This window comes from Arvicanthis niloticus, chromosome X (assembly GCF_011762505.2).
Source record: "Arvicanthis niloticus isolate mArvNil1 chromosome X, mArvNil1.pat.X, whole genome shotgun sequence".
Classification (NCBI taxonomy): Eukaryota; Metazoa; Chordata; class Mammalia; order Rodentia; family Muridae; genus Arvicanthis; species Arvicanthis niloticus.
The window spans coordinates 82,173,957-82,246,045 of record NC_047679.1 but is presented as its reverse complement, the minus strand read 5'-3'; the positions used below and the strand labels follow the sequence as shown (position 1 = coordinate 82,246,045).

General features: G+C 40.2%; 2 protein-coding genes across 8 annotated transcripts; both read right to left on the bottom strand.

Moving 5' to 3' along the window:
* Positions 1 to 20,999: 20,999 nt before the first annotated feature.
* Gprasp3 (G protein-coupled receptor associated sorting protein family member 3) lies at positions 21,000 to 62,523 on the bottom strand. Of its 7 annotated transcripts, none has more exons than XM_076918403.1 (9): positions 62,381 to 62,523; positions 58,106 to 58,204; positions 53,534 to 53,666; positions 28,058 to 28,186; positions 25,940 to 26,636; positions 25,074 to 25,155; positions 24,711 to 24,786; positions 23,598 to 23,702; positions 21,000 to 23,314 (listed from the first exon to the last, which is right to left on the bottom strand). In XM_076918403.1, exon 9 carries the CDS (start codon positions 23,031 to 23,033, stop codon positions 21,417 to 21,419), a length of 1,617 nt encoding a protein of 538 aa, XP_076774518.1. In that variant the 5' UTR covers positions 23,034 to 23,314; positions 23,598 to 23,702; positions 24,711 to 24,786; positions 25,074 to 25,155; positions 25,940 to 26,636; positions 28,058 to 28,186; positions 53,534 to 53,666; positions 58,106 to 58,204; positions 62,381 to 62,523; the 3' UTR covers positions 21,000 to 21,416. The 7 variants fall into 7 exon arrangements, with proteins under 7 accessions (XP_076774518.1, XP_034340751.1, XP_034340748.1 ...); XM_034484860.2 differs by having other exon boundaries at positions 24,711 to 24,782; XM_034484857.2 differs by lacking the exon at positions 53,534 to 53,666.
* On the bottom strand, positions 59,397 to 62,381 carry Gprasp2 (G protein-coupled receptor associated sorting protein 2). The gene has a single exon (XM_034484850.2). The coding sequence runs from the start codon at positions 62,211 to 62,213 to the stop codon at positions 59,748 to 59,750; it is 2,466 nt and encodes an 821-aa protein (XP_034340741.1). The 5' UTR covers positions 62,214 to 62,381; the 3' UTR covers positions 59,397 to 59,747.
* Positions 62,524 to 72,089: the final 9,566 nt, after the last annotated feature.

Below are 72,089 nucleotides of genomic sequence, written 5' to 3'. Positions count from 1 at the left end.
AATTCTGCTTTCCTGGGAGGGGCTGCATGAGGAGTGAATCAGTATACAGTGTGACTTCTTGTGACCCCTCTGCCCACCTTAATTTGTAAAATAAAGGCTAGAGCAGGTGACTGGGCAGTAGAAGAGGAGGTGGAGTGGAAAAGTTTGGGAGGGGGAGGAGGAGAACTACAGAAGGAGAGAGGTGGAAGGACAATGGAGGAGAAGCAAGCTTGTGGCCTGGAGAAACCGCAAGTTATAAGGGATCTCATAGCTGGGGAAGAAAGGAGTGTAGTGGTAAATTTGCCCACTCTAGGCATGCAGTTTGTATTCGTAATTATTGAGTTGTGTTTTCATTGATCAGGCCTTTTTGGGTTGGAGATTTACTGTAACAGGAGACATTCTGTTTTAGAGAACCATGTTCTTTTGCTCTTCTTAAATGTCCACCTGGATTTGAAATTTTGGACCATATGTGCTTTTTATTCTAGAGAAACCAATTCATGTGAACATGAAGAGAGGATGAGGTATAAGAGGAAATACTTTTATTTTCCTTCCTTCTGTGGGACTGTAAAATCCAAAACCAGGGGACGTGTTCCCCCAGAATCACACACAAACAGAGAATTCGCTGCAACAACATGAGGTTTAATAATACTGGTGCACCAGGACTCTCTCGCATGCCAGCAAGAGAGTCCCGAACAAAACCTGGGAGCGGTTCTTATACAGAGTACACTAGAGCAACCACAAAGGACCCCAAAGGCTGACCTTCTCAGGTCCGGTCTATAGATGACTCAGATTCACACATAACTTTCTTCCTGACCACCTCCCATCCTGGAATGTGTCTCTGTGCTCTGGGCCTTCCCCACCCACAGGTGGGTTCTCTTCCCTGTGGTCTGAGGAATGTTAATCAGCCTCTCCCTTCCTCTTCTGAATGTTAATCCAGCAAGTGTCCTCTAACTCAGGAATAATGTACTCCTCCTGGAATGCAGAATACATCCTGGAGCAGTAAATTCCAAGACCTGAAAATCTCACATTTAGTTCTTACAAGAACACACTTCCAAAGTTGCCCTCTGACTTCTACATACATTCTGTGGCACACAGTTGCCCATATACACATACATTCACATACATAATAAAGTGAAACTGCAAAAGGAACAAATCTATACAACTCTAGATTCACATTTAGTTCTTACACTAACACCACTCCAGAAAAACAGATGGCTGGGAGGTCTCTCATGTCTCCTTTACCAAGAGGACCACTGTGTCTTCCCCGGCACCCAAATGGGAATTACCAGGCATCCCTGGGGTCCCTCACTTCCTGGGACATCTCTCAGGGCTACAGCTGGTGATCCCCCAGCACATCTGCCAATCACTCCTTCATTTCCTCACTAAACGAACACGGCTGCAAACTGAAAGTGCACTTTTCAGAAACTGAACAGCCAGACAAATGGACGGGCACACAATGACAAAACAGAATGAAGAGGGTGAAATCTTACCTCCAAGTGGGTTCTTGGAGATTACGGTGGTCACAAATCCTGGACGGGACTCCAAAGATGAAAGACCCCCAAGAGGGGAGACCCTCACTCAAGTCTCGGGATATCAGGGCCACCCAATAACTCGAAAGACACTGATCTTGATGCAAACAGCAAGAGGCTTTATTTCGGGATCAGCCGGCTGAGGTAGAGACTCATAACCCACACAGGGGTAGAGGAGTTCTCCCCTGAGCCCAGGGGGAGAAGAGTATTTAAAGGAAAAAACACAAACCAGGGGGTGAGGGGGAATACCAGTGGAAAATACCGGCCCATCATTTAGTCAATCATGTGGGGAACACCCTGTACATGTTTTTCTCAGGAATTTAATCTTGCTCAACCATCTGCTTTGTGGTTAGCCAGGTTCCTGGAACCTAGAGCTCATGAACCAGATGACCTGCATTCTTGGTTCTGAAGACCCCCCAAACTCTGGAGACCCTTCCTCAAGTCTCAGGAAATCATGACCACCCAAAAATCACAAGAAACCATACCTGGATGCAATCAGCAGAGGTTTATTGGGGAGAGTTGGCTAGTCAACGGTCAAAACTGCTCGTCCACGCAGGAACAGAATTTTCACAAATGGCCAGCAAGCTGAAGGTTTTTTTATAGCATGGGGTGGGGAAAGGAAGGCATTTTCACATGGTTACACATGATTGGTTGTTTTACAAATTTTGAACATAACACTGGGAAGACCAAGGGAGGGAGGGGTAACCAAAAACAGTGGAACATTCCAGAGGATCCACCCTAAATGATTTAGAGAAAATTACTCTGCATACTCATTCTTCTCAAAAATGTAGTTTTACCATGTCACTGTGCCTTACCCTGTCATTACCAACTATTTCAGGTTAAATATTTCTCACTTTCTCCAGTCACAGCCCCACCTAGATGACTTGTATCTTTTTTGTGGCCAGGAATGTATCTTCCTGCTTTTGGGCTTTTCCCACCCACAGTTGGGGTCTACTCCCTGAGGCTTGAGGAATGTAATCCAGCAAGTGTCCTCTGATTCAAGGATAATGTCCTCCACCCGGAATGTGTCCCAGGGCAGTGAAGGCCTGAAATCTTATTTTCAGTTCTGAGTTCTGGAACTTGCACTTTTTCTGCTCAGGTCTAAGGGCAAAGAAAAAGTCTACATATATTTCATAAAATGGTCTTATAATTTTTCACTCTACAGTTCCACCTTATTGTGGTCAGCTAAATTCCTGGAACATAGACGGCCTGGCTCCACTTTATCTGCTAGGGGTCTCAAACAGTTTCTATTCCTTTCACTTCTTCCCCCTTCCTTCCTTTCTTCCTTATACCCTTCCCCTCCTTCTCCCCCTCCTTCTCCCCCTCCTTCCCTCCCTCTTCTCTCTCTCTCTCTCTCTCTCTCTCTCTCTCTCTCTCTCTCTCACACACACACACACACACACACACACACACACAAACACACTTTTTGAGACCAATGGCAGAATAGGTAGGCCAAATAAAACAGAATGGAGGAAAATTTGACCTGGAAAATAATAATAATGTTCTTTAGGTATATGTGAGTATTTTACTGCACATGACCAAGTATAACTAAAGTAGGGAAAACTATTTACTGAAAGATCAAGGTTATAGAAGACATATCAACCTTTATCCTCCCATAAAGAAATATATAGACAGTTTTCCACAGATCAAAGTAATTCTGAAAGTCTCAAACACCGTATGACAATTTGCATCAACACAGTAGAGAAAAACAAAAGTAGAGACAAGATAGATAATAAGATTTTCATTCATGAGACACCAGGAAATGGTTAAGAACAAAGGAAACACACAGGTTATCAATATAGTCCAGGTGACAGGATCGACCATATTCCTTAGGAGACTGCTTTGCAGAGTACACAAAATCTTTTAGTAACCACTAGGCATTCCTGTCACAGCTGCAACTCATTTCCTCACAAAAAGCAGACACTGTTATGCTTCATCAGAACCACAGCAGTCACCACACCTAACATCACATGTTTTCTTGACCTCTCAGATAATTTTTTTTTTATGAAGGTCGGGGTTCTCAACTGGAAGCAGGGATATCTGGAAGGCACTGAAGAAAACTCAGAGGCAACTTTTTCATTCCATCCTCGAACTGGAGGTTGTGCTCTTTCATGCGTTCCCTTTCTCACACTCATGCACACACCACACACCTCACACACACCTCACATACACACATCTCACATACACACATCTCACAAACACACACACCTCACATACACCTTACATGCACCTCACACACACACAAACACTATACACACCTTACATGCACCTCACACACACACCACATACACCTCACACACACACAAACACCACACATACCTTACATGCACCTCACACACACACCACATACACCTCACACACACACAAACACCACACATACCTTACATGCACCTCACACACACACCACATACACCTCACACACACACAAACACCACACATACCTTATATGCACCTCACACACACCTCACATACACACACCACACACACCTCACACACACCACACATACCTTACACACCTCACATACACACACCACACACACCTCACACACACCACACATACCTTACACACCTCACATACACACAAAACACACCTCACACACACTTCACACACACACACCACACACACCACATATACCTCACACACACCTCACATACACACACCACACACGTGTCACACAATATTCAGTGCACCCTCCTTTCACTCATACACCCACTCCCTCACCTTTAACTAGCCCCAGCCTTTTATTGTTACTCCAAAAAGCAGGTAAAGAGACATTGTATAATCATTATCAAATGTGTTAAGTTCAAAAAAAATGATCATATCTCTCAAAGAATTAAAAATTACAATTATTCCCTAAAGTTTCAAGCTTCCTCTATTCCAAGGCCTGTGGCCAAAATAATTGCAAACTTATCATTATTTTAACTTTTGACTTGTTATACTTCAGAGTTCAGAGCTCCCAGGTCAGCTACATGAGATTTCCTGTGAAGCTCTAATAATAATGACATGGGCAAAGCTGCCAGGCAGTGTCCAGAAAGAGTCAAGTTAACCCTTAACTCAGCAGCTCCAGTAGCTTCTGCTTCTGCAATTTGCACACAATGACTCTCCTAAGAATTTCAGTGTTTTAACTTAGTTTTTCTAGTATGTAATTTTATGCATTATATATCTTCTTTCAGGAGTCTAATCTCTACTTGCTTACCCATACATATCCAAAGGAGACCATGAACCCTCCCAAATGTTGTGCAAAACTCTTTTGAATAGCTTTTTCCTTTCTGAATTAAAGTATCCCATGTTCGTGTTTCCTTATTCCATTTTTCCCTTATCCCATAATTGTGTGTCATATTAATGATTTTTTTTAAAGTTCCAGTAAGTTTCTTCACTTTCTAGTAGTAACTCTAGCAGTGCATGGCTCTGTTTCATTTTCATAATTTCTTCAAACTTTCTTTGCAAGTCAAACTTTAATCCAAAACTACCATTGTGCAGCTACTGCATTGCTTCCAAAAATGAAAGCACACAGGATGCACCTGGTCCACTAGGACTGTACTGTGCCTCTATGCCTCACTCATTACATCTAGGAACATCTAGTTTCACAGCATTCACCAGAGCAGAAGGAGAACGAAATAGGAAAGTCAGATATAATAATTATGCACACCAAGGAACTGAAAAGCAGTCATGCACAAATAAAATCTACACAGCCATTGTCCAGGCTAAGGTCAGGAGAAATGGGAACAACATTTTCACAAAGGAGCTGCCAGCAGGCTTCTAAGATGTCACCATCCAGGCATGCTGTGGGCAGTTCCTTATTTCTGATGGCAGGTTCCCTGGAGGGATATGCCTCCTGCTTCTCAGGGTCCCGGGCACCATGGTATGCTGTCCTCAGCAAGGGCCCATACTGTGGCATCTAATTCTGAGTCTGCACTATGTTCATTCATGTGCCATACATTACAACTAACACCCCCATGAGTTTGTTCACACCTTGGGCCTGGGAGTCCAGGTCTCTGTGTGTGTGTGCCTTCATTTGACTTATTCCAGAGTACTATCTCTGGACCATGGTTCCAAAACAATTCTACTTTGGTTCCACACTAAAAGACATCACAGATACTGGCACAGTTATCCATGTTTCCATAGCCAAGAACTCTCCATGTTCCAAACATTATCTCAGCTGCTATTAAGAGCTGGCCCACATTCAAGATTCACTGTATATGTACATGCGCTAGATGAAAGCCAAAGCCAGAATGAACTAGTTCATATGCTGGATGCCACAGCCCTATTCTCTCTGCATACTTGAGACACTGATACTGCCACAACTCTAGAGGCATTATAGCTGTGTAAATTCTATCGTTCCTATCCTCAACTGCCCTACTGTTTTATAAATGCCTTAAGCTCACATACGCTCACATAACTCAATGGTCTGGCTGTGTTCCAGACACTAGTACCATTGTTTCTTTATATCTCAGAGCCATATTAGTCTAGACTTCAGTTCCCAGATCTGTAGTGACTTCATGGATATCACTTATCAGACATTAATTTCCCTTTCCCCCATTAATGACTTCACAAGTAAGGATCACATCAGCTACCACTTCCACATTAGGATAAAGGTACACAAACCCAGAACCCCAAGGCTTCAGTGACTCTTACCACTAATACAGATATCTATGGGGTTTGTTACTGGGGAATCTCTACAATCTTTGTCAATACCAACCTCAGCTATACAGTTATATGGAGACTTTACTCCTGTACCTGTACAGTGTCAGAAACACTGCATACCTAACCTAACCAGCATATTTGCACCCTCCATGTGGAAAGTAAAATGCTTTCCAGCCAAAGACAGCTTATAAATATATTGAAAGATGTAAATATCCTAAGAAATTTATAAACATTGGCATAAGATAAGAAACATGAAAAGCCAAAGGTACATCATCAAACAATTCCCCAGTAAATGACTTCAAATTAATAAACAACCATAAATTACATGACTAAGAATTTAGTGAAGACTGGAGTCATAAAACACACACATATATATACACACACACAACCTTAAGCTGAAGAACACAGTTAATAAACCACAAATTTCTATGTGAGAATTGGCACTGGAACTCATCAAGCAGAAAAAAGAATACATACTTGAAAGCAAGTTATATAAAAATACACAGTGAACGATAAATGAATGAAAAGACATAACAAAGCCTTCAAAATTATGATAGTGCTAATATTTAAATCACAGAAGTTAAAATAAGAGAAATATCTACAGTCTAATGGGGGAACTAATACCTGTGAAGATAATTACTCAGGTACTGGAAAGTCAAAGTTCTCCAGTAGATTCACAAAAGAACAGGAAGGTAGATAACAATAAAAAACTAAGACCAATTGAGAAACTAGAAAAGAACAAGAGAAAAGAAATATATCATATGTGAGGAAATTAAAACAACTAGTAGTCTTCAACAGAAAATGATATGCCATGAACAAGTGTGATAATATACTCAAACTTCAGCCATAAACTTCTTATCTATTGAGTAAGGGTCAAATTCAGTTGTAAAGAAGAGAGATTATCTGTTCCTCTTCAATCAAGGAAGCCTGCTTGGCTTTGTGTAAAATCCAATCCCCTGCATGTGTATCATACTTAATAGCAAAGGTATGCAGACAATTATAAAATAGTGCTAGGTTTTTGAACATATACAAAACTTCTGATTGGGATTTCATAGACATAGGAAAAATAAGTATAAAAAGTTTGATGTGACACAAATTGGATATTGGATCTTACTGAAAGTCAAGCTTAAGAGAACTACTGTCTAGTTTGTGGTTCACATCTACCAACCAACACATGCATTCTAAGTGCAAGGGACTTAGCCCATACTTCAGCTTGACCTATAGGATATATATATATATATATATATATATATATATATATATATATATGACCCTATCTATCTATCTATCTATCTATCTATCTATCTATCTATCTATCTATCTATGCTTTTGTTTCAATTAATAATTGATAACCTCTCTTTTAGTGCATACAAAATTTTCATTTTAGCAAATATGATAATATTCCATTGTATGCATGTTTTGTGGTCTATTTATGAACTCTGCAGATGTTTGGCATTAATTTTTACAAAATTTATGCCCAGTTAACATCTGATTAAGAATAATTTTAAGGATATATAAGAGTACTTCTGTGTGAAAAAAGTCAAGTGTAATTATATTTTCAAACTGATCATTAGATGTTAATTATTGTTGCTCATTTGAACTTTAAAATGACTGTATTTGTTTTTAGAACTATTGATTGAGTATGAAAGAGTCTGGACTTTGGGCATGGAAGCAGGTAGCCTAACTGCGGATCTTCACCTCTCTCTCCTCTCCTTCCAATCCAATCCCCCAGTCTCACTCCCAGCTGTGAAACAGACCACCTGCTGCAGTTAGCCAATCCTCTCTGGTCCCATCTGACAGATCATGTAGATCTCCTCCTTCAATCTTCCTCTCCTCTCATCCTGTTATCCCAACCCCCAATTCTGGCAGGAATAACCCTGGAGCCTGCCAGAGAAGCAAGTAGGCCAATGAAACATGTAGGTGAGCTTCAAGTCTTCACTTTCTTTATTGTCCACACTCCTAAAAGCCAGTGAAGGTAACAGAAACCAAGAAACAAAACACCTACCACCAGATAAGATAAAAGACCAGATATCAGCACCTAGAGTTAGAATAATCCCAAACCCAGATGCCTAGATGCCAGCATAAAAACACATATAACAGCCAGAACCATATGTCTCCACTAGAGCCCAGCAACCCTCCTACAGTAGGCCATGAGAAATTCAACATAGCTAAAGCATAAGACAAGGACCTTAAAATAGCTTTTATGAAGATGGCAGAGTTCCTTAAAGAGGAAACGAGTAGGAAATGACACTGGTAGGAAATGACTAAAACAGTTGAGACTTAAAAGTGAAAATAGAATAAATAAAGAAAACTAAAACTCAGGGAAATCTAGAAATAAAAAAAGAAACATAGGACCATGATCAGGAACCTCACAGGCAAGCCTCGCCAGCAGAATACAAGAGATGAAAGAGAGAGAATGTCAGACATTAAAAAGACAGCAGGAGAAATCGATATGCCTTAGTCAAAGAAAAATAAAATCCTGGTACAAAACATCCAGGAAATCTGGGAAACTACTAAACTACTAAAGGACCAAGTTCAAGAACAATAGGAACAGAGGAAGAATAAAGCCCAGGTCAAAGGCTGAAAAAATATTTTCAATATTTTCAATAGAATCACAGAAGGAAATTTCTCTAACCTTTCAAGGTAGAAGCAGCATTATACAGCACCAAATATACTGGGTCAGAAAAGAAATTCTCCTTGGCACACAATAATCAAAACACTAAACATACAGAATAAAAAAAGAATATTAAAAACTCCAAGGGAAAAAGACCAAGTAACATCTAAAGGCAGACCTATCATAATTACATCTGAATTCTCAACAGAGACCAGCCTGAACAGATGTCCTACAGATTCAGATGATAGATGCCAGCACAGACTCAAATTTAAAAATGTAAATTGCAGTTGAATGCTTACTCTAATTTGTTGATAGAAAGAAAGAATGAGCTCTGTTGAGTGCAAGACATATCCATAGCTAATATGTAATTTATTTATTTAAATCCATTGATGCACACAAACAAAAATAACACAGCACATTTTCTTCCAGGAAACTGATGAAAGTCACAAATGTCCTGGTCCTGCTACATATTTTCTCATACCTTAGATGATCTTCCAGATTATGAGGAGAAAATTGTGCTCTGACCATTTCTTCTCTTAAAGGTTATTGAGTTGACTAAACTTTTCCTTTACCTCAGACTATTTTCAGTCACTTCCCATCAAGAAGTTGCTTTGTTTTGATTTTGACATATGAAAATCATGTTCCCATTATAGAAGATTAAATAGCTAGGTGGTATATCCTTATTACTTAATTTTTACCTTCCACAAACTTCACTTTTAAATGTACAAGCCATTTTATCATGAAGAATACTTTTCTTTTCAATGCTATGTTATTAAATCTGCATTCCTGCCATGTCTTCTTAGAGAGTACAGAAAAGGAAAGGAAAAAAAGAAGTTAAAAAAAATTCTTACTTGTCATACAAAGTCTTAGGACCTTGCCTTTTATATTAATGAATTTTGATTAAAGTCTGGTGGTTTAGAAATATTTATAAAGAGGTACATCTATCCAAGAAGTAAACATTTTTTTAAAGAAAAGAAGTTGCTCTGGGACCAAAAAGATAGCATAGTGGGTGACTGTGTCCAAACCTGAGGACCTGAGTTTGATCCTGATTTTTCAGAACCACATAATAGAAAGGGAGAACTTACTCCCCTAAGTTGTCCACTGACTTCCACATGTGTGCTGTGCCATGTGTGCACACACATTCGTAAATACACACACACACACATACACATGCACTAAAAAATTAATAAATTTCTTTGCAATTATCAGAAAAAGTTAATAAGGATTATTATAATAAGTTAATAAGTGATTGCAAAAATGCTTTTATTTAGATATCTAGCCATGATGCCCATCAATACATGAATCAATAAAGAAAATGTGGTTCACACATTTCATTTAGCTTTAAACAAAAATGAAATGGCATTTTCAGAAAAAATGAATACAACTGGAGACTTGTATGCTAAGCAAAGACTCAGTAAAACAGGTACCATGTATTATCTCATGTACAGACTCTAGATTTAAGCATGCATGCTCACACTTGTGTTCATGCGTGCCTGTGTGCACGGCATGTGTGCTTCTGTGTGTATGTGTGTGTTTGTAAGTCACAAAAATAGTAAGGAGACTGCAAGAAATCTTAAAGGAAGTTGGAAGAGAAGGAGCAAAGACATAGTGGTAGAGTAGGAAAACAAAGAAAATAGATGAACTATTTGGGTGGGAGCAGGGGACTAACAAGAGATGGACAAGGAAGCTAGGAAAGGGTAACGGGTGAGGTAATAAAGAACAAAGCATAATGGCATTTATGTATGAAAATGTCACGATGAAACAAACTGCTTTGTAAGCTAATGGAAAAATATAAATAAACCTTTGCTTTTAAAAATGCTTCCATTTGGATTCTTGTTCAGTTTCAACAGAACTATAGAAGAGAAAAGGCATTGATATATATATATATATATATATATATATGAATGATATGAATGACTAGGATTTATTCAGGGCATGGAAAGGGGAGTTAAGAGGGTAGTAGAGGCAGAGAGAGGAAAACAGTAGAGAAGTAGAGGCCAGCCATGACCATGTGGAGGAGGGGGGAGGGAAGGGGGAAGACATGAGGGGAAGGGAGAAGAAAGAGGCAAGAGAGCAGGAGATCAAGAGAGAGCAAGAGTCCAAGAGCTGTTTGTAAAATTACCATCCAACTTTTAAAAATTTGTTCAAACTTGACTAATAAATATTTATGACTTTGTGATGTACTTAACCAGTGAATGTAAGGGCAGTAAACCATAAAGATAAAAAAACAGAACGAAGTGTTTCAGGGTCAGGAAAAGTATGATGTAACACTTAGAGTACCAATTACAGCTGTTTGACCTTGGCCAAGGGACTTTATTTTAAAAATAGTTTTCTTTAGGGAATTCAGATAAAAGAAACTTAATAGTTTCTTGGATGTTGAGGGCACCATCATTAGTGAAATGAAATGAAAAAATATGGAAATTCTGGTGTTTTCACTATGTGATAATGTATACATCTATGGACTTTATTCAGTCTTAAATGCATTCTGACAGCAATTTCCTCTCTCTTCAATCCTCCCAATTCCTTCCTCTCCCCCCTCTCCTTCATCATTGCTCCTCTGTTAAACTTCAGAAAAGAGCAGGCCTCCTAGGTATATCAACCAAACATGGCATATCAAGTTACAATAAGACTAGACACCTCCCCTCATATCAAGGCTGGATGTGGCAACCCAGGATGAGGAAGAGAGTCCCAAAAGCCAGCAACAGAGTCAGAGACACACTCTGACTCCTATTGTTAAGTGTCCTGCAAAAACACCAAGCTAACAACCATAACATATATGCAGAGGACCTAGTACAGATCCATGCAGGCTTCACGATTGTTGCTTCAGTCTCTGTGAGCTCCTATGAGCCCTGCTTAGTTGATTCTGTGGGCTGTGTTCTCCTGCTATCCTTGACACCATCTATTCTTATCTTTCATTACATGTATATACATGTGTCCCTATTGGGGTGGGGGGTATATACACTTGAGTAGAGGTACCCACAGGAAGCTAGAAGAGGGGATCAGATACTCTGGGGCTGGAGAAACAGGTGGTTATGAGCCACATGAACTGAGTTGTAGAAAATAAACTCCAGTTCTCTGTAAAAGCAGTGTATATACATACTATTGACTGGTAAGTCATCTCTCCAGTCCTATAGTTACTGCTCTAGTCGGTAGCATGAACCTGGGAGACTGGAGCCTAAAATGAGACAAATGAAAGTCTCATGCAATCAATAGCCAACTTTATTCAGGGCATCGGACAATTTATATTCTGAGGGTATTCTGAGGGCCAGGCAAGGTCATGAGCAAAGTTCACATGAGTTTAGGCTGTATACAGTCACAAGAGCAACCCACACTTGGAAACATCATCTGAATAAAAAATAGTAGATGACAGGTAATCTGAAACAACCCCACTCCTGTTTACTACACCTGGGAGGGGCACCAAAGCACATTCCAGGAACAACCCACGTTATGAAGAAACAGAGATTACAATACTTTTGCTTGAAGTTTTCTTATGAGCTCTCAGCAATCTCATACAAAATTATTTATGAACCATGTTCCAACATCATACATTGAACATTTAGAATCAGGAACAGAAAGTCCTCTTATAAATTATATATGGCTTTCAACATCATTTTTGTTTTGCCAGACATTTTAAATGATATAATTGTGGAAAGGGAGAGCTACAGCTCTCTGTCTGTCTGTCTGTCTGTCTGTCTGTCTGTCTTCAAGTTACAGAGAGCAAGATCCCACTAAAAAAGAAAATAACTGGCTAGGTATGCACCTTGGTGGTAGAATGCTTGCCTAAATACTCAAGACCTTGGGTTCAATATGAAAAACATAAAGAATTATCAGCTACATTTTAATTTTATAAGAATAATACCACATAGTTCTGAGCCAGTCAGAAGAAGCACGATGAAGAGGCACTTTGTTTTGTACTAAAGCAAGCTATGAGACAGAATAATTAAAACCAACAGTAGATATATAATTTGATGAAATAAAATATAAAGCCCAAAGAGACAAAAATATTTGTTCTGTTTAGAAAATGATTCTTTCTTTTTTTTTTTCTTGGATATTTTATTTACAATTCAGATGTTATCCCCTTACCCCATCATTTTCCCCCCCTCTCAGCCCAGGAACCCCCTATCTCATCCCCTTTCTCCTGCTTCTATGAGGATGTGCCCCCACCTACCCCCACTCCTATCTCCCCACCCTCGAATTCCGCCCCACTCGGTGTTCAGCCTTCATGGGACCAAGGATCTCCTCTCCCATCTATGCCTGACAAGGCCATCCTCCCCTACATATACAGCTGGAGTCATGGGTCCCTCCCTATGTGCTCCCAGGCTGGTGGTTTAGACCCTGGGAGCTCTGGTTGGTTGGTATTGTTGCTCTCCTCATGGGGCCACAAACCCTTTCAGCTCCTTCAGTCTTCTCTCTAACTTCTCCATTGGGAAATCCTTGATCAGATCAATGGTTAGCTGTGAGCATCTGCCTCTGAATGTGTCAGACTCTGGCAGACCTCTAAGGAGACAGCTATGTCAGGCTCCTGTCAGCATGCACTTCCTGACAGCCACATCAGAGTCTACCTTCGGTGACTGCACATGGGATGGACACCCAGATGAAAAATGATTCTTTATTGCTTTGACGATGTTACTCATTCTCTTTGAGGCCCAGATCTTTATCGTTTGATCAAAATATTTTTAAGTGCTTATAGTGGTGTAAGTTACTTTTTCCAATTACTGAGTAAAGGCAGTTTCTTTTCCTTAATTATTATTATTATTAGTGTGTGTTTGTGTGATGTGATGAGGTTTGTATAAGTGTGGGCACATGTGTGCCAGGTATATGAGTATAGGCCAGAAGGACAACCTTTGGAAGTCAGGTCTCTCTCTCTTTCCCCTGCAGGTTCCAGGTATTCAACTTTGGTCACCAGGCTTTCTTTCAAAGTTTTTACACAATGATCCATCTAGCCAATTCAAGAAAATACTCTTTAAATTATATTTTTATTAAGCAATTTCTTTGACAATGTCTTACATGTGTGTAATAAACTCCAGATACTCTTACCTTCATATCCCACCACTCTCCTACCATTAGCTTCCCTATCTTCTCTGCAAGTCTTTTCCACATTCATGTCATTTGGTCTGTTTTGTCACTGAGTTTAACCAGACCTGTCTATATGAACACTTTCGGAAGTGTTCATTGGAACTTGATGGACATATCTATGAGTATCCAACTGAAGACAATGTTGCTCCTCTCCCAGAATCAACCAGTAGCCAATAGTTCAGCAGTTGGAAATCCAACCCCACAAGCCCTTCCCTGTAACACAGGATTGATACTCACATTCCCCATTCTTATGGCTGAACCATAACCAGAAGATACCATTTCACAGCCTGTCTCCCTGTCTTCTGGCTATTACACTTTTGTCCCTTCTTCCACAGTATTCTCCGAGCCTTGGAAGAGTTACTATAAATATCCCATTTCAGGCTGAGCACTCAATTGTCACTTATTCCCATCACCTTGAGCAGCCATGACACTGCATTTCCTGCCATTCTGCAAACATAGCAACTCTGATTAAGCCTGAGAATAGCATTTGTCTATGGGTATAATCATAGAATTTAGAAGGTAATTTGAGGCATGCCAATTTAGCTTTTATAACAATAGTAAGTTCCCTCCCAAAGCCTAAGACCTTCTCAGCTATGGGATTGTATTGGGTTTACAGTACCAAGAGTTAATTCTCTCCTCTGGTGGAGGCCTCAAATTTGAGACAGCTTGGCTTGTTTTATTCTTTTTGAGGTTGTGTTACTACTTCATCAGTGGGCACATCTTTCTTGGCAAGTTGCTATTGAAGTTTAGATGGCTCACAGCTGATTAAGAGGATTGATACCTTTTCTCTTTAACAGCCTAAAGTGAACCTTCTGGCACTGAAATCTAGCCAGCAGAGTGGACATTTTCAGCTCAGTTCCAGCCTTATTTCTCCATATGTTGCCACAGGTAGGTGATGTCTTCAGCAACAGGGTCTAATCAACTTATTCTGATTGGCAACCAAGAAGTCACAAAGGCCTACATTTAGAACAACTCAGAAGGAAGTGTCCAACCCCCCGCACTGGGAGTTTTTTGTTCAATAAATGTGGGTTTTAGGAACCATGCAGCCATACAGAATATTGTCCTTTTGTTTTTAAAAACTGTGGTGGTTTGAATAGGCTCAGTGCTCACAGACTCATGTGTTTGAATGCTTGGCCCACAGGATATGGCACTATTAGGGTGTGTGGCCTTGTAGGAGTAGGTATGGCACTGTGGGGTGGGCTTTGGGATCTTTATATTCTATATAGAATTTCAAACTCCTCTGGCTGCTTTCGGATCAAGATGGAGAACACTCAAGCTCCTTCCCTGGCACAATGTCATGTTAGAAGCTACCATGCTTCCCACCATGATGATACTGGATTAAACCTCTGAAACTATAAGTCAGCTCCAATTAATGAAACCCTAACTAAGACAAAGGCCAAATTTTAAATTTTATTCTTTTTTATTTTTGTTAATTAAATAACAAAATTGTTATTGTTCTTAGATAATTTCTTATATGTGTACAATTCATTCTTATTTCTCAGCGCCAACTCTTATCTCCTTTTCTCAGCTCTGGTAACCTCCCCGTTCTGCCATCTATTTTCTGCATTCATCATCACTGATTTGGTTTTGTGATTGCCTAAGCTCATGGTCATACAGATGGCTCTAGTTTAACTCCCTAGTTAAATGACATATTTTTATTTAATTAATAAATTTTATTCTTTGGCAATTTCTTGTTTTTCTCCCACTACCACCCCTCTTATTTCTCCTCCACCCACACTAGCCCCTTTCTTCCTTATAAATCTTGTTTCTATATTCATAACTTTTCTTTGAGATGTACAAATATGAACAAGGATACTCACTGTGTACTCAATTCTCATAGATAAAAACCCTATAAATGCTCATCACCAAGTGCCGGATTAAATGACATGTGATAGAATCTATATGAAGCAATATTTGTAGCTGTTAAAAGCATTTTGTTTAAAAACTGCAAAAAAATTGATAAGAAAAATTAAATCTAAGTAAGCAGAGACTAATATTCTGTTTATGGGCCAGAATATTTACTATTCTTAGATGTCAACTCCTGTCAAATTCACCTATTTATTCAAAGCTATACTAATTGAATCACAGCTGGAACTTGTGCAGAAATTGTCAAGATGAGTCTAAAATTTATATGAGAAATCAAGAGTAAGAATAAAACAACCTCAAAAAGCAGTGTTAGAAGAGTAATATTGCTTTACTTCATGACATTATCAAGCTACAGTAATTGAGGGCTGGGGGAATGAATTAATGGTTAAAGCACTTGCTGCTCAAGGGTGAGGCCCAGAGTTTGGATCCTCAGAACTTACTTAAATGGCAGTTAGGCAATGGCAGCCCACCTATAATTCCAGCCTTGGAAGGTGGAAGCAGGTGATTCCCAGAGCATGCTTGCTGCCATAAATAGTCCTCCTAGAAAGTTCTCTCATGATGAAGAGACTATGACTCCTTGAATAAACTGGAAAAGCAACTGAAGATAATCTCCAACACCAACCTTAGAGCTGCATGTACATGCATACCACTGTATACACGGACACAGACAGACAGACAGACAGACACACACACACACACACATGTCATGACATAAACAAACATGTATATACAATCTTACATGCACCTACATACAACAATGGAAAAAAATCATAATGAACAAAAGCTATAATAATTACAAGACATTGTGGCATTGAGATTAACAGATATAAGTGTATCAATGTGACATGGTAGATTCCAGAAATATTGTTACATTTACACAGTAACAATAATATGGGTATAAAATATTAAAAGTTTTTACTTTTTAATTTTTGGTGCTCACAGGAGAATTTTTAAACTAAATATGGGACAACTGATTTTTGACAAATATATAGAAGCAGTCAAGTAGAGAAATAAGAACCTTGTCAACAAACAATGCTGTAACTTATGGATGCTGTCCTGATCAAAATAAATAAATAACTTTGACCTGTAACTTCTACTGTAGTATTAAACACTCAAATTATTTTAGTTGTTAAACTTAAAACTATAAAATTTAAAATTTTTTAGAGATATAAAGTATAAAATATCTGTAATTTGGCTAGACAATGATTTCTTATATATAACACAAAATTCCAACTGATAAAATAATCATTATTAATAAAAAATAAAAACTTCATGAAAAAAAAAAAACTTGTTGAGAAGAAGAGCCCAATTGAGAGAGTGAGAAGAATGACAGAGGGGAATGCAGATAGAAAATAACTAAAATTTATTATATAAATGTATAAAAAATGTCAAATAAATAAAATAAATTGCTGCTTTTCAAAACATCTGTAAGAGAATAAATTTAGCACTGACTGTGAGAAAATATCTTCAGTCCAATTTTCTAACAATATTCTGGGATCCATTTTATTATAAAACAAGACAAAACAAAAGAAAAACTCCAAAACCTCTTACAAATCTTGGTATAATCGTCCATGCTTGTATTCCCAACACTTGGGAGGCTGAAGCAAAAGGATTGCTGTGAGTCTGAAACCTAGACCTCAAGGGAGACCCTGAATCAAAGCTCTACCTTTTAACACCAACAATATATTTTTAAAAGCGATGTTTTTAAATGCTAAATATTTAAAGGACAAAAGACTTATTTACAAATACTTCACTGAAGATATATGGGTGGCAAATATACATATGAAAAAATAGTCAACATCATTAATTATTAGGCAAATGCAAATTAGAACCACTATGAGGTATAGAAAAAATTAAATGAGTAATCATAAGAAGTACTAGCAAGGACGAAGAAGAACAATGTTTACTCACTATTTTTTGCAATGTAAACTAGTACCACTTTGGAAAAAGTAAAACTAGGACATACTGTATAATCTCCCAACACTCCATTCCCATTTTTTAATTTAAAATCAATAAAAGTATATGTATCCAAAACAACTTGTACATCAATTCTCATAGTAGCTTTATTTTCTACAACTCAAATCAGAACCCAATGCCAACTAACAGTTGAATGAGCAAACCAACTATGGTAAAGACATAGTGGACTATTACTTGACATTAAAAGGTGATGAACTATTAAGACACATGACATGGATAAAAACTCAATTTTGTTGAACAAAATAAGCCAATATCCCTCCCATGAGTAAATGTTTCATGATCTTTTATATTAATTATAGAATTTTATTGTCTTGCCAGAAAGTAAATCAGTAATTCCCTCAGGATGGGACGAAAGCATCACAATGACATATCTTGGGCAAAGGGTCCACTTTGTATTTTGATACAGTTATGGTTCCATATGTCAAAACGTTTATGACATATGAAATCTTCACTTCATATACTGTAAGGTTGTATTATACAGTAAGGTTCCATCTGTTATAAGCTACAAGCACAAGGAATGACTAATGTAAAAGTTTCTGTGCTCTTGAGCAAATATCTGGATAGATGGTTTGAGAATCAGGGTAAGTTATATATGGCTTGCATTTCTAGATCTCACAGAACTTTTATAGGATTATGTAGGGAACATATTCAAGGCTGTGTCATAAAAATGCACACTTTAAATATTCAGTTTAATGTATATGAGCTATGTGTCAATAAAGTTATCATAAAAGCATTGGTAGATTATATACTAATTTGTAGGGATAACTGATCAGAGGAAAAGGTAAGTTGTTGAATACTGTACTCTAATTTTTGAAATGAATAAATTTGTTTACTATGCAAGAATATGAAACAGAAGATAAAATATGACAAAATAACATGGGAAAATGTTCATAAGTTGGGCAGCAAGAGTTACAAATAGTACTACTTAAAATATGATTTGTTTCTTGACCGAACATAGTAAAGCAAGTAACTCAATGGTCTCACATGTAAGGATTTTTCTCTATTATCTCAGACTAGGGACTGTAATTTCTATCAGGAGTGTTGGAGAAATCAACTACACCCTCCATGTGCTGAGAAACTTTCTGAAAAAAAAAAAACAGATTTCTAGAAAAGACCATCTATAGGATGAAACAGCAACCTCTCACCTTGGTTTCCTCTTCCTATATTCCTGAAGTTGCAGTTCTGGGCCTAAATTCCCTGGTTAAGTTTATTCTCAATCATTGAAAGTTGAAACAGAAGATGAGATATCCTATCAGAAACATTTGGCCTTTCATATAACATGTGAATAAATCATGACTCATTTAAAATTGTAGTTATGATTTTGCAAGGAAAAATAGAAGCAGTTAGCTTTCTGAATGCATGCTACAAAAAGAGGATACAGAATGATTCTGGCTCTTTCAAAAAAAAAAGTACACACAGAAAGATAGGATCTAGCTTTCCTTTCTTTATGACTCCTATACCTACATCTCATTTACACAATAAATTGGATACCAGGGGTAACCCTAGCTGAGATTCCTACCAGAAGGAGACTGAAGTGGCCACCTCCTATATAGCCAGGCAGGACTTCCAGATGAGAGAGGGAGATATCAACCCACCCACAAAATCTTCAACCCAAAATTTGTCTTGCCTAAAAGACGCACAGAAATAAAGAAGGAGCAGAGACTGAGGGAATGGCTAACCAATGACTAGCCCAACTTAAGTCCTAGCTCATAGGAGAAAGCCAACCCCTGATATTATTAATGATAACTCTGCATATGCTTGCAGACAGGAACCTAGCATAAGTGTCTCCTGAGAAGCTTCTCCCATCAGCAGATGGAGGCAGATAGAGACCCATAGGCAAACACCAGGCTGAAATTGTGGAGTATTGTGGAAGGGTAGGGGATAGGACTGAGCAAGTAGGAGGGGATAAGGACTCCACAAGACCAACAGAGTCAACTAACTTGGACCTATAGGGGCTCACAGAGACTGACCCACCAAGCAAAAAAGCGTATGTGGGCTGGACCTAGGTACCATACACAGTTGTAGCAAACGTGCAGCTTGGTTTTCATGTGGGTCCCTTAACAATTGGAGTGGGGGCTGTCTCTGACTCTGTTGCCTGCCTGTGGATACCCTTTCCCCTACCTGGACTGGCTGGTTGGGCCAGGTAGGAGAAGGTGGGAGAGGATGTGCCTAGTCCTGCTGGGACTAGATGTCCCAGTGTAGGGACTCCCTTTCAGTGAGGAGAGGTAGTGAGGCTAAGAAATTGGAAGGGTAGGACTGGAAAGAGAGGGGGGATTGTGATCTGGATATAAAGCAAAGAAATAAAGAAATTATTGAAACAAAAGAAACTTGAAATACAGAAGATGGGCTTGCCTATCAGAAATATATGGAATTTTATGTAATATGTAAATAAATCATGATTCATTTAAAATACTGGTTATGATTTTGCAAGAAAAAATAAAAAAGCAGTTAGCTTTCTTAATGCATGCTATAAACATGTATAGAATGATTCTGGCTCTTTGAAAACAAATACACACAAGCTTCACTTTCTTTACGACTCCTACATCTACATCTTATTGACACGATAAAGTTTTGGAGACTGGTTTCTCAGATACTGCCTGGTAAAGTACATATATTAATTTCAGACATTCCATCTGGCATCTAGCCAGACAAATGACTAGTCAACATGAATTTGGAGGAAGCCAAAACTTGTTAACTTGGTATGGGACATTATCCATTAGAAAATTAAACTACTACTAAAACCAAAAGAGTCTCTGTGCTGTGAAGGCTATTGCCTAAAAAGGGGAATGAGTGTCAAGGTAGTATAGTGAGATGGGTTCTAGTGGGAGAAAAATCACCTGTGCCCCCTGCTAGGTGTGAAGAGCTAGGGAACAGCACATATTGGTTATAATTATGATTGGGGAATGCTCAGAATGAGAGATAATAAAAATATGGTAACTAGCTCACAGGATCACCACAAAAGGAATAAAACTTGTAAAATATGCCAATCTAAGTGTGTGATGGCAACTAATAAGAAAAAAAATACTTCCTTTTCATGCTTACCTTTTTCTTCTTTGACATGAAAGATAAAATAGTCTACAATTTGAAATTTTAGTATAAAAGTAAATTTTAAAATGAATATATTGTAGAATTTGTGTAATTCAGGACCATTCGGTATTCTATAATGAAATGTTTGATGTAGTTGGATAAAGGGAGAACAGAAATCACTCTTGTATTTAATAGCATATAGTAACCTGCCTCCTTTTTTGAATCAAGAGTACACATTTAGCAATAGGCATATATATGTATATATCATATACACAAACACACAGTGTAAGTACCATCAGATATCTTTATTTGCATATGCCTTATTTCTGTAACTAGATTACAAGACCAGTAGTTTCTTTTTGCTATCTGGAGCCACAAACAGATCTAAGCAGATACTAATCCTCAAGACATTGTACTTCTGAGAGTTGGATCACAGTTTCCTTAAGTAAAATGTTAAAAATCTGCTAATCTAGATAAGATAGAAATCAATAAACTTTTTTATCTCAAGATGTAATATTTATTTGATACATCAAAAATGTTCTAGCTTTGTGCTAGAACCTGCCACAGGTAATAATATGTAAAAGATGTTAAGACAAAAATGTGAGAGCAGTAATTACCAAAATATTATGCAAAACTCTTTGGGCATGTACAGCCAATTAAATTTTGGACACCATTCAGTGTTCTCTTTAATTTCTGGGTCACTTTACATTCTTTCAATAATCCCCTTAACTTCACGGAATATGGCAGTAAGAGTATTGTAACTCAAGTGATCAACTACTACAATTGAGCCCTTTCTAATATGCTCCTTTATGTTAATAAAGATGGCCACAGCACTAACAAGATTGGCTTTTGCCTCTTTTTGGTTAAAGATAAGTTTTAACGCTGCTAATGCCTTCATATTTATCATATCTCTTGCTGCCTTGGGATTTTCAGACATATTCAAAAATACTTTCAAAACAAGATTCCTAGTCTTACGATTTCCCTGGGACAGCAAATGGAAAAACTCTGAAAAGTAGCTAACTACAATGTAGTGATGAACAGACTCAGTAGTCAGCTGCCCTATTATCTTTAATCCAGACTGCTGGCCAGGTGAGTTCAAGGGGAAAGATACAGTTTCTTTACACATATGCTTAACATGAAATTCAACCTTGTGTTGTCTATCATCCCCAGAAGAATTCAGAGTAATAACAGCCTTTTTTATACTAACCTCAGGGGAAGAAAAACTGAGCAAGCTTTCAATAAGTGTCACGACACCCACTTCATTAATGAATTCCTGGGCAAATGGATGAACTTTATATATACCCATTGCAATCTGTGCTATTTTATGAATAAGAGGATCAGTAGTTGACTTAAGTATGTTAACAAGCTTTTCAAATTCCGGAGAATCCAAATAGCACTCCATTTTGCAAGGGCAAGCAAATGGCTTGATGCCATTCTCTTCTCTGATCTTGATTTGCTGTCTAATTTCATCTAAGGTCTGGACGCAAGGATCAGAACCAAATGGATACTCAGGTATAGGCTGTAGGTTTGAACGAGTATTCTTAGTAGAAGCTGTTGAAGTTTCCTCTTCATTTGAGGCCAGAACAATATATGAAGACCTTGCCTCAGATGAGTCCTGGGATCTATAACCCAACACTGCTGGAGTTACAGCAGGAGCTTTGGGCCAGATAGTTACCTCAGACCAGTCCTTTGGCCTATCTTTTTCATTAATTTCATCCACTGGCTGAGGTTTAACTATTTTGAACACAGGTTTAGGATCAGAATCAAAACCAGTGTCATCACCTTCCCAAAACCAGTTCCCAATAACGTTCTCTTCCTCCTCGTCATCAGCCCCTGACCTAGACTTGTGGCTGGTCCTAGGTGTGGGCTCCTCAGCACGGGCCTGGATACTAGTATTAGGTATATTTTCACACTTAGCAACAGAACTATTACTAACCTCTTCTCCCTTCCAGAACCAGGAATTGATACCAGAATCTTCTCCAGCCCAGAACCAGCTATCACTACTGGGCTTATCTTTACGTGTGGATCTAGCAAACTTGTTCTCGGCCCTATGGTTGAAATCTGAAGTGCCTTTTACTGGAGCCTTAGATTCTGATCTTGCTCCTTCTTTTGTCTCAGAAACTACCTTGCCCTTAGACCCTGCCTTCATCTCTGCCCCTGCATCTGATTTCGAGCCTGCCTTACCTTTCCCTTTGTCCCGGTTTTTGCCTGCACCTCTGCTTGCATTAGCAGCCTCCCTCTCAGCCACAGCTCTGGCTTGTGCACCTGCCCTTTTTTCTAGTTTAGCCTGCGCCCTAGCCTTATTCTTTGAACCAGTCATGGTTGAAGCAGTTATATAAACCTTTCCAGTCTTATCCTTAGTTCTGTTTGTTCCACGTTGGTATCTTTATACTTGTTAACTTGGTCAGATAAACTTGGCAGAAAGAGTCAAAGACAACTGTCACTTCAGTCGTTACAAAAGTCCCTTTTTGATATACAGTCTCTATCGATGATAGGGACAAATTAGAGACACACTCAGGTTAGGGAGAAGACGATGATTTCCAAAGGCAGAGCCGTTGAAAGCAATCTTCTCCCAATCCAAGTCTACCAGTGGAGAAAGACCTAAAGTAGGAAAAAGAAAGACTTTGAGTGTCTTCCAACTTTGGTCTTTTATACAGATAGCCACACAGGACATGAAAGGAGATTTGAATTGTGGGGTTGGAGGTGTGGATTAGTAGAAGACTCTGCTATCTCATTTTATTTCTTGTGTATTTGCATCCAGCTTATTCTTTTCTCTTCACCATACACAACAATAGTGACAGCAGGTAAGATGGCTGGAGTGGGAGAAGCTAAGGAGCACCCAGCCCCTTTGGTCCCATACTGGTATACACCATCAGGTACTTACAGGCTTTCAGAAAGGCTTCACTAAGCTGCAGTGATGTGATGGGATTATTTCCTCCTTCCTCACTTTCACTGTCAAAAAGCTGTCCAACCAACTTCAAAGGCAGAACTATAAACAAAATTACACATGGGATTAGAATTTTGCGTATTTGACAGACTAACCTAAACTTGTATCTCCGTGAATCTTCTTCTCTTATGGTTGCTATTTACATGTTCTGACCTGGTATCTGCTAATTACCTATTGACACAATCTTTGCTCCCTGGCCTCCCACTCTCTGTAATGAATATGAGGGCAGCAACATCTGGAAAGTTGGAAAACCTTGGGTCCAAGGGAAGATCTGGTTTCATCTGTGTGTGTTCGTGCTCACATTCATATTCACCTCGAATTCTAAGTGAACACACGTCTCTACAGCAGCAGTTCTCAGCCTTTTTAATGCTGCATGCTTTTAAAAGAGTTCCTTTAAAAGGTTCACATTGTAGTGAACCTAAATCACAAAATTATTTTTATTGCTACTTTATAACTGTAATTTTGCTTTTATGAACTGTAATGTAAATATGTGATTGCAGGATATCTGACATGTAACTGTTATGAAAGGATCATTCAAGCCCCCTCCCCTGGACCCCCAGAGGTGACATGACCCACCGGTTGAGAAACATTGCTCTACAAGAACCTAGAAACAGGTTTGTGGATAAAAAAAGTCGTAGGCAAAAGTCAACATCAGAAACAACAACCATAAACCCACTAAAGGGATCGAGATGACAGAACACCCATGAAACGGTTTATAGCACATGTTTCTGTATATTCAAGGTTGTTAAATATCTCCCACATGTGGTCAGCCCTGCCCCACTTATTCCTCAGATGTGCTCAGGACCTGTAATCTATCTGAATGTGCATCCTCCTAACCCTAAAGTCATGCATTTTCCCATTCAGGGACTAAATTTCTTTCCCTGAGAAAAAAATATAAGATATAAAAATAGATAGTGGAACACATACAACTACATTTGGGAAGAAGGCAGGAAAGCTAATGAATACAGTAATTTTAAGGTCATATTTGAAATAACAGCCTCCCCGTGTATAGCTAGATCTTGCCTCATGTACTATCAATGCCAGCCTTACCACAAAGCAGGATCCTCGGGAGATGCTATTCTTCCCACTAAAGGAGTGTCCTCTGGCTGGAGAAGAGTTGATCTAACTGAGGAAAATATAAAGAATGTTGACCATGGTATAAAATTATTAGGTTTATGGGCAGATTTCCAAAACCCAAGTTCAAACACCTCTTTTAAAGGATCAGGAACCAAGTAAATGATCTCTATCAACTCAAATGGCCACCTTCAGAAACAGCACATTTTTTTTTTCTCGTACTGCTTCTTTATAAAAATATGAAGGACTAGGAAAAGTGGTTGGAGATGATATATGGGGTCCCAGAAACAGACACTTAAATCCAATAGTGATTTCAAGTATTTCAAGTTGAACACTCACCTGCACAAAAAGTTCTCCTTTACTTTAACTCCATTTGAATATTAAAACAAATGTTCAACGTGAAATGTTGAGAAGATGGATCCTGAATATAAAAGATAGGATAATGTCATAATATTCATATAGCCAGGAGTTCTGCATATATGGCCAACTCCTTATTCTGACCAATTCCTCACGGTAAATTAGGTACAAGAGTCTAAGTATAGAAGGCAATAAAACAATCCTGTATTGTAGGCAGATGAACATTTCATTCTTATGTTCTGGTGTCTTTAAAATCGCTCCTCTAATTATGTTTCCCCTTCCCCAGAATGCACCACTCCTACTATCCTTACAGGAGACTTTGCCACCAAGCAGGAGACTGTGGGAAGAGACAGCATACACGATGCAGGGCAGGTCAGAAGGATCCCTTTCTGGAAATATGGGCCCAGGTAGAAAGGCGACTCACCACACAGAGCTGAGCCATCGCCAGAGCTAGCCACCTGTCCCCAACCCATGTACAGCAACCTCCAAGGCGCACCACCCCCAGCTCCCGCGCCGCCATTTCTCCCATAGGCGCCTCCCCCACATCCCTTGCAGGGCCCAAACACCAGGAAGGGCCTGGGGGCTGGGTGGGGGGAAGGCCTGCTGGCAGGCCATCTGCTCTGCAGGCCTCCAGACCCTCAGACTCAAGACATTCTGGCTGCCACCCTGCGCCCAGGGCCCGGTTCGGATACCCGCCTCCTCTCTCCACCGCCTTGGGTCTCCGGGCACCGCGCACACTCCAGGGAGGCCGCGACCCGCTGGACTCCACTGGACTCCACTGGACTATCCGGACTAGGCAGTGATTTGCTGTGCGCGACCGCCCGGAGCCCCGACACACCCCCACTTGCCTGATCAGGCGCACGGCCCAGGTCCCTGGGCTCCCCCGCGTCCCCCTCCTGCTCCTGGCCAGTCTCTGTCCTCCGCAGATGCTCTCACAGAGCCCCCACCTCTTTGCGCGCGAGTGGAATGACAGAGACGTGTCCCGCCCCTACGTCTCTGCAGCAAACGGCAGGGGCTGCGCAGACTGCGGCAAGCCAGCTCGCCTGGAGGGTGTCGGGAAGGGGGCGGAGGGATACCGCGCACGGGGCTCGACGCCCCCTCCCGGACCCACTGTAGTTCCGACTCGGAGTGGGCGGGGCCAGAGACAGCCCCACTCCTCTTGGAGGGGTGGGTTTCACCAGTGGGCGTCTGCAGACCCCTGTTCACCCTAACCAGAGACCACCATCACTTCTGGGGGGGGGGTCGCCACTACAGTGTGTGGGATGGCTGAAATCTAAAGTCTATGAGGGCTTTGGGGAGGGCGACTATGGAGAGAAGGTGGTCTGGAGATGTGGAGCAGCGGAGGGATACTGATTCCCCCTGCACTCGGAAGGAAGCTGGACATTGCCAGCCGCCTGCCCCCAATTCTCCGTTGTTTTTGATGCCAGTAGGAAGGGAGGAGGGCTTTTAGTACTGCAGCTTGAGAGGAAACAGGTAGCCTAGCAACAGTCTGCAGAGAGGGCTCTTGGCTCTTCCAAGCTTTTCTCTCAATGCTTCATGGAGTTCCTAGGGGAACAGAAATGGAAGCACCTATTACAGCCCTCAACACTGCCCCAGGGTAAAGCAGACTTCTGTCCCTGAGAAACCAACCAGAGGTCTGGGGCAAGAGTCATTTTGCTTCCTTTTCCTTACTTGGACTAAAAACTCATTTGGTCACATATGACATAAAAGAACTGGGGGGTGGGGTGGGAGTGGGTTGGGAGAGAGTAGGTGATAGGTCAACCCAGAGAATCAAGAAGCTTTAAGAAAAACAACTAGCATGCAAGCAAATTTTAAAATATAATTTCAACACCAAGGAGTTTGAACAGAGGTACTCAGCATGGGTGGACCAGGCTGCTGCTCTGAGAACACATGAGTTATTAAATAAAATTCCTAGTACCAAGCACTGTGTGTTGCTGGTTAAAGAGGCCTCAGAACAGTGGTTCTGAACCTATGGGTTGTTACTTCCTTAAGGGTTGAATGGCCTTTTCACAGGGGTCACATATCAATAGCCTGCATGTCAGATATTTCCATTATGATTCATAACAGTAGCCAAATTACAGTTATGATGTCACAAGGAGAATAATCTTGTGGTTGGAGGTCACCACAACACAAGGAACTGAATTAAAGGATGACAGCATTAGGAAGGTTGAAAATGACTGCCCCAGAGGCACCTAAAACAACATAAGCTATTGTGACATTCTTTGTTGCATGCCATAACTAGCTATTAAGACTCCATTGCTGAAGAATCACGCTTTTTTGCTGTAGCTCAGAAAAATCAATATTTTAAAAGACTTTAATTCTCTTTTTTCTTAAAACCATACTTTATTTTATATAGTAATACAAATTATATATTAACTGATGTAATATAAAAACATATTAACTAACACTATAATAGAATTATTTGAATATAATAAAATTATTTGAGTAGAATTAAATTTAAACAGAATAAAAGAGAATTGAAAGAGAAAAGTATCAGGTTATATAACTCCTCTCAAACAGGTAAAGTGTGGGTAAAATAAGTGAGACAGAGATAATGTAGTTTTAAGTAATAAGAAAAGACAGAAGGTAGGCAAAATGACACGTAAGTCATGAAAGAGAATGCAAAGCTAGTCAACTCCATCAACTCCCCCTCCCCACTCAAGTGGATGTATGAATTCAACTTTTTGTATATTGAAGCAGAAAAACCCCATTTTTGCATCCCCAAAGAATCCTATATGTGTTATTCCTTTGAGGCAGTGACTGTGAAGTGATTGTGGGCTGTCCTTTCACTCCATTAATAATTATTATAATAAGAATTAGAAATGACTAGCCCCTGAATACATATATTACATTGACCCTGTGATAGTTTGTATATGGTTGACCCAGGGAGTGGCACTATTAGAAGGTATGGCCCTGTTGGAGTAGGTGTGTCACTGTGGGTACAGGCTATAAGACTCTCATCCTACCTGCCTGGAAGTCAGTCTTCCACTAGCAGCCTTCAGATGAAGATGTAGAACTCTCAGCTCCTCCTGCACCATGTCTGCCTGGATGCTGCCATGCTCCCACCATGATGATAATGGACTGAACCTCTGAACCTGTAAGCCAGCCCAATTAAATGTTGTCCTTATAAGAGTTGCCTTGGTCATGGTGTCTGTTCACAGCAGTAAAACCTGAACTAAGACAGACCCCATTAGATAAAGCAATCTTGAACTGACCAGGAAACTCCCTGCTGGACAGATTTCATGCTGTCAGAAAGCACTATGCAGTCTGCTGGGGGAAGAAAAGGCATCAGTGGTCTTACCTAGTGCTGAACCCTCATAGTACTGACCCACTAGGCAAGATGTGGCCCTTGGTGCAATAGTGGCAGCACCATTATGGGGCTAAGGAAGTGATTTCTGTTTGCATTTGTTATTTAATCCACCAGAGAGATTTTATGCCTGGCATTGTACACCTAATTAAATATCCATCATAGATTCTAGGATAAAACCCATTATTCTGATTTTGATAAATGGTTATGAAATCAAACAGCTTTCTAAATATTTATGGTTATACTCAAATATTTGTGCTATTCTTTTTGTTTGTTCATTCTTGTTTTTTTGAGGTAGTGTTTCCTGGTGTAGCCCTGTCTGTCCTGGAACTCACTCTGTAGGCCAGGCTGGCCTTGAACTCTCAGAGATTTGCCTGACTGCCTTACCAGTGATTGTGTGCACTACTGCCCAATTGATTTGTGCTGTTCTTAATCTTGGTCAGAGAAGCTTCATTTGAAAACAAGCAGTGGTTAATGTAGAAATTCATAACTTGTTAAATGATGAGAATAAATGTAACTGTTCAACCCTAAATGGATATCTATATGAATCTTCCCCTAGCATAAGGTTCATGGAACACTGCAGTAGAGGAAGCAGAAAATTTGTATGAGGTGGAAGCTGGGAAGGAATAGTGTGAAATGCTCTCTCTCGTAAATATGACATGGACTCCTGGCACAGCACCTGTGGTTTTTGCACAAGATCTGTACAAGACTAATATAGTTAAAATTCAAGCATAGAGAACAAAGACTGTTCACACCATCTCCACACTCTCAGGCCTAATCCTGGATGAACATGTCACATACCCAGGCAAAGTGGGTATGTGACATGTTCATCCAGGATTAGGCCTCCAGCACCACCCCCATGCTCTCAGGCTTAGCTCCAATTGTGCAGCTTCTTCACTGGTATTCACTGTTGAGCTCACCAAGAATGAGTCCCACCAGAGCCTTCTGTGCCTTCCTGGGCCTAGCTCTAGCTCTAGATATGCAGCTCCTGCACCTGTCTTGCCTGTCTGAAGAACTGGTGAGTTCTTCAGAACCTCACAAGTGAGCGTCATCCCCATACTCTCTGGCCTAGATGCAGATATGCAGCTCCTGCACCAGCCCAGTGTGAGGTAAGTTAGAAAATGATAGCAGACAAACAACCAATGAAAGAAATCCAAGTCCATGTACAAACTCACATCACAAAAAATGAACAATATGAAAGGCTAAGAGACACAAATATTGATAAGAACTCAACCTAAGATGAAAGCAGAATTGAAAAACTCAATAACCCAATCACAAAATGCAGGTAAAGGCCTTACAAGCAGAATGACTCAAGTACAAAGAAACCCCAGGGGAAGCATACAGAAGACCTCCAAAAGACAAAAATTTCTGAATCATGAGCATAAGAGGAAAAGAATCCCAGGTTAAAGGCATAGACAAGACCTTCAATAGGATCATAGAAGAAAATTCTCCAAATTAAAGACATATCCATACATATATAAGAAACTGAGAGAGTACCAACTAGACAGGACTGGATACTAAATTTCCCATGGCATATTACAGTTAAAACATACATTATTTATCTATAAATAATCTATAATCTATAAATAGAGGATATGAGAGTTGCAAAGAAAGGCTGTAAGTCACGTTTATACAAAGGAAAATCCATCCAAAAAGCAGCTACTTTCTCAATGGGAAAAATTAAAGCCAGAGGAGCCTGGAGTAATGTACTCCAAGTTCTAAAAGACCAGTGACATCAACTTAGACTACTTAACCAAAAAAATTACATCTGTCATAGTTGAACATCAAAGAAAATCTTTTCATGATATAAATATGCTTAAAAATATGTCTATCAAACCATCCCTATTAGAGAATACTGGAAGCAATACTTCAAACTGAAGAGAGAAATAAACATAGCCAAGAGACTATAGAAAGAAAATAAATTTAGTTACGAGTACTGAGACACACTATGATGATGAGCACAAACAATAAGAAAGAAAAATAAAACAACAAAATGACTGTAATTAACACACATTTCAATAATAACATTACAAACATTAATGGCTTCAACTCAACCAAGTATACAGGCGACTTAAATGAATTAAGAAACAAAATCTATGGTTTCTGTTGTTGTCTACAAGAAACTCAATCTTTGTGTTACGTATAAAAAATTGAACTTACTCTCGAGGATAAATGAAAGTGAAAGGGGAAAAATAATTCCAAGCAAATGGAACCAAGAAGCAAGCTGGTGTCACAAATCTTAATATCTGACAAAATAGAATCCATACTAAAATTAATCAAAAGAGATAAAGTAGAACACATCATTCTAACTAAGGGAACAATCTGCCAAGAAGATATTATAATCCTAAATATATATAGACCAAATTCTGGTGCACCCAATTTCATAAAAAAAAACCATACTATTATTGAAATTACTGGAATCAAATACACAGAGTAAGTCTAGCTCAGTAATAGTAGATGCAGACAGTACCTCCCTTTCTTCAATAGATAAGTCATCTGGACAAAAAGTAAACAGTAGAATTAAATAATGTCATACATCAAATTAATCTAACAGGTAACAACAGAATATTTCACCTAAACATCAAAGAATATACATTCTACTTAGTAACCCATGGAAGCTGCTCTAAAATGAGACCACATCCTGGAACATAAAACAACTCTCATCAAATCCAGAAAAATTGAAATAAACACATATACTGACCAGAATTAAATGAAGTTTAAGATGAACAGTAAATGAACCTAGTAGTTACATAAATTCATGGAGAGTAAATGACACATTACTTAATGATAAATAGGTCAAGAAAAAAATAGATTTAAAATTTCCTGGGATTAAATGAAAATGCAACTGTAGGGTGCTAAGGTCCTGTTCCCCAACTGGTTCTTGATCCATCAATAAAGATGCTAGCGGCCAATGAGCTGGGCAGAACAGATGAGACTTCCGGATCCTTGCAGGAAAGTAGCAGATGAAGGGGAGAGAGGGAGATTTTCAACAAGCTTCTGAGGGAGAAAAGGTGACCAGCCATGTGAGATCTTGGCTGGAATGGCCATAGGCCATTTCCCCAGGTGGGAGATTAGAAAAGCAAGTAAAGCTGAGGGAAGTTTTAGGTTGCTGAACAAGGATAAGGTAATTAGCAACTAAAGATGAGGGCAGATTTAGGGTGCTGAGCTAAGAGTATTGGGAAGAGCACACTAGTCTCAGGAGATAAGGGAGATTAGAAGTGCTCCACAATTGAGCCAAGAAGGCAGGTTGAAAATAAGGTGTGTGTGTGTGTGTGTGTGTGTGTGTGTGTGTGTCTTTTATCCACGAATCTGAGGGAACCTGGGTGGGGCTGGTAGCTCGGTCTGCCTGGAGTTTAAAGCAGGGTAGTAGAAAACTACATGCCACATGTAACACAACACAACTAAGGAGCACATTAAAAGTGGTCCTAAGAAGAAAATTTATAGTTTTAAGCACCTGTATTTTTAAAAATCTAGAAAGTGTACAAATGACTTAATGACAAAACATTAAGAATTTGGAGAAACCAAACCAAATTAAACCCAAATGCAGTAGATGGCAAGAAAAAATAAAACATAAAGAAATTAATTAAATAGCAACAAAGAAAACAATGCAGAGAATCAGCAAATCTATGAGCCAGATCTGTGAGAAAATAGATAAGACTGACAGACCATTGGACTTATTAACCAAAATAAATAAACAACCCAAATTAACAGAATCAGAGATAAACAAGAAACATTTTAACAGTCATCAAAGAAATTCAGAATAAGGGAATACTTTAAAAAACTATACTTATTAAATTAGAAAATCCATAAAGAGATTGACGAATTCCTAGGTTCGTCCAAACCACTGAGGTTAAACCAAGAAGAAACCAATAATTTAAGCAGACACAAAATAAAAAAAAACTGAAACAATAATTTTAAAGTCTTCAAACTGACCTGGACTCATAAGGGCTCACAGAGACTGAACCACCAACCAAAGAGCATGTGTGGGCTGTACCTAGGCCTCCTGCACATATGTAGCAGATGTGCAGCTTGGTCTTCATGTGGGTCCCATAACAATTGGACCAGGGGCTGTCTCTGACTCTGTTGCCTGCCTTGGATCCCTTTCCCATTGCTGTCAGGCTTCAGTGGGAAAGGATACACTTAGCCTTGCTGTGGCTTTAATGTACCAGGGTGGTGGAATGAAGGGAGGGGGTGTAAGGGGGGAAAGGAGAAGAGGAGGGAGGGGGCTTTATTCAGGCTGTAAAGTGAATCAAACCACAAACAAAACAAAACAAAACAAAACAAAACATAGGCAAAATAGATTCACAACAGGATTTGACAAGACTTTCAAAGAAGATCTACAATCAATAGTTTTTAAATTTTTCAAAAATTAGGAACAGAAGACATATTTCAAAGTTCCCTCTATGAAGCCAGTATTAGCCTAATGCTAAATTCAGGTAAAGACACAAAAACAACAACACTACACACCAATATCTCTGATAAACAAAGGTACAAAAATTCTCAATAAAATACTGGCAAACTGAATAGAGGAATATATCAAAAAGATCATCCACCACAATGAAGTTGGCTTTATCTCAGAGATGCAAGGTTCAATGTACATAAGTCATTAAACAAAATAAACATACAGACTTTTTAAAAAGTTGCATGATCATTTCAAGAGATGCCAAAAGGGCCTTCTGACAAACTCTAACATACCTTCATGACAAAATACATTATCCCCATTTCTTTTGTATATAGTGCATGAAGCAGCATTAGCTGGAGCCATATGATAAGAGAAGGAAATAAAAGGCATACAAAGAGGAAAAGTAGTTGAATTATCCCTACTTGCAGACAATACATTATGATACATGGTATTTCAAAAATTATACCATGAAACATTTTAGAAATGATCAACACTTTCAGAAAAGTGGCAATTTACAAAAATCAACTTTAAAAAATTCCATAGCTTTTCTGTTTTTCTCCATTAATTTGTTTATTTATTCACTTTACAGCCTGAATGAAGCCCCCTCCCTCCTCTTCTTTCCCCCCCTTACACCCCCTCCCTTCATACCCTGGTACATTAAGCCACAGCAAGGCTAAGTGTATCCTTTCCCACTGAAGCCTGACAGCAATGGGAAAGGGATTCAAAGGCAGGCAACAGAGTCATAGACAGCCCCTGGTCCAATTGTTATGGGACCCACATGAAGACCAAGCTGCACATCTGCTACATATGTGCAGGAGGCCTAGGTACAGCCCACACATGCTCTTTGGTTGGTGGTTCAGTCTCCGTGAGCCCTTATGAGTCCAGGTCAGTTGACTGTGTAGGTCTTCTTGTGATGTCCATGACCCATCTGATTCCCTCAATCCTCCCTGCTACTCTTCCACAAGACTCCCTGAACTCCACCTAATGTCTGGCTGTGGGTCTCTGCATATGTTTCCATCAGCTACTAGATTATACCTCTCAGAAGACAGTTATGCTAGGCTCCTGTCTGCAAGCATAGCAGAATATCTTTATGAGCGACAGGCATTGGCTCTCTCCCATCAGATGGGTCTCTAGTTGGGCCAGTCATTAGTTGGCCATTCTCTTCTCCATCTTTACCCATACACATCTTTTTTTTTTTTTTTTTTTTTTTTTTTTTTTTTTTTTTTGGTTTCCTATAGCTGCTGTAACAAATTGCACTTACTGAGATATCTTTTTTTTAAGATTTTATTTATTTATTCATTCATTCATTTACTTATTTATTTTATGTATATGACAGTAGCTATCTTCAGACACACACACCAGAAGAGGGCTTTGAATCCCATTACAGATGGTTGTAAGCCACCATGTGGTTGCTGGGAATTGAACTCAGGACCTTTGGAAGAGCAGTCAGTGCTCTTAACCACTGAGCCATCTCTCCAGCCCCACCCATACACATCTTGTAGGCAGGGCTCATTTTGGATTGAAGGTTTTGTGGGTGGATTGATGTCTCTCTCCCTCCACTGAAAGTCCCTCCTGGCCAGTAGCCTTTCTATATACCAATAACAAATATGATCAGAAAGAGAGCATAGAATCATTCTCACTCAAAATTGACTTAAAAAAAGAGTCCTAGCCAAAGGGGTAGAAGACTGTTGCATTGAAAGCTTTAACTATTCAAAAAAGAGACTGAAGAAGACACTAGAGGATGAAAAGATCTCCCATGCTCATAAACTGGTTCAATCAATGCTGTAGAAATGACCATCCTACCATAAATAATTTACATATTTATGCAACCTCAATCAAAATTCCCACAACATTCTTCCTGCAGATAGAAAAAAAAATCCTAAACTGCAAAAGACCCTCAATAGCCAAATCAACCCTCAGAGAAAAGAACAGTGCTGGAGGAATTACCATGTTAGATTTCCAGATAGGTTATGGGGCTGTAGTAATAAAAACAGCCTTATATGGGCACAAAATATAAATATAGATCAATGGAACAGACTAAAACTCTCAAACATAAGCATATGTAACTACAACCCATAAAATACCAGTAAAATATACACAATGGAGGAAAGGCACCATCTTCAACAAACAGTGCTAGCGACACCGGATGTCCCTATGTAGAAGAATTAAAATAGAACCATATATTTTTTAGCCTGCACAAAAATAAACTCCAAATGGACCAAAGACTCCAATGTGAAGCCAAATACACTGAAATGTATAGAAAATATGGAACACATAACAATGGAGTTCTATTCATCTGTAAAGAAAAATGAAATCATAAAATTCATAGGTAAATAGATGGCACTAGAAAGTATTAAATTGAGTGTGATAATGAAGACAAAGAAAGACAAACACTGCATGCTCTTATTTTCAGAGCATAGCTCAGCATCTATTATATTATTATTATTATTTACATCCTAATCACAATTTTTCTTCCCACTTCTCCCAGTTCCTCTCCCCACATCCCCTCTGTCCCCCATCCACTCCTTCTCCATTCTGTTCAGAAAAGGACAGGCCTTCTATGGATATCAACCAAATATGGCAAGTTGTAATGTGGGTCCCTGTTCCAGAGGGCTTCCCAGAGGGGGTCCAGGCCAAGGGGACAGAATGCAAGCAGGGAGGGAGAATCACCTCTGCTGCCTCCACTGCTGCCTCCACTGCTGCCTCTGCCGTGTCTCCACTGTTGCTGCTCAGTTGCTCCCAGGTGCTGCACCTGTCTCTCTGCACTGAGCTGGTCTGGGCTGGGTGTGTGAGAAGCCAGCTAGCTAGCAAGGAAGGGAGGGTCCTGAAGGCACTTAAGGAGAGCAGATCTCTTCCCAAGTGTTGCAGCTCTTAAGACATAAACTCTCAAACAACGGGATGATTCTTGCACACCTTTACTTCTCCCAAATAGGGCTCTTATATACAGTTTTGGGGTGAGTCAGGGTCTAGCAGCAGATAACACCTACTGACTTGGTCTGAGAGCTTGGAGATACCTCATCTACATGTGAGAGAGCCTGAGGCACTGTTCCTATGTGACCGATGACCATAGACCTCTCTGTGGGAGGGGCTGTGGAGGGCTGAAGCTAAGTGAAAGGAACCAGGGGCCCAGGAGAAAAGCTGAACACCTACCATCCCAATAGGGTCCAGGGTTCCAGGCCTGTGCTTGACTAGGTGCCCAGCCCACCGCCCCACACTGTAATAAGACTAGGCATCTCCACTTGTATTAAAGCTGGACTAGGCAACCCAGTAGGAGGAAACGGGACCCAAAATCTGACAAAAAGAGTCAGAGATAGCTCCTATCCCACAAGAAGACCAAGCTATACAACTGTAACATATATGCAGAGACCCTAGGTCAGTCCCTTGAAGGCTCCCTGGATGTCAGTTTCGTTTCTGTGAGTTCCTATGAGCCCAGGTTAGTTGATTCTATGGGTTTGTGATGTCCTTGACCCCTCTGGCTCCTACAATCTTTTTTGCAGGATTGCCCAAATTCCACCTAATGTTTGGCCATGGGTCTCTACATCTGTCTCCATCAGTTGTTGGGTGAAGCACTAATCTATGAGTATCTAACTCAGCATCTTTAGACATGAATATTTAATATGGACTAACTGCAGAAATCAGGAAAGTGAAAAGGGACCATGGGGATGGGTGCTCTAGAGAGGGGGATAGGAAGACAGGTATTGTGAATGGGTAAATGGGAAAAATGAAGGGTGCTTTAACTGAAAAGGGAGAGGAAAGGAGGGCAATACAGAGGGAGAGGAAGTAACATCAAGAATGTTTAAAAATGGCCACATGTTTATTTAATATATATGATATATATATATGGTTTGCATGAAGTATGACAGATAGATGGAGTGATAAGGTTCCCCCAAACCATAGACCATCTAACAAAAACCCCACCTCTAGGCATGGAAAATCTCTCTTAAGAGTTGTTAGTCATGGGGGGTTTCATGAGGTTCCCAAACAACTGCCCTTGGGTACCTCCATGAACCTGAAAGCAACACTCCATTTCTGAAGACACAATAAACTTCAAACACAGAACTTGGAGGAATTGCATTGGATCTGACTTGGAAGTTCCCTCCCTGAGAGCTAACTCTCATAGAATCCAAAGGTGCTATGCAAGCTGCCAATGCCAATGAAGGAAAGCAATCAATAGTCCTACAAAGTTGTAAAGCCTAGGAACAAGAACAATGACCAGAAGGGCAAGATGTCCCAAATATGTTATAGGGGAATTTATATCTTGAAAGATAACCAACAACTTTTTAGTTGGACTTAATACTTGTTCGAGGCTGTAACTCATGTCTGGTACTTGAAACCTGTCCCTGGTGAACTCATGGAGTCTAGAGAAGAAACTATGACCACTTTTCTAAGCCAGTGTAATTCCCTTTTATAATTCAAATGAAAGAAGCATAATGTAGTCTTCCATATCACAATAGCTGAATTAGACCCAGTCCAATCCCCTACCTTCAAGATGTTCAAGGTTTCCTGGGAGAAAGCAACACATTTCAGCAAACAGCAGTACTGCATAGTAACCTCTACACCAAAACTATGTCCACACTCTCTAGGAGCATGAGGGAAGAGGGATCAAATCTGCTTAAAAGTAAGGAAAACATCAGAGAACTATTTAATCAACAGACAAGCACTCCTTTTCTTAGGATAACTGCTAAGCCAGTATAATTTAACTGCATTCTATTTACTTATCCTTATGCCCACATGTAAGGGTAGCTTTCATCTCTCATCAAAAAAAGCTTTATTTTAAACAGAAGATGAAGCTATTAAAGATATTCACAGCTGGTCAAAATGCAGAAAACAAATGACCTTGGGGTACTTAACCTCAACTGATAGTCTATAATATAACCTCTAACCTCAGGCTCAGGTAACATCTTAGAGGAAAGTAGAAATGTTTTAAATGTCAAAGGAACAGACAGAAAAAGGACTGATCTTGTTTTGTAATACAATCTGCTAGCCTGTGTCTTTTGATAGGGAGGATTAGGACCACTGGTAAGTTATTATTGAAAGGTATATAGTAACTCCTCTTTGTTGATTTTGTAGCTTTGAGTTTTTTCATAGTTTTTTAAAAAAGAATATATTATTACATGTATATGTATGTCTCTATTTGGTTTTGTGTATATGATTGCAGTGTTCCCAAAATCCAGAGAGTGTATAGGATCCCCTGGATCTGGAATTAAAGGTAGTTGTGAGCCACCTGATACAGGTAATAGGAGCTAAACTCTAGTCTTATGCAAGAACACTACGTGGTCATAACTGTTAAGCTATCTCTCCAGATCAGTCCTCTTTTGTTTAACCACTATCCCGATCTTTTTACTAGATTCTCTGAACTAATCTTTTGACTATCCTCTATAGGGCTGGCATGGTGGTCATAAAATCTATTAGCCTTCATTTTCACAGAAAATTTTCTTTCTTTTATTACAGTTGATAGTTTTGCTAGGCATATAAGGCTGGATGGGCAGTTCTGATCTTTCAGAAATTGAAATATATCTTTCCAAGCCCTTCTGACTTTAAAGGTTTCCATTGGAAAGTAAACACTTATTCTCATGGGCCTGATTTTATATGTGACTTGGGCCTTCTTTCTTGCCACTTTCAAAACACTTGATTTGTTCTGTACATTTAGTTTTGTAGCATGGAGGTTTTTTTCCTGGTTCTGTCTATTTGGTGTTCTATGTACCTTTTGTATCTGCACGGGAATCTTTCTCCTAGATTTAGGGAATTATCTTCTGTGATTTTATTGGAGATATTTCTTATTCCTTTGACTTGAAATTCTTCTCCTTCTTCTATGCCTATAATTAATAAATTTTGCCTTTTCGTGGTGTCCTAAAGATCTTATGGGTTCCATTTGCATATCATGAACTTTGACTGAGTCTAATTACAATCCCACTATTGTATCCTCAACCCCTGAAGTTCTGTCCTTCATATGACCCATTCTATTGGGTAGTTCTCTAGGGAACTTACACATTTTATGTACTACATTTTATTCATACATGAATATGGTATATTTAAATCAGCCTCACCTCCTTCCAGACCATCACATTTGACCTATTGTATTTTTCATTTCCATTGTCAGTCCAGTGTAGCTTTTCCTTCAATATTTCTACCTCTTTATTGAATTTTATATCCCCACCTTAATTCATTGTCTCTTCTCCGCTATCTATTTTTTTATGTTCTCTTGGAATATATTTAGTTTCCTCATTGAGATGTTTTAACTTATTTATTATTGACTTTTAAAACTGTATATGTGGAGTTTTGTTTAGATTATTTTCACTGCAGACATTACTGTAAGATAAGTTATTTTTGGAGGAGACAATTTGTCTTGGGGTTTTGCTCTGGGACCTGTCCATCTAAGATTAGAGCATTGGCTAAGATTTTTGTTGGTGGTGGTTAAATTCAGGTCACTTTTTACTTTATTAGAAGTGTTTGCAGAGTTCAGAAGAGACTAGGTTGTATCAGAGTTGAAGTGATTCTTTCCTTGTGATAGTTTGCACATGGTTGTCCCAGGGAGTGGCATTATTAGAAGGTGTGGCCCTGTTGGAGTAGGTGTGTCACTGTGGGTACAGGCTATAAGACCCTCATCCTACCTGCCTGGAAGTCAGTATTCTACTAGCAGCCTTCAGATGAAGATGTAGAACTCTCAGCTCCTCCTGCACCATGTCTGCCTGGATGTTGCCATGCTCCCACCATGATGATAATGGACTGAACCTCTGAACCTGTAAGCCAACCCAATTAAATGTTGTCCTTATAAGAGTTGCCTTGGTCATGGTATCTGTTCACAGCCGTAAAACCCTAACTATGACAGAAGTTGGTTCCATGAGTGGGGTATTGCCTGACCATTCTTTTGTTTGCAAGAATGTGGATTTGGGGACTTTGTATTTGGAAAGCAGTGGAATACTTTATATGGACATATAATAGGCCATCCTAGTAGGAATATGGAAGGCTTTGTTGCTCTGAGTGATTTGAATTATGTGAACATGGCCCAAAAGGTTTCAGTGGAGAATTTCAGTATGTGGCCTCCCAAATGTTTTTGTGATATTTTGGTGAAGAATGTGTGTACTTTTTGCCCTTGCCTGAAGAGACAGGTATACATATCTCTGAGTTCAAGGTCAATGTACAGAGCAAGATCCAGGACAGCCAAGCTTAGGCAGTGAAGGGATTGGAAAAGAGGAAGCTAGTGATAATGTAATAGAACAAAGGGGTGGGGCATATTCCAGCTCCTGCAAGCAGAGGAACAAGGCAGCATCTTCGGCCATGTGGCTCTTGCTTTAAAGTGAAAAACAGAAGGGACTACTGGGACAATTAATGCTGGTTAGCTAGAGCTAAGAAATTAGTGGTGATTAAGAAGACACCAGCATTACTGAGGTGAAATCTTCTGGGAAGTGTTTTCTGAAAGCACAAAAAGCCATGTCCCAGAGATAGCCACGGTTGTATCTTGTGCTGCGGCTGTGCTTGATAATGTGTAAGAGTCACCAAGTGGTACTGATTTTGAAGGCATGAAGGGGTCATGAAGAACATCTGGGGTTTGGCACTGTGAGAGGCCATGGAAGGCTCTTGGTGAAGGTGCAGCCTCAGTTGTAGTTGATGGCCCAGGACTGAAGGGGTCATGCAAAGGAGTTGAGGCTTGGCACCATGAAGAGAGCCTATGAAAACCTATTAGTGAAGCCTAGCTGCAGCAGAAGACCCCAGTGTATCAGAGATGTCAGTGCCATGGGATGACCACCAAGAACAGCAGCAGCAGTGGAGTGGATCAACCTGTATTTAGAGTGCTACAGAGGGCAGAGCTGGAGAAGTGACACCAGCCCTTTGGAGGAGTCCAGAAGATCATGTGTGGATCCGAGACATTGGAACAATTAAGCTGTAACATTGAGATTGCCTTGGAGACCCCAAAATGTTTGAGATGCAAGAACTGTGGGCTATCTGCTAACAGGGAATGGAACCAGCCCAGGAAAAGAAGGTTTGTTGCAGTCAACAAAGATGAAAAAAGAGTTGGAGATCTAGAGACCACTTTGACATTAGACATGGAGATGCAGAGTTTGGAGTTTGCCCAGCTGGTTTCCTGTCTTGCTTTGAGAATTACAGTTAAGTGATTGGATGAATCTCAGAAGAAACTTTGAACTTTGAGCTTTTAACATTGTTGAGACTGCTATAGACTATAAGGACTTTAGAAGTTGGAATAAATGTATGTATTTTTATTATGCTGTGTTTACATACAGCCCCCATAGACTCATATGTTTGGATAAGCCTATAGGGGCCAGGGAGTGGAATGTGATAGCTTGCATTTGCTTAGCCAAGGGAGTGGCACTATTAGGAAGTATGGCCTTGTTGGATCAGGTGTGTCACTGTGGGCTTGGGCTTAAGACCATCACCCTAGCTGCCTGGAAGTCAGTATTCTGTTAGCAGCCTTCAGATGAAGATTTAGAACTCTCAGCTCTGCCTGTACCATGCCTTCCTAGATGCTCCCCTTCTCCCACTTTGATAATAATGGACTGAACCTCTGAACCTGTAAGCCAGCCCCAATTAAATGTTGTCCTTATAAGAGTTGCCTCAGTCATGGTATCTGTTCACAGCAGTAAAACCCTAACTAAAGCACCCCCTTTCAGACTGTTAGTTAGGGAACCAGGTTGTATCCTCAAATTCCCATTGTGACTTGAGTACTGTTTGCAACTATATTTACTGTCCAGTGGTAAATGCACCGTGAACACTGAGAATCAGTTAACTAGAAAACAATCCCTGATTATGTCTTGTTTGGGAAAGCAAAGGGAAACTGATAATATACTAATGATCTGTAGTAATATATATGTAGTACATATATGTAATATATATTATACCAATAGTTTGTAGTAGTGTGTTAGCTATTGTGGGTATTTGTGGAGAAACTTCAGGCGAAGAATAATGAAATCATAGTGGGATTAGTGATTCTTATTAGATTGCTTGGTAAGATATAAAGGAAAGGGACTGTACTTGTTGGTTTTATGTGTCAACTTGACACAAGCTGGAGTTATCACAGAGAAAGGAGCTTCAGTTGAGGAAATGCCTCCATGATATCCAGCTGTAAGGAATTTTCTCAACTAACTATAAAGGGGAGGGGACCCAGCCCATTGTAGGTGGTGCCATCCCTAGTCTGGTAGTCTTGAGTTCTTCTATAAGAGAGCAAGCTGAGCAAACCAGGGGAAGCAAGCCAGTAAGTAACATCCCTCCATGGCCTCTGCATGCTCCTGCCTCCAGGTTCCTGCCCTGCTTGAGTTCCAGTCCTGACTTCCTTTGGTGATGAACAGCAATGTGGAAGTGTAAGCTAAATAAACCCTTTCCTCCCCAACCTGCTTCTTGGTCATGATGTTTTGTACAGGAATAGAAACCCTGACTAAGACAGGGGCATACTTTGGAACAATGATAGAACCAAAGAAAAAACACATAGGAGGGGTGTGTCGGAGTTTTGTTTAAAGGTACACTGAAAAGAAAGAAGCAAAGATTTGTATACATATAATATAGAGCCATCTAATCTCTTAGATGGTTGAGTCCCAGAGACTGTAATCAAGGATAGCTTGTGTTCTTTCAAGAATATAAAGATAACAGGATATGAAAGTAGGAGGCATGGATGGTAAGGGATCAGCCATAAGTTGCTGCATTGACCTAGGGTATTATCTAAATAAAGAAGGACTGGGTGGAGACTGGTTTTGGAGTCAGATTCTTGGCTAACCCTATGACCTCATAGAATTACTTGGGGTTGAGGGATATCTATGACTCAGAGTGGGACTACCAAACCTCAAATGCAGTGCGGAGTTGGCACCTGAATATTGGCACAGCCTCTAATATCAAATAGTATACCACAGCTGGGCTAAAGCACAGGGTGTGTTCCCTAAACTCAAATGGCAAACTGGAGACAAGTTCAAAGCACATGATTACTCCCTACATCAAATGGTCACCAGGAGTTGGGGTATAAGTGGTGACCCCAACTCCTGGTGACCAAGTGTTGACGAGACCATTTTTACATATGATGTAAAAGTGAAGGGAGACTGGGAAAGGGAAGAAAACCAACAGGAAGGCAGAGCAGGTAGAAGGGAGAAAATGTGAAAAGTGAACATTCTACCAAAAGTCATTTACAGAGTCAATGTAATCCCAGTAATAATCCCCATTATAATAATAATATAATGATATATATTATATATTTATTATATATTATATATTATATTTTATTATTATATATTATATATTATATATTATATATTATATATTATTATATATTATATATATTATGCATTATATATTATATATTATATATTATATATTATATATTATATATTATATATTATATTATATATAATATATAATGCATAATATATAATATATAACAATATATAATATATAATATATAATAATAAAATATAATATATATTATCTTATATAATGAATAATATTATATATTATATATTATATAATAGTATAATATAATCATATAATAATATATTATAATATATATTCTATTATTATATATTACATAATATAATATATAATAATAATATAATAATCCCCATTCCTCACAGAATTAGAAAAAGTATCTTAAATTTATATTAAGCCACAAGAGACCCTAGATAGCTAGAACAATCCTGAACAAAAGAATAGTGGAACAAATGGAAGGCTTGCCATTCCAAACTTCAAGATATATTATAGAGCTACAGTAATAAATACAGTATGATACAGCCACAAAAACGGACTTATAGGGCAATGGAACAAAACAGAAGACCCAAACATGAGTACTATGACTATGGCTATCTGATATTTGACAAAGAGGCAATAAAATACACTGGAGAAAGGATATCTTTGTCAACAAATGGTGCTGGGAAAACTGGGTGTCTATAAGCAGAAGAATAAAATTAGACCCATATCTATCACCATGCATAAAAATTACCTCCAAGTCAATCAAAGGCCTCAATCTGAAACTTGAAATGCTAAACTGCTAGAGGAAAATGCAGGCAGCATCTTAAAATATGTTAAGTTCAGAATACATTAGGAAAAAACTTTCTGAGTGTGACTCCATTTGCCCAGGGATTAAAGCCAACAATGGAGAAGTGGAAAACTCGTAATACTAAAAAGCCTCTGTACAGCTAAAGAAACAATCAATAGCTTGAAGAAGATACCCACAGGATGGGGAGTAATCTTTTCCAAGTATACATCTGACCAAGGAAAAATATCCAGAATATACAAAAAAAAAACCCTCAAAAAATCAAGGAATTGAATGGTCCAATTTAAAAAAATGGGCTAGGGATACAAACAGAGAGGTCTTAATGGAGGTAATTTTTAAAAATGGCTAAGAAATGCTTCAAAAATTGTTCATCTTCAGAAATTAGGAAAATTCAAATTAAAACAATTTTGATATTTCATTTTACCACATTATCAGAATGGGTAAGATAAAACAAATGACAACAGATGCTGTCAAGATTGTGAGAAAAGAGGAACCCACTTCACTGTTGGTAGGAATGTGTATTTGAGCAAGCATTCTGGGAAATCAGTACAGAGAATTCTAAAAAAAACCTAAATATAAATCTTCCATATCACTTAGCAGCATCATTCCTTGGCATATGTCTAAAGGACTCAAAACCCTACTCCACAGATACTTACTTGCTCAGCCATGTTCACTGCCACCATATTCATAATAACCTAAATGTGTTTCAGTAGATTAATGGATAATGAAGATGTACAAACAATGGAACACTATGAAGCTATAAAGAAAAACGAAATTTGTAGATAAATAGATGGACCTAAAAAAGATTATATTGTGTGAAGTAACTCAGACTCAGGAAGGCAAATGTTACATGTTCTCTAGCATCTTCAGTTCCAAGCTCCAAATCTCCAGCTATGACATGGAGAATCCAAATAAGTGTAGCATTCACCCTTTAGCAATGCTTTACAGCAAATGGAGACTATCACAGAAAACTACAAGACACAATGCATATATCAACCAATCCTGGGGACCCTCACACCAATGTATAATACCTATGTCACACTTCCTTCATCTATGGTTCAGGAAACATCATAGAAGAAGGGGATGACCAAATTTTAAATTCAGAAGACCCTCTCTTGGGAGTCTCTCTCAGAAATGGGTGCATAAACAAGATCTGAAGAATGGCAATATCTGCTAAAACAAAAGGGGGAAATCTCTTGAGGTCATATCCTGGGGCAAGGGACTACAGGCACCTGATGGCTGCTGAGGGTGAGTTAGCAACTACCAGGGACAAGCCAAGTAAATATTTGTCCAATAAAAAGTGATCAGCCCTGAAATCATATACACACAATGAACACAAACAGACCCAACAAGATGTATTTATATATCTGCGTGTGCACGCACATTGGCACACATACACACTAACAACAACAATAGTAATAATAATAATCAGTGAAGAAGACGCTATCAATTTGAGAGTGTGGGTATATGGAGAGAGTAGGAGGGAGGGAATTTATGAGGGGTTAAAGGAAACAAAGAGAAGGGCAAAGCGATTTAATTATATTTCAATTAAAATGAATAAAAATAAAAAGAACTTGTTAGCCAAAGCTAAAATGCATACAAGCACAAGTGTGAGTACACACGCACACACACACACAGCTGAAAACATCTCTCTACCTGAGTAAAAACAGAGTATAAACCTACAGTTACCAAAATTACATTATAGTGGCATCAAAACATGCATGGAATGGATTAAAAACAAACCTAGAATGAAATCTTTGCATCTGTAGCCAACTGAATTTTTACAGAGGTGCTAAGAACACACATACAAAAAGAACACAGAGGTTTTCAAGATGGGTCAGTAGGCAAAGGTACCTGATGATTCCCAGGACCCACAAGATGGAAAGAACTGACTCCTGAAAGTTATACTCTGACTTCCACATGCACCTCCCTCAAAGACACACACACACACACACACACACACACACACACACACACACACAACTGAAATGAAAAAATGTAATGAAAAAGTTTTAAGTGATAGTCTTTTCAATTTGGGTGCTGGAAAAATCAGATATCAACATGCAGAAAAATGAAAACAGAACCTCATTTCTTGCCATATATAAAACAAAATAGATTAAAAACCCAGTCACTAAGACAATGGTCCACAAGCTTGCCTACAGGCAAGCTAATGGAGGTATTTTTTCAATTGAGGTTCCTCTCCCCAAATATGTCTAGGTTTCTATAAAATTGAAAAAATCAACTAGCCCATCATGATTCTAGTCAGAATATCGATTATCAAAATGTCAAAAGATAAGTGTTGCTATTTATGTGAAAAGGGTATCTTTGTATACTGTTAGTTAGAAGGTAAATTAAAGAAAACAATATAGAGGTTCTTCAAAAAATTTTAAAAGAAAATATCATGTGACCCAACAAACCCACTATCAGTATACATTTAAGTCCATAAGTTAATTATTTAGAAGTATTTTTTACAACAGCCTATACGACAAATCAAAATAACTGTTCATCTGTGGATAAATGCATAAGGAAAAAATATACACACACATACACACACAGATAGAGAAAGGAATACTACTTAGTGATAAAAAATAAAATTCTATTACAATACCTTAAAAGAACCTGGTGTCCACTATGTTAAGAGAAATAGTAAAGCTCATAAATACTATATGATTTCATTCATATGCAGAATCTTTTTTAAAAAATATTCTTCTCTCACACAATATGTCCCAACCACAATTTCCCCTCCCTCCACTCCTCCCAGCTACGTCTCACTTCCCCTCGTACCCAAATCCATTCCCACTCCATTTCCTATTCAGAAAAGAGCAGGCCTCTAAGAGAGGACAGTCAAATATGACAAAGCAAGATACAATACACAAGACAAAAGCTCTCATATCATGGCTGGACAAGACAACTCAATAGGAGGAGAAGAATCCCAGAAGCAGGCATAAGAGTCCGAGACAGCCCATGCTCCCACTGTTGAGAGTACCATAAAAACATCAAGCTAACAGCCATAACATTTATGGAGAGGACCTGGTGCAGACCCATGCAGACCCCATGGTTGCAGCTTCAGTCTCTGTGAGCCCATATGAGCTCTACTTAGTTAATTTGGTGGGCTATATTCAATAATCTTTATCCATATAACCACAGAGTGTAGGTATGCAGTAAGAGACTAGAGGGAACAGATAGATCTCTTTAGGAAAGAGAAACAGAGTAGATAGATATGGATGGAAGTAGGGACTGGAATGGGAGGATCATGTAGGGACAGGGAGGGTAAAGGGGGCTGTGGAAGGGAATACAGGAAGAGAGATGATAAAATTAAGGAGCATTTGAGGGATAGTAAGGAAATGTAATGCAGTAAATTCTGTCTGTCTGTCTGTCTGTCTGTCTCTGTTTCTCTCTCTCTCTCTCTCTCTCTCTCTCTCTCTCTCTCTCTCTCTCTCTCTGTGTGTGTGTGTGTGTGTGTGTGTGTGTGTGTGTGTGTGTGTGTATGAAGGTGAGTTAAGTAAAATTGCCAAATAATGGGGGAAACATAGTCCCAACTGGTCATCTCTTGTTACCAAATGAAGCATCCAGTACTGGGACTGGATTACATTGAACTGAATTGTTGGCCAAAAGAGTTCTATGGGAATTGCCAAGCAACTCAGGCTGTTGCTAAGAATATAGCTTGCTCTCCATGAACTAAAACCAAGGCCCCATTGCTGAAAATAACATCTGCATAACTCTTTGAACATGGAGATGTCGAGCTGGTGCCTACATAAAGCCTTCAACGCTATCTCCTAGTGTTTTGGTATAGGAAGGTACTATGCAAATTATCAAAAGAAGACATTTAAACACCAAGCCAGTCATAAAGCTTCTGATCTATAATGGTGTCCTGCCTTCAGGATATGCTAGGGCAATGGTAGCACAGGTTTGTGGGAATAATCCACCACCAATGTCTGATTTCACTTATGGCCTACTCCACGAAATGGAACCCATAGTTGACACTGCTTGTGTAATCAAAAACCACAGACTAAATAGCCCAGGGACATAGGGCAAACCAAGTAATACTAGTCTAAAACAAGAAAAAATATGGCGATCAAATGACTCTTCATTATATTCTGCTATACACATAGTTCAGTCATCATCAGAGAAGCTTCCTCCTGCAGCAGATGGGAACAAATACAGAGACCCATAGCTAGACATTATGCAGAGAGAGAAATCTTGGAACACGCAGCACTAAATCAGTGTCTTCATCAAATCCCTCCTCTCACAGCCTAAAGAATCCCACAGAAGAGGAATCAGGAAGAGTGTAAGAGCCAGAGGTGATGGAGGACACCAGAACAAGGTCCTCTAAATCAACTGAGCAAAGCTCATATCAATTCTCAGAGATTAGGCAGCATGCACAGGGCACACACGCGTGGGTCTACACAGGTCCTCTGCTTATATATTATGACTTCCAGTTTAGTGTTTTATGGGATTCCTGAGTATGAAAATAAGTGGATATCTGACTTGTGCCTTCTCTTGAACTCTTTTCTTTCTGTTGGTTTGTTCTGCCCAACTTCAATGTGATTGTATTTGTTTTATCTTATTATATTTTATTTTGTTATATACTTTTTAAAAATGGATAAAGGAAGGAAGGAAGGAAAGAAGGAAGGAAAGAAGGAAGGAAGGAAATTCTAGCCACTGGGGTAAAAGGTAACAACTGAACTGCCACTTATACCTGCTGGGAGAGGGAAAATCAGTTTTCTCCAATGGAATTACACTGGGAATATCAACCACTCCAGGGCAGGCCTCATGTTCAGGAGTAATTGACTAACACATAAGGGACTCCACAGTGTGTGTGTGTGTGTGTGTGTGTGTGTGTGTGTGTGTGTGTGTCTGTGTCTGCACGAGCTTTTATTTAAAGTTTTGTGGGGTTAAGGAGGTGCTTTATTTTGTTTTCCGGGGAAAAAACTTAAAGTTGGGTAGGGATGAAGAATCTGAAAGGGTTTGGGGGAAGGGAGTAATATGATCAAAATACATTAAAAATTGTTTTAAATAAAAATATATATCTTTTAAAATATAATATATATATATATATATATATATATATATATATATATATATATATATTAATTAAAGCAGGGTACCAGGTTCATGCCTTTAGACTCAGCACTCGAGAGGTAGAGGCAGGATAGTCTCTGTGAGCTCAAGGTCAGCCAAAGTGAGTTTAAGGACAGCCAGGGCTACACAGAGAATGCCGCCCCCCCCCAAAAAAAAAAGCAGTAGAAGGTACAATGTTAGTTACCAGAGCTGGGGATAACCAGTAGGGAAAAGAATTTGGGGATTGTACCCATAATTACTGTTGGGAAAATAAGCCCAAGATATCTGTTGTGCATCTTTATGACCAAGGTTATTTGTGATGAATTGTATTCTTGTAAAACACAAAATAGTGTTAAGTAGTCTCCCTACAAAATGAAATATTTGTCAACTAATCATTTTACAATGAATATATGCTTCAAATATTGTACATGATAAATAGTACAATTTTATCTGTGAATTTGAAAAGAGAAAAGGAAAACAGATATCTAATAGAAAAGAAAGTGGGAAAGAGCCTCGAACTTGTGGGTACAGGGTAAATTTCCTAAACAGAACTCCAATGGCTCAGGCTCTAAGATCAAGAATTGATAAATGGAACCCCATGAAACTAAGGCAAAGGACATAGTCAATAGGGCAATTCAGCAACCTATAGATTGGGAAATAATCTTTACTAACCCCACATCTGATAGAGGGCTAATATCCAAAATATATAAAGAACTCAAGAAGCTAACCTCCAAAAACAAAACAAAAGAAAACAAAACAAAACAAAAACAAAACAAAACAAAACAAAACAAAAAAACCCCAAACAACCCAATTTAAAAATGGGGTATAAAACTAAACAGAGAATTCACAACAAAGGAATCCCAAATGGATGAAAAGCACCTAAAGAAATGTTCAAAGTCCTTGGTGATCAGTGAAATGCAAATAAAAAAAGACCCTGAGATTCCACTTTATACCAATCAGAATGGCTAAGATAAAAAACTCAGGTGACAACAGATGCCGGTGAGGATTTGGAGAAAGAGGAACATTCCTCCATTGCTGATGGGATTGCAAAAAAATCAATCTGGAAGTTTCTCAGAAAACTGGAAATAGTTCTACCTGAAAACCCAGCTATACCACTCCTGGACATATACCCAAAAGATGGCCAACCATGCCACAAGGTCATGTGCTCTGCTATGTGTATAGCGGCCTTACTTGTGATAGCCAGAAGCTGAAAACAACCCAGATGTTCCACAACAGAAGAATAGATACAGACAATGTGGTTCATTTACACAATGGAATACTATTCAGCTATTAAGAACAAGGACATGATAAGTTTTGCAGGCAAATGGATGGAACTAGAAAATATCATCGTGAGTGAGGTAACTCAGACCCAAAAGGACATGCATGGTATGTACTCACTGATAAGTGGATATTAGTCCAAAAGTACAGAATACCCAAGACACAATCCACAGAACTCAAAAAGGTTAACAAGTCACAGGGCCCAAGTGAAGATGCTTCAATCCCACTTGGGATTGAGAACAAATCAGAGGGCAGAGGGAGGGGGGAAACTGGGTGGGAGAGGGGATGGCCATGGGAAAAGGGGAGCATCATCAGGTATTGGTTGGGGGAGACCAGGAATGAAGCCCCCAAGGGCCAGTAGAATGAATGGAAACAGGCAACCTTAGGAGATGGGAGGTGGGAGGATCCTCTAGAATATACCAGAGACCTAGGAGGTGAGAGAATCTCAAGACTCAAAGGGAGGGACCTTAGATAAAATGTCCTACTGTGGGGAGAGGGAACTTGTAGAGTTTACCCCCAGTAAAAAGATGGGGCATCAAGTGGAGGGATGCCGCCCCACAGTTAAAAACTCTGATCCAGAATTGTTCCTGTCTAAAAGAACTACAGGGACAAAAATGGAGAAGATTCATGGATAAGGAGGTCCAGTGACAGGCCCAAAGTGGGATCCAGCTCAAGGGGAGGAGGCTTGAAGGTCTGACACTTTTACTGATGTACTTACAGACAGAAACCTAGCATGGGTGCCCTTCAAGAGGCCCAACAAGCAGCTGACTGAGACAAAGGCAGATTCTTACACTCAACCAATGGTCTGAAGTTGGGGACTTCTGTGGTTGAATTAGGGAACAGTTATAAGAAGCTGAGAAGGAGGGCGACTCTGTAGGAGGACCAGCAGTTTCAACTAACCTGGACCTCTGAGATCTCTCAGACACTGAGCCACCAGCCAGGCAGCATACACTGGCTGATATGAGGCCCACAACACATATACATACAGCAGAGGACTGCCTCGATTGGCCTCAATGAGAAAAGATCCACCTAACCCTTGAGAGACTTGAGGCCCCAGGGAATGGAGAGGTCTCGCAGGTTGTGTGTGGGGGGGGGGGGGGGGAGAGAAGGACATCCTCTTGGAGACAGGGGAGGAAGAATGGGATGAGAAACTGTCAGAGGGTGGACCAGGAGGAGGATAATGACTGTACCATAAAACGATTAAAGATAATAATAATTTGAAAAATCTTAAAGATGATGTTAAAAACAAAAAAGCCCAATAAATCTTCACATCAGCAATGCTTCCTATTTAAAGTAATGAAATGTTTAGGTTTTGCAGTCATATTGGTTTGGCTCATACCTCCGCTAACCAAGCTCTTTCTGTATGCCACCTGTTTCTCCACACTAACTCTTTACTATTCATTACAAAAAGATTCCAAATGCTAAAAGAAGGGGCTTGTGCCATCTATACACCAGTGGTTAAGGAACTGCCTAACACACATAGACCACGAACTTGGTTTAGTCACACTGCAGAGAAGAAAAGAACAGAAAAAAGGAGAAGGAAAGTATAGCTGTTTGTATTATGAATGCTACTTATGTCCCCCCCCCCAAAAAAAAAAAAAAAAAACTGCAGGAGAGTATCTGCATGTAGCTTCTGGGAACCTGCCCCTCGTTGGTTAAATATGTCAACAACCAATAGCTGGGCAGGGCAGACAGAGGTGGGACTTTAGTATTCCAGAGTTTGAGACTGGAAAGAGGAAGGAGGGATTGGAAGAGAGGACAGACTCATACCTGAGAAGAGTGCAGGACAGAAAGGCATGGCCCTCATGTGAAGGAGCTGGGAGAGTGTGGCCCAGTTGGACCACCCTCTGGATTCCAAGTAGCCAAGATAGAACATAGAATTAGTAAGTAATAACTCAGGATTAACCACCTGGAGGTTAGGCACTGGCCCAGCTACTAAGCCGATTAAAGCATATTAAAATATAGAGGCTGTGTGTGTGTGTTTCATTCAGAAACATAAAGCATTGAAGTGGGTAGCAAACCCACTGACCGAATTTATTAATCAATTATTTAATTCAACAGAAAAGAGAGGGGAGGAAAAAATTACTAAAATAGGGTCAAATAAAATTTTGTGTGAGTATATACTTCCTATTAAGGTACAAGGGATGAAGATGAACGAACAGAAAAACTTCAAATTGGCCATACTATTTGAACTGAGCCTAAATGAGGGACAGGCATGGGAAAATGTAAGAATACGGAAGACTGTAGCAACAGCATGGGGAAAGCACAGAATACTGAAGTGCATAGTATACTTAGAAAGCAGTAGGTAGATACCTACAGGTTGAATGAATGAAGAGTGAGGCAGGGACTGGAGAAAGGTGATAGACTGGCAGGTGAATACTTCCTTAAGCCTTTTACCTCTAGTTCTGTCTTTTACTTGGAAGACAGTGTTTAAGTTTGGAAATAGAAAGACTGGGCTTTAAGAATGGTCAACAAACCCTGAAAACCTTGATAGAAAAATCTGCTGCTATTTTATAGACGAGATCTCACAGATTATTCTTTTGAAATTGATGCAGGGCCAAGGACTGGTAGATAACATTTCACCTGTGCAGCAAGAAGACACACTTCTTTCATTCATAAGTGCAAAGATGACAAATAGCCTTTGTCATAATATTTTAGGTTAGGTAATATCTAAACTGGTCTTGATATTATTTGGAATAGCCTATAATATTTATCTGAAACGGGTGAAACAAGACAGCTCTTTGAATAACAAAATTTCTTTTGTAATCATGTCTTAAGAAATAAAAAAAACATTGAGTGATTATTCTGGCCTCTCCAAATACCTAAGGAGTAATCAAGTCATGATTATTACTTTTCCTTATTACACATGCACATATGTGCATACACACATCTGTCATGTTGTTGTAACTGAAATTTCCACAGCAATAAATGGGTTAAATATTTGCTTGGCAGTAGCTTTGGAACCTAGAGACAACCTGCCAGGCTAAAATTCTAAGTTCCACAAATATTAATAGAATAGTGATAATAGGATTTACAGACTGAATGGGCACTTATTAAAAATAAAACAGAGTGATAATTTTACAAGTTACCTAAATTACAAGTGAATGACACAAAATCACATCTTGCATTATTATGCATACTACACAAGTAGGTTTTTCTTTCATTGTAACTTAATCTAAAATGTATAGAATCAGATGCTGGTTTTACATATATTAATCTGGAAGTGTCTTCTAAAGTGGTATACGCTGAAATGATTGATCTTATATCAGTTGGAATCAGACCCCTCACAGTCACCAAGATGATCACCATCACTAGATGAAATGCTACTTGTAATTCTTACAGTCCTCTATACTTCTGACATTCAAGTTATAAATGTAGGGGATTCAAAATTGGGTTTCATAATTTACCTGAAAAAATTCCTCTAGGGCAAGATGTGGAAGGGTCTTAACCACAGCCTTTATGCTTACTCCATATGGAATCAGAGTGTCTCTCCCTTTTGTAAATAACGGTATGGTTATAAACCAAGGACCTCCACTTCACCTTGAAAATAAGAATTTTAAAATTATTTTTAGTGTGCATATGTTGGGGTTGGGATATGCATGTATACGTGTATACATTTTCAAGTATTCTTGGCAAGAGGCCAACATGGGAAGCAATCTTCTATTGCTCTTCAACTTATTTTTGAAGACAAGGTATTTCACTAACCCTGCAACTTACCAATAGGGTAAACTTGGACTCCAGGTTTTGGCCTCTCAGTCCTGGGTTTACAAGTATGTTCCACCATGCCTTGCTTTTTATGTAAGTGCTAGGAATCCCAACTCAGATTCTGATACTTGTATATCAAATACAATAAGCAATCTTTCTAACATTCTTAAGTTAAATATATTGGAAGGGATTCATTATCTGAGCATTACCAACTGCCACTGCAATGGAACTCAATACTGAGTCCCACTTTCTCCCTTGGGTCTTGAGTTAACACAAAATTCCAAACTTCAAATCACAAGATCTTTCCTTCTCGTTGACTGACCATGTGCTACAGTACTACAAAGACATCTTAATACTCTGATATGTTAAGACATTTTAAGGATCCTTAAGCTTTGTATCAAGAACCAGGGATGAAGATCAGATATAGTCTTTACTATTCCACACCATGTTTGAAGTCTTTTTATAAAAACAGAACAACTGGAGGGTGGGGAAGAGGGAGTGGGTGGGTGGGGTGGGGGCACATCCTCATAGAAGCAGGAGGAGGGGGGATGGGATAGGGGGTTTCTGGGTGGGGGGAATGGGGAAAGGGGATAAAATCTGAAATGTAAATAAAATATCCAATAAAAAATTAATCTAAAAAAAGAGGAAAGCCACAATACTGAACCAAAACTAATATCACAAGAATTCTGCTGAACAGAAGGTAGAGAAGAACAACAAATTTTTGAAGATTTGGAAATGTTAATTCTGATTTTGTCATGACATTGTATACATATATTGAAGTATCACAGTGTGCTTTGTAAATGGACAAACTACTATGTCAAAAATAAAAAAGAATTAGAGAGGAAGAAGGATCTTTATTGTCAGTCTTAGAGTTTCCTCAGTAACAGATACAATATGAGCATGTTTTAACATTTGGCCTTTGTTCCTTGCTCTGTAACACATGAGATTCTAAGAGTAAAAGTGTCTTGAAATCTCTCCAGGATTCAAGCTTGAATGCTGATGAGATGATGGTGACTAAGCTTCCTAGGTAGCATTAAGATAGAGCTGGTCACCAGAAACAAACAACAACAACAAACATGACATGCTTAGAGAGCTGGAACTTTGAACCACATCCCCCAACTTCCAGGGGCTGTGATTAGAAACTGGAGATTGAGTTAATCATGTCTACATAACTGAGCTGCTATAACAATATTAATTAATAGAAACTGAAAAGTTTCCCAACTGGCGAGCAGTAAGAGCATCCATGGCCTAGTTAATGGTAGGCCACTACAATTCCTCCTGTATAGTGTGCCCTTCTAGACACTGACCCAAGTACCACTTCTACTTTGTCACTCACAGACTTTAAAATCTTATAAACTAGTGACAGTAAAGGCTTTCCATAGTTCCTTCGAGTATTTATAACAAATTCCTGAACATGAAAATGGTTGTGGAAACTTGTGATTAGTAGCCAAGTCAGAGAGAAGTGTTAGTGACCCAAACACTCAGTACTTGTGATTGTCATCTGACAATGGAGTCAGTCTTATGACACTGAGCCCTTAAACTGTTGTGCCTGTACTAGCCTTGGGTAGTGTTGTATTGAAATTAAATTGTAGGCCAGGTAAATGGTGTTTTCAGAGAACTGGAAAAAAACCTTGGTTTAAAAAAAATTCACACACACACACGTATCATCATATGAATTGTTTTCATCTACCTGGTACTCAGAGGATATGGGAGACTACTCAGAAAAAAGCAAGAATGTACCAATGCCTGCTATCTAGGATGGAAACAAAGGAAAAAATCCTAAGAAATGGACAGTAAACAAAATACAAGGAAGATAGAACATGGTATGCAGAATAAAACTTATGAGGTTTGCTATGAAGTAACTCCTATAGGACCCCAAAAGACAAGTATCTCAGATGCAGGACAGCAGAGAAGGGGAGTCTCACAATCGTCAGCAGCTGCCTGGGAAAGAGATCCAGGAATCTTTTAGAGGTTAAGAAGATTGGAGAATCCCAATGAGAAATTCTATGTGAAAATCAAAAAGCACCCAAAATTTCTCCCTTTCAGTCTATGTCTCCTATTGTTGTCCCTAAATTTGGATGGGTGACATTAAATTCTATCCTTGGCCAGATGGAACCCTGGAGAAAAAAGGCAGATATCAAGTTCACTCTTTTCTTCTCCACAGTGTAGAGCTGGCCTGGGACATTTCCAGTGGCTGGCTGGCTGGCTAGCTGGTTGGTTGGTTGGCTACCTGACTAGGTGGGTGGGTAGGTGGGTGGGTGGGTGAGTGGTTGGCTTTTTGGTTGTGTGACTGGTTGGTTAGTTGATTGGTTAGTTGGTTGGTTGACTGGCTTGTTGGTTGGTTGGCTGGCTGGCTGGCTGGCTGCTGCCATTAAGGAAAACAAATAGAAAGTAGAGAACAAGAGAAGAGGCCATATCTTAAGAAGCTGAGTGGCAGTAACCACTGTATTCCCTCTGGGTTCCTAAAGCCAATTCTACCCATAAGGTCATCTCTTCATCACCCCCAGACCCCATATACACACGGAACAGGGTGGGTGGGTGGAGAGAGAGAGAGAGAGAGAGAGAGAGAGAGAGAGAGAGAGAGAGAGAGAATATGAATAATGAGTCAGTCAGAGATAGACAAAGAGACAGAGACACACAGAGAGACAGAAACAGACATAGAGAGATAGAGATAGACACAGACACAGCATGGGATGGGAGCCTAGAGATAGAATGAGAGGGTATTCAGAAGACAGGAAGGAGTGGGAGAGTCAGAGGCATTTCAAGCACTGTCACCTAGTGTGAACCACCACCATTCAAAGGATGCCATTTCCTAATACTTCAATAAATAGCAACTGCTGTTTATCACAGGAAGCTAGTCTATAGGATGACTAGTACCAGCTTCTTGAGTTCATGACATGGCAAATACACCTTTACCTGGTGGAGGGATTATTTCTTTCACCAATCAATGCTGTCCTTCTGGACACATTTTTAAAACTGCCTTTCAAGGTAACATAGCATGGACACTATTAGCTCAATTACCTTAACCTTTTGCCTTCTGTCATACCTATCCCAATTGTCAGGTCTTTCCTCTCCTTCCCCATGACAGTAAACATACCTCTCTGCTTATCCAAGCATAAGCCTCATCACACAACTCCCCATCAGACAGCTTGACTATCAGAGCATTTGTAGCAGCTCTGAAGCATGGGGGACAGAATAGTCTGCCTCCAGTGCTGAACTCCATACCAGAAAGACCTGAACGTCCTTGCCCTGAAGACAGAAAGCTGGAAGGCAAGGTGGATTAGTAGTCAAAGCTTCTAGCTTGAAGCCTGGGGCTTGTTCTCTAAGAGTGTGTGGCCTAGTCAAAACAAACAAACAAACAAAAAAAACAAAAACAAAAACAAAAAAAACCAAGGAGGGAGGGGGAAGGAAGGTTTCCTGAGGAGTTGGGTCATGAATTAATTTTTTAGCACTAATTTGTATAATGTTCAAACAGATGAAAGCACACAGAGAAAATCTGGAAATGTATCAACAAAACAAACACTTAAATTCTAGTTCCTACCATGAGAACTGTCCCTATGTTGGGCTTGTGGCTTATAAAGTGAGACTAAATTGCCACTTTGCCCTATTTCTACAATTTTATACTAAAATAAGGTGGGGAGTTTTGTGCTGCCTGGTATGTTCTACCATGTTTGGGAAAATCAACACAGGCTAGTAGATCCTACTTTAGTCTACCATGCGATTCCACACTCTGTTGACTGAGCTACTTTCCATGCTTGCTTAGGCTGATACTAACTTGTAGATATTTCACTCACTAGATACTGAAAATTTGTCCAATAGTCTGGATAACATTAAATGTTTGAGGGTGCTGCACATAAAGTGGTAATCAGTTTTTCTATAATTCTGTAATATTATTCTATCATTTAATTCACTATATGTATGAAGTTTGGTATATTTTATTTATATCTTTATCCTGTATGTATGGGATACACACATATCCCTTTTGACTGCTTCTCAATCTTACCAAGTGTGTATTGTGTTGGTAAAATTCTTTCACCATGTTCATATTTAATTAACATGAAACATAATTTTATCTGTTTGAAGATATATAACATTCTCAGATCAAGGAAATAAGATTTCTTTTGTCTAAAAATAATGAAAAAGTGTGTACTTCCCACAACTTGTAATCTATCTCCAAACCAACTTCATTCCCGACTTGTGACATACTCCCGTATGAAGGTCTGCTGTAGTCTGTGGCTTTTGTTGTGGCAAAATACACAGAACATAAAACTTACCATTGTAATCAATTTAAACTGTACAATTCAGTGACATAAGTAAATTCTCAAGGTTGTTGAAACCATCACCACTGTCTAGATGCAGAACTTTGTTGCCACCTAAAAAGGAAATGTTATGATTGAGTGTAATAATTACATGAGAAATTTCATTTTTGTACCATCAACAGCCTAATACAAAGTTAGCAATCTTGATTTTGAAGTCTCGTTTATTTATAACTTTTCTAAATCACTTTACCTCTAAACTTTTTAACACTTTAGGTTAATCATTTATACAAACATATCCCTACATGCCCACCTACAACTAGAGTCACTGGATGGAAACATATTACCTTTTGTTTATTTTGCTAAATTTTGTGTTTATTCAACATCTGTTTCTAAAAATTTAACACTGTATATTTTAATCCATATAAGGGCTGTATGGAGCTGCTTCAGCTACAATGAGTTGCACACGTTTTATTTATACACAAAATTTAAAGTTAAGACCTAATTTTTCAAATATGTCATTCGTGTGTGTATGTATGTGTATATATGTGTATATATGTATATACATATGTATACTATTGCTGTTTCATGTCAATCAATCCATACATAGTTATACATAATGTTTGTATGATGTTTCCTTAATACTTTCTTTAGATAATCATCATACGAGAAATATTATTTCTGAGCCCGTTTAATTAGGTGCAGTGGCTCTTACCCTTTCTTAATGTTTCATCCCTTTAATATAATTCCTCATGTTGTAGTGACCCCCAACCACAAAATTATTTTTTTGCTACTCCATAAAGGTTATTTTGCTACTATTATGAATTGCAATGTAAATATTTTTTTGGATATAGAGGTTTGCCAATGGGGTTGTGACACACAGGCTGAGAACTACAGACTTAAATTCACCCTTTAGGATGTATTGAAGCAAAATCTACACCTGAATAGCTAACTGCAGTTTGGGTTACCCAGTTACTCCAAACTCACCTTGTCCCAATTTTGCAGCTCTATCACTTTCTAAGGTCCTCTCACGCACTTTGCCCACGTCATTCATGCTACTGGAACATATTTTCCTATCACACACCTTTCTTCACATCCCCATGGTTCATTTCCAGGGATCAGTGACTATTTTATCTAGGTCCAACTTCTTTGAGACATTTCCTGAGTACCAAAGCCCACAATAATTTCCTTTCCTAAAATAGGATTTTCTAATAAGCATGTGTTTGTTCTAATACTAATAATTGTCTATTTTTGAATGTGCAAAAACGTACCTGTACCTGAGTTTTAAAGTGAAGAAGGGTCATTTATGCCAATTTTAACATCGAACTTTATTGAAAACACCGAGTCAAGCAGAGAACCACATGTTTAAACGACAAATAGCAGGATAGCTTACTTGTATGACTTGGTTCACTGGGAGCTCAACACTAAAAAATATCACAATCTGTACGGTAAGACAATTATCAACAAATGTGTTTTCAGTTCTGATATTCATTTTTGGCATCCACAAATGATCCAGCTCACAACAAGAGTTTGACAAGTTAACATTAGCATTAAAAATATAAGTTACAACACAGAAACAGACTGTGAACACCAAAGCACTATTTGGGGCTCTTTGGGAACATAAGGCTGATGAGTGGCAGGTGGTTAAATCACACTAACTTTACTGTCCCTCTTCGGGATCATTTTGATTGTCTATTTGGATCTGCAGCTGTTTAGCTAGCTCTTCAAATTCATGGAATGCGGAAACAAGTGGCTCAAGGCTGAAATCATCATCCATTAAAGACATCGCTCCACTTTTTACAATATTACTGATATTCTGAAACATTTTAATAACAATCTGAATGTTATCATTTGTCTCCTCTATGTTAAAGAGACCCACAAATATTGACAGAGCTTTGGCACTGAATAGTTTCTTTGCCACCATAGGATTTTCAGACAAGTTCAACAGCATTTTCAGAACATGAAACTTGGTTCTTGCATCGCCTGTGGTTAGTAAGGCGAGAAAGCCGGATATGTAATTGGCAATGAGTGTGTGATAGTCAGTAGTTATAGTGAGATGTCTAAGCATCCTCATTCCAGTTAGCTGCTCAGGGGAATTCACGCTATGTGAAAGTGTTTCCTCACACACCTGACAAATAAATGTCTCAATCATGTTTAGATTTGGATAAGGTGGAGCCATGTGAATCATGTTTTCCAAAAAATTAGTCCTCACTCGGGAGGAAGGATAATTCATCAAGGCTTCAATAAGTGAGACAACACCCGAATCTCGAATGAAATCTCGGGTAAACTGAGAAGCAGTTCTCATGCCCATTGCAATCTTAGATATCTCATGGATAAATGGATCACGAATTCTGTCCATCAGTAAAAGGAGTTCCTCAAACTCTGCAGAACCAATTCTAAGCTCACACTGGATGCAGTTGCAAGACCAATTCTCAGGCTGTGCACTTTCCCTGGCCTTAAGATGCTCCCGAATTTCCCGGACTGAGCGGTAAGAGGGATCATACTGAAATGGGAACTCAGGTTCAGGGAGATCACGCTGAACCACAGATTCCTGCTCTTCCCCCTCTGCACCAAGCTCTGCATTCTTGGCTTTTTCCTCAGTATTTCCAGAAGCCCCTTCAGGAATTATAAAGGGTCTTGGGGAAGGGAAGCCAAGACCATGGCAAGGAGGTTTGAATTCAATGGTAACCTCGTCCCAGCTTTTGGGCCTGGATGCCAAATTAAGATCCTCTTCTGGATCTCTGTACCTGCTCTTAGCTGTGTACACAGGAGTGGGATTTGGGTCAAAGCAGGCCTCATCCCTATCCCAAAACCAGGACCCAAATATGGCCTCTTCTTCAGACTCAGGCCTGACCTCATCTCTGGCCACAGCCCCCAAACTAGGCTTCTCTTCAGTCCAGAACAGAGATCCACCAATGGCTCCCTCTTCAGCCCCTGATTCAGATTCACAGATTGCTGAAGCTCCAGCCTCTAAACTAGTTTCCTGTTCTGCCCAGAACCAGGACCCAATAATGACTTCCTCCTCCGACCTGGACTCTTGTTTGACGCTTTCCTCATTTTTAACCTCTGTTTGGTTCCTGTTTTTCAAGGTCTTATTAGGCTCTTCCTTGTCTCGGCGCCTAAATCTATTAGCCTCTTCCCCAGGCAAAAGCCAGGACTCTTTATAGAACTCATCTTCATCTTCAAAATAGTCCTCTCTCTTTGTCCTGATCTTGGGTCTGGCATTTGCCTCATCCCTGCCTCTGGGCCTAAACATGTCATTAGTATTTTCTCCAGGCCAAATGCAGAATGGGTTATCAGCCTCATCCTCAGACCCAGACAAAGAATCAATATAGGGATCTCGTTTGGATCTGGGCTTGGACCTGGAATTAGCCTGATGTTTAGCCCTGTGCCTGGACCTAGTGTTCACCTCCTCCCTGGGCCATGATCTGATATTAGTCTCCTCTCCAGTCCAGAAAGAAGGCATGGTAGAGGTTTCATCTGCTGACCAAAACCCGGACTCATTAGAGGTCTCTTCTCTGGCTCTGGGCCTGGGATAGCACCAAGGACCCATAGTAGCCCCTTCTCTTGGTCCAAACCAGGGCTCGATTCCAGTCTGACCCTGGCTGCCAGGAAAGGTTTCACTACCCATATTGGCCAGTTGTCTATTCATAGACAGACTCTTAGATTTAGTAACAGTTGTAGACTCAGCACTGACCAGTGGCCATGTAACAGAATTAGGTAAGGGTGCTCTCTCAGCACGTGGCATTGCCTCAGCTCCAAACTCACTCTGGGCCCAAGCCTGGGCATCATCCTTAGGCCTTGCTCCTGGGATTGGCTTGCCCTCAGTCTTAGAGCGAGCACCACCCCTGGCATCAGTTTTAGGCCTGGCACCAGACATTACTTGGGCCTGAGATCTCGGCCTTGCTCCAGTCATTCTCTGAGCCTCACTTTTAGGCCTTGCCCGAGAGGAAGATTTACTTTCACTTTTGGGCCTAGCACCACTTTTTGCTGGAGCCTGAGGCCTGACTTTGGGTCTGACAACAAGAGGGACATCACTTTCTCGCTCAGCCCCACCTACAACCTCTTCCTGAGGCTTCTTATCAGGCTTGGCCTGAGAACCAGTCTCAACTTCTGCCCCAGTCATGGTACAAGTTAGAAGGCTCAATTAAGAATGCCTACCAAAGCCTCAGTAGCAACAGCAGATCTGTCGAAGTATTGTATCTTCCCACTCTGATCTTTTGATTACTCAAGAGATATAGTGAGGAACAAGGGGTAAGTGACCAACCAATCCAGTACCAATGAGACTCCTACCCAAGCAGTCTCAGTCAATAACACAGATACAGTGCAGAAGAGCTGAAATCAAGCTGGAGGATGATGGACAGGTCCCAGGTGTGTGCAGATCTGTTGAATGCACTGGTCAGCGGCAACCTCAGCACCACCAAGCAGTCACGGTGGGTGATCTAGGAGAGAGAAGAATAGGGAAATCAGTCCTACCCAAGTTCATTGCCTCCTGTAGAAACTGTTTACACAGAGACACTGGTGTGTGATGCTGAGTGGAAGAGCTCAGCCCCGAGAAAATCCCTATGTTCCTTTTGCCTGCTGGGAAACAGGTACAGAGTTGAGGAGAAAGTGCACACACCAGACATGGAGAGAGAGAGGATCCCTAGATCTCACAGTAGTCACTCTGGGGTGATCGAGACTACCCCACCTAAAAGTGAACCCTCTCCCATACCCACCTTCACGGATGTGGTGCAGCTCTCCCCTCTTTTCTGTGTTCAAGTGGTGTTAAGACCAACAGCTGACTGACTGCAGGGAGTCCTACAAGTGCATAAAACAAAAGGGAGTCTCAGTGCTTGGAACATGGGCACAGATCCCTGAACCCAAACAAACAAGCAAGCCAAGCCTGCTTTTGTCTAAAGTTTCTGTTCCCTGGTCCCAGCACTGAGGTCTTTCTTGTGCTGTGGGTCACAGTCTAACTCACACCTACCTCAACATTCTTACTATCCCTGAAAGGGAATAAAGGAGGCTGTACCACTGAGCAAATTAAGGGGACAGTGATCTGAATTTGGTTAGAGCAATAGGAATTTGCCTCCTCAGTGGCTGGCTCCTGCACTGCCCCTGAGTCTCACCAACCTCCAAGATCTGAGGCAGTCGCCTGGAAGCCTTCTTTTCTTGATTGTAGAACTACTAACCAGTCTTAAAGCAGGGCTGTGGACAAAGACATGAAAATGTATGACAATCAGGAAATGATGTCAGCAGCTGAATTTGCCTCCTCATTGGCTGGCTCCTGCACTACCCCTGAGTCTCACCAATCTCCAGAGATCTGAGACAGTCAGTCGCCTTGAAACCTTCTGTCCTTGCTTGCAGAACTACTAACCAGCCTTAAAGCAGGGCTGTGGACAAAGACATGAAAATGTATGACATTTCATGGCAACAGCTGTGGACAAATTAAGGGGACAGTAAAGACATCAGGCATCCTCTTAGGTAAGAGCAACCTGAATTTGCCTCCTCAGTGGCTGGCACCTGCACTGCCCCTGAGTCTTACCAACCTCCAAGATCTGAGGCAGTCGCCTGGAAGCCTTCTTTTCTTGATTGTAGAACTACTAACCAGCCTTAAAGCAGGGCTGTGGACAAAGACATGAAAATGTATGACAATCAGGAAATGATGTCAGCAGCTGAATTTGCCTCCTCATTGGCTGGCTCCTGCACTACCCCTGAGTCTCACCAATCTCCAGAGATCTGAGACAGTCAGTCGCCTTGAAACCTTCTTTCCTTGCTTGGAGAACTGACCAGCCTCAAAGCAGGGCTGTGGACAAAGACATGAAAATGTATGACATTTCATGGAAGCAGCTGTGGACAAATTAAGGGGACAGTGAAGACATCGGGCATCCTCTTGGGTTAGAGCAACCTGAATTTGCCTTCTCAGTGGCTGGCACCTGCACTACCCCTGAGTCTCACCAATCTCCAGAGATCTGAGACAGTCGCCTTGAAACCTTCTTTCCTTGCTTGGAGAACTGACCAGCCTCAAAGCAGGGCTGTGGACAAAGACATGAAAATGTAAGGCACTTAACATATGATAGTAGTAGCTGATCTTGCTAAGAATGCCACCAAGGATAAGAACAAGATCATGTGTCTTTCAGCATTTTGGGTCCTACTGCTGGAACATTCTAGATTTATTTGGCTTGGCTGCAGGGTTCCTGAGGTAACACCCACTTCTTGATGTCATCCTTTAGTCCCTTCTACAATTCTGAGGACTCGCCACTAGGTGGCCATATTTCCTAGCCTTGCGCAGCAAAAAATGGGGGAAGGGCGCAGCACATTCTAGAAAGCAGGTTCTGAAGTGGTCCTTGGATTTATGACTCCGTCATCATCCCCAAACCATCTTTTCAGACCCCAGATTTGGGAGTGAAGGGGAAGGCAGTCTGGAAGGTACCTACAAGGTACCTGAGAAATGAGATTAGGAGACATTTATGCTATCCCACCTGTTCTGGCCAGTCACCCCCATCCTTTTTGCATCTCCACTCACTGTCTGGTGCCCACCCCCATTACCACACACCTCCAGAAATCCGCGCTGTTTTTCTGTTCTTCTTTTCTCAAGCCTCTGGTCTATAGATGCTCACTGTGGCCTGTCAGAATATGCCAGACCTACCGCGCAGACAGGTCACTTTCTGTCAATCAAAAGCCTGTGGGGAGTGACAGCACCCAGGATGCAGGGTACTGGGGCTCCTCTCAGGAACCAGGTCAGAAACCTAGTACCTGAGGTGACTCCCCACGCACCAGCCGAGTTGGCCCCCTGAACCTGCACCCACATCCCTGGATTCCAGGTTCGCTGTCCCCCTCCCCCACAAACCCCCCACCGCCATTTCTCTTGTGGCCGCCTACCTCAAAACCTGTGTGGGTCCCAGACTGACACCTGGATGAAGGTTGTCAAGCTGTTGGTTCTGCCACCCTCCAAACCCTCACACTTTGCCTCTTCAGCCGCCCCCCTCCTCCTTCAGCCCGCCCTGAGTTTCTGCTTTCTCCTCCCCACCGCCTGGGGTCTCCAGGCACTGAGCACACTTCAGGGAGCGGCTGTGACCCCTTTGCCTCCACAGGACTGTCAGGGCCAGGCAGTGGTTTGCAAGTGCGCGACTGCCAGGAGCCCCGACACACCCCCACTTGCCTGGCCAGGCGCACGGCCCAGGTCCCCGGGCTTCCCCGCGTCCCTCTCCTGCTTCTGGCTGTTCTCTGTCCTCCGCAGATGCTCTCAATGGGCTTTCACCGCTTTGCGCGCGAGTGGAATGGCAGAGATGTGTCCTGTCCCCACGCCTCTGCAGCAAACGGGCAGGGGCTGCGCAGACTGCGGCAAGCCAGCTCGCCTGGAGGGTGTCGGGAAGGGGGCGGAGGGATACCGCGCACGGGGCTCGACGCCCCCTCCCGGACCCACTGTAGTTCCGACTCGGAGTGGGCGGGGCCAGAGACAGCCCCACTCCTCTTGGAGGGGTGGGTTTCACCAGTGGGCGTCTGCAGACCCCTGTTCACCCTAACCAGAGACCACCACCACTTTTTTTGGGGGGTCGCCACTACAGTGTGTGGGATGGCTGAAATCTAAAGTCTATGAGGGCTTTGGGGAGGGGGGACTACAGGGAGGAGAAGGTCTGCAGTTGGGGAGCAGGAAGGAGCAGCGGAGGGATACTGAGTGGGCCCCAAGATTCATTTGCACTTCAGAACGAGGCTGGACAGTGCCTATTCATCCCAGCACCCCCTGTCTACTCCCCCCCAACCCTCCCCCCTTTTCTGACGCCAATGGAATGGGAGGGGGCTGTTAGTACTGCAGTCTAAGAGGGGACAGGTGACCTAGCAACAGCCAGCCAGCCAGTAGGTTCCTGTTGATTCTCCCATGTTTTCTTTTTACTGGCTTATGCAACCATGAAGAGGAAAGCATTTTTGTATCTAAGGGATAGGACATGGGGGCTTCCATTACATCCCCCACCACGGCTCCTTTCCAAAAGGGAGATAAAGGCAGATAGAAAGGGAGGGAGGGAGGAAAAGAGAGAGAGAGGTGGGGGGAGATTGGTTCTCCTAAGTAGCAATAGCCTTTGGGTTACTTATTGTCTGTCTCCACAATTGTCCTTTCCCTGTCAGTATTTACAGGATGCCATAGAGTCCTGATGTTCTTCTGTCCTACAGCCAAATGTTGGGGCCCATTTTGGGCCTGCTCAGTTTCCTTGCCTATCGTTCTCTGAAATCATCTTTTGCCAGTCATGCCCAAGCTCTCCTATTTGACAGTGTGCAAATGCAGGAGGGATCAACTAGCTTGGATCTCAGCCAAACTAACTACCTAGGTCCACTGTATCTCTCAGGAAAAGGGTCCTCCATACATCTTTTCTCTCACAACCCATCCCTGGCTAATTTTGAGCCTTTCCTTTTACCCCATCCACAAAATTCCCTCTCTTCTTCGTCCTCTTTTCTTTGCTTGCTTTGTGAGAAAAACAGGAAAGACATTAAGCACACAGTAAAGTTGCTGGGCTTGTCCATTTAGAAATTCATCTAAACACCTACCCAGTGTTCAGCAAAATAAGAACCCCAAGTCCATACCCAGGATATGTGAACATATATTATTCGGCCAAGGAGAATTGAAGTTTCAGGCGGAACTCACGTTGTTAATAGTGGGATCTAACACACATTTATGCTGGATGAGTCTTCCCAATATAACTGCAAGGATTATTGGTATGGCATAAATTTTGAGTTTGAAGAAAGCAGCAGGGGGGGGAGGGGGAATCTGGACAGTCCCTTGTTAGCTTTGAAGACAGAAGGAGGACTATTGTAGCCATAGAATGTAATCTGTCTCCAGAAGACAGGAAGAAAACCAATGAGGATTCTCCCATCGTAATCTTAGAAGGAACTCTCATAAGACCTTTAGTGTCCATTTTTAAAATAATTTCTTACTTCCATAGTTGTAGAATAATAGATATGCATTATCTTATGCTACTCCATTTCTAATTCAGTTGCCTCTGTCTAGTCCCTGTTGCACCTCTGTATGTTCAAAGAACCCTGGATGGAAAAAGTCTTTTCTAAAATATGTTCCTGTACTGAACAAACTTTGTCTTACCAACATTCTTCAAGCAATAGACATTAATGAGTTTCATAAGATGTACACTGTATTCAGTATCTTAAGCCTTTTGAAAGGACAATTTATTATTTTATGTGTATTTGTGTTTTCATGCAAGTGTGTTTGTATACCACAGGCTTGCTTGGTACCTGCAGAGGTCAGAATGACATGGGATCCCTTGTAACTGGAGTTACAGATGGTTGTGAGCCAAAATCTGGTTGCTGGGATTGAATTTAGGTCTTCTTCAAGGGTAGTAAGTGCTCTCAACAGCTGCTCAATCTCTCTAGTCCCTGACATTCAATATTTTAAGCAATCTAAAGCAGACAAAGTCATACTAGAGAAATCATGTATGATATATGAAAATTCTGTTGTGTTTCATGAAAGTGACTTGAGTTCCCACAGGCATTAGACTGAGGGCCATTCTAGAACCACTGAGGAAGTCACCGTAATTTGTTATAGTAGTATTAACAAACTGTTTCCCATCCAGGTAAGTCCTATATTCACTGTCTTTCACTGTGTCTCAGTCTCTAAGGAAGATATGCTTTGCAGTCATTTCTTAGCACTGCTAACCACCACTGTGTTGAAGTAATTATTTAAAATGTCCACTAGTCAGGCAGACTATCTAAGCTGCTGTGGCTCTGCCTAGCTCAGCTGCCATGTTCCATGGCCAGAGGCCACATGTGCACTGCAGCTAGAAACAGCCAGTCAGAAACACTGGCCCTACCACCCACTAGACGCTAGCGTGGGAGATGGCTCTGCCAATCTTCCACGCTGTCTCTGCAAGGCTGGGTAGTGCCCAGACCATCCCACCAACCATGTGGGCCCAGTAAGAAAATGAGACTCTAATGCTTAAATATTAATCAAAGGCTTTATATGATTGGTAATGTTCAATAACAATATGGCCATACAATTAGAGTTGTTTCCCAATTAGCTAACCTAAATAAAACTTGTTACCCAGGACTGCTCTCCATACCTGTGTGGCTCTTCATCCTCCTACATCTCTGCCTTCTCTAGCTCCTTCCCTTTTCTTTTCCTCTTCCTCTCCTTACTCCTCCCACCTTAGCTCCTCCTACACCACTGCCTCTTTTCTCTCATTTTGCTAAAGAAGAAATACTTTTGCGATGGTTCATGGAGCTTAATGTGGAGACTGTTACTTTTTTCACAATTACTGATATGAAGGGGAACCCTATTTTCATTGTGAAATTTTTTCCATATTTGTAAACAGATATTTACTCTAACCATACATTGTTTATACATTAAGAAAAAAGTAACCCACAATCAATACTGCTGCCAATGCTCAGTGTTGGTCTCTACAAACTGATGGCAAGGCTCCATTTCTGAAGACAACACACAACTCATTGTCTTCAACTGCACAACTCATTGAACACAAGAAGTTGAACTGGTGCATACATAAATCCTTCACCCAAACTGACTAGTATTTCATGGTGTTTGAAAGCATGCTATTAAAGGAGAAAGGTATATACCAACCCAGCTACAAAACCTTCAATCTACAATGCTGTCCTGTCTGCAAAATGTGCTAGCTAGTGCAATAGTGGCACAAAGCTCATGGGAGTAACCATTCAGTATCTGATTGGATTTAAGGCCCATTTCATGAGATGGAATCTAACTGTGACACTGTGTAGGTGACTAAGAACCTGAGGCTAGATAGATCAGGGACCTGGTATAAAACTAAATACTACTTCTAAAGGAATGTAGCAATAAAATGACTCCCAATGGTGTTCTGTTATACTCATAGATCAGTGCCGTGCTCAGTCATCATTGGAGAATCTTCCTTCTGCAGCAGACATGGATGACCCACAGCCAGACAATATGCAGAGTGAGACCTTGAAACACTCAATCTGAAATGAGATGTACCCATCAAATTCCTGAACTTAAGGCTTAGGAAGCCCCTCAAGTAGACAAGACAAAAAGATCATAAATGCAAGAGGGGGTGGAGAATACCAAGGAAAGGCTTATAAACATAGCAAGACCTTCTAAATACAGCAGGACTGATAAACATGAAGTCAGAGAAACTGGCAGCATGCATAGGGCTGGCAAGGCTCTGAGACTGATGGAGTCCCAGTGCTAAGAGAGAAAGTGGACACAAGCCAACATCCCTAACATAGAAGCTATCTCCAACTGATAACTTTTCTAAAATGAAAAATTAGTTTTATACAATAGAGTCTCACTGAGTATACACAAACCAAACTTAAGGGCAGGCTCTCTGCCAAGAATAAAAGGTCCAACATGAAACTACCCCAATGGCATTGTTGGAGGTTCCTTGTCTCATAAACCTTTCTCCGATTTTTTTTCCTTGCAGGTCCTTTGCATATATATTATAGTTTCTGGTGTTATGTTTTTAATAGTATCTCTGTGTGTTCTGAATCTATAAATGTTTCTTGTGCTTTTTCTTTGTCTTATTCTGGCTTGTTTTTATTTTTCTAATTTTTATTATTGTTATTTTTAGATGCCTGTTTGTATCCTAATGAGAGAAAGGGAGTAGATTTGAGTGAGTGGGGAAATTGGGAGGATCTGGGAGGAGTTGGGGGAGGGAAAATAATAATAAGAATATATTCTGTTTTTTTTAAAGTATTCTCAATTAAAAATAAAGAAAAAAGAAAAGTGTCTGAGGATGAATTTTATAATATATTTGGAGATGTCCGAATATGATTTATTAGAGAAAGACCATGTTAATTCTGATGTTTAAATGGTCTTATCTGTGGCTGGAGAAATGACTCAGTAGATAAAAGCACATTGCTCTTCTAGAGGACCTATAGCCAGTTCCCAGCACCCACCTATATGATCCACCTTTAGCTCCTGGGAATCTGACACCCTCTTTAGTCCTCCAAGGACATCTGTGCACACAAACAAAAAATAAATCTTTAAAACAATAAGTAAATTGTCTTCCTTCCTTGTGTACTTTTTCTTTTTTGCATAGTATAATCTCATTGATGAATAAATAATACTTGAGAAATGGGGATCAAAGTTCTGATGGAGTGTGTATATGTGTGTGTGTGTGTTTATTTCTCTGTTTTCCTTAAAACCATTGGTACCTTTTCAAGTTCAAAGGCATTTGAAAATGATGTCAGTGTCAATTCCTCTTCTAATTCTGAGGTTGGAGGCACTGGAATCTTGTCATGATATTTATCTACTGAGGAATGCTTTTACCAAAACTGATAAGTTTTATTGTCAGACTGAAAAACATATTGGACAATGTGTTGTGAATTTATTTAGATACATGGACTATGTATGATGAACATTTATTGACCTCAGAACAGTTTATTCTATGCTCTTTCTGTGCATACCAGTGCTTTGTCTCTCTTCCTCTTCCCTTCTGGTTATCCTATTCCTGCATGTGCTTGCCAGAGATAACCCCTTCCTCCCCTTTTAGCCTGTCTCCCTTACCTTCAGACTCACCTGATCCCAGCTTTCAGTTCCTTCCTCAGTAATACTAAGGGAGAGGGAGAGAAGAGAGATAAATAAGACTAAGGATGTTTGAAAAAAAATCCATGGGAAAGTGTATATTTCATGCTTACCTAAATACACAAAATATATATAAATGTATAGGTATACATAAACACACTTGAATAACCCATGATCTGCCCAACAAAAACCCAATTACCAAGCCTCCTTTAAAGTTGTTGGTCAGGGGAGTCTATGAGATTCCCCTCAAATACCACAGGCTATTGCCATTGCATTTGGTTGCCTCCCAGAATTTGAAGGTAATACCATATTACTGAAGACACCACACACTTTGGACACAGGACGCAGAGGAATTGAGCTAGAAATGACCTAGGACCTTCTTCCTGAGGACTAGCTCTCACAGTGCAAGGAGATATGCAATCTACCAAAGGAAGGACAAATGCAATAGTCTTACACAGATATAACACCTATAAATATCAATAACCAGAATGGGAAGATATCCCTAAAGGTGTAATAGTGACATTGAACCTTAGATGAAATCAAAAGCTGTCTAATTGGACTTAAGGCCTGTTCAGTAGCAGAGAATTCATGCCTAGCACTATAAATCTCACCAATTATTACCCTTGGCTGGTAATGTCACAGTCCCTACAGGGGAGCATACTTCTACCACTTAAAAAAACAAATATAATTTTTAAATACATTCTGTAATTACCTTTATACATACAGATAAGCATAACTCTCACCTATCATCAAAGAATCCTTTTTGCAGCAGACAGACAGACAAGACAGACAGACAGATGTGACTACAGAAAAGCACAACTGATCAAAATGCAAAACACAACTGACCGTGGGGTGCCCAGGCCCCATTGATACATCTACAACACAACCACTACATGTGGGGATGTACATTCATGGAACATCACAGGAAAGTGTCTGGAAAGACTAAGAGCCACAGGACCAGAAAGTTTGCTATCAGACTATGTCTTCTATAGTTTGCTTCTATAAAATCTCAACAATAAATGTTAGCCTAAAGCAATACCTGATCAATGGCAGTGCCACCTGACACGCCAATGTGGATGGATGCAATGAAACAAAGTGCCATCCTAGATGAAGAGCTATAGGCAATTAATGACTGTTGACAAAGAGGATGATTCTTCCCCAGAGATTAGCCTCCTGATTAATTATTTAATAGTAAGTGGTCATCCTTAAAAATATATACACCCAAGAAATAGTAAATTAGCTCAGCAGACTGTATTCATACATGCATATCTAACAATAATAAAGAAAATAGAACAAAAAAGAAAAAGAAGAGAACATAGGATTAGAGAGGTGATGCTCCACAGCATTGGCTCCCCTTTCAGAGGACCCAGTTCAATTCCCAACACACACGGCAACTATCAGCTGTCTTTAAATCCTGCTCCAGCGGACCAGATGCTCTTTTCTGGCTTCCACAGGCATCAGGTTCGTGTATGTAGTGCACAGATATCCATACAAGCAAAGCATCCA

Excerpts from the sequence above, each read along its gene's own strand:
- Gprasp2 (XM_034484850.2), bottom strand. The coding sequence starts at position 62,213 with ATGACTGGGGCAGAAGTTGAGACTGGTTCTCAGGCCAAGCCTGATAAG.
- Gprasp3 (XM_076918403.1), bottom strand. The coding sequence starts at position 23,033 with ATGACTGGTTCAAAGAATAAGGCTAGGGCGCAGGCTAAACTAGAAAAA.